The 72,089-nt window shown below is 41.5% G+C and overlaps 1 protein-coding gene, 1 long non-coding RNA gene and 1 pseudogene across 2 annotated transcripts; 2 read left to right on the top strand and 1 right to left on the bottom strand.

Moving 5' to 3' along the window:
• The first annotated feature begins 17,167 nt into the window (after positions 1–17,167).
• On the top strand, positions 17,168–32,447 carry LOC132651147 (uncharacterized). Its single transcript, XR_009589004.1, has 4 exons — positions 17,168–17,273; positions 30,575–30,701; positions 30,914–30,974; positions 32,335–32,447. It is a non-coding gene; the product is annotated as an uncharacterized LOC132651147 (long non-coding RNA).
• LOC132651180 (single-stranded DNA-binding protein, mitochondrial-like) lies at positions 29,918–30,341 on the bottom strand (annotated as a pseudogene).
• Positions 32,448–50,485: 18,038 nt separating the features above from the next.
• LOC132651121 (pro-adrenomedullin-like) lies at positions 50,486–51,353 on the top strand. The gene is made up of 4 exons (XM_060376411.1): positions 50,486–50,571; positions 50,662–50,677; positions 50,726–50,871; positions 51,059–51,353. The coding sequence occupies exons 1-4, from the start codon at positions 50,486–50,488 to the stop codon at positions 51,351–51,353; spliced, it is 543 nt and encodes a 180-aa protein (XP_060232394.1).
• The last annotated feature ends 20,736 nt before the right edge of the window (positions 51,354–72,089 follow it).

Genomic DNA, 72,089 nt, shown 5'->3' with positions numbered 1-72,089 from the left:
ACTCTGGGAATCTTGTGGAAGAGTTACAGGAAGGATTGGAGAGATAGGAGACCATAAGAAACCCTACATAGTCAGCTCACCTGGGACTATGGGGCCTCATTGAAACTGAACCACCAACAAAAGAACATGCCTGGCCTAGCCCTGGGCCTCTTACACATATGAAACTGATGGGTTGCTTGTCCTCAAGTCAGTCCCTTAGCAACTATAGCAGGAGCTGTCTCTGACTTGGACTCTGTTGCCTCCCTTTGGATCCCATATTCCTATCCAGGGCTGCTTGTCTTGCTGCAGCGAAAGAGGAGGTACTTAATCCTGATATAACTTGATGTGCCTGGGTTGGTTGGTTGGGGGACGTACAGGGAAAGTGTTTGGGAGTTTGGGACTGGCAAGAGATGAGGGAGTAGGGTTGTGATTGGGCTGTAAAATGAAAAAAATAAATAAATGAATGAAGAAAAAATATACCTGACCTATAGTCATCAAAGTAACAAGACCATGAAAAAGTTGAGGGAACTGTTCCATACTGAAAGAGACTAAAGAGATAAAAAAAATGAAACACTTAAATACACCAGCTTCTTTTGACATTTTTGTGAGTAATAACATAGTCAATAAAACCCACATTAAATGGAATATTATGTTAGCGTGAATTTCCTATTTTGATAACTGCATTGTCATTATGTAGGACAACATTCTTGTTTGCATAAAATTGACACTAAACCATTCAGAGTGACAGGGCATAAGGTCAACAGCTTCCTCTCAAAATGTCCAAAGTAAAACAGCACTTAACTGTGTACCATACTTGGAACTTTTTTCAAGTTTGTTATTGTTTTAAAATTGTTGTGGGTAAGCTGGGCATGGTCTTTAACCCCAGCAATTGGAAGGAAGAGGAAGGCGGATCTCTGTAGGTTCAAGACCAGCCTGTACTACATAGGGAATCCCAGAACAGCCAGCCAGGGTTCTGTAGAGAGAATTTGTCTCAAAAAAAACCCTAAATAAAATTATTGTAGGGGGAAGAACAATGTAACTGAAAACTGAACAAGATTAAAAACAAAACTGAATCTCCACACTAGTAGTCTGGGTAAGATTATGTCTGTAAGAAACTGACAAGTGAAATGACATGACATTTTGGAGCAGCAAGAATATTCTCTAAATAAAGCCCAATGTCGTCTTTGTGTGTGTGTGTTCATGATGCTGGTGAAGCATGCATACTAGGGAACACATAGGAAGGTTAGAAGACAACTCTGTGCAATCACTTCTTGCCTTCCACCTTTTCATAAATTCAGGGATCGAACTCAGGTCTCCAGGCTTGCCCAACAAGAGCTTTTATCTGCTGACCCATCTCATCGACCTGCAAGCGGTTTTTTAAGTGACCTCAATTAGGCAGTAGTGAGAAAAAACTGGGAAGAATCCCTTCTCTGAAACAAATTCTTAGGAATGAATAAATAATAAACATTGGTGCTCTAGTGCTACCAACGACTAACAATCAGCAAAACACAACCTAAGCACCTCCAGAGACAAGGGGATGCAGGGCTGGTAGCTAAAATTCCTTGCAAGTGTAAAACTGGAATTACCCTGAAATAAAAGAGCTTTCCCAACTCTACAGTAACTTTGTTATTATGTCCTGGTTATCTATACATAACAACACAAAGAGATAAAAATAAGAAAATAAGCCTGCGTGAACCGTGTATACTCCTGGTTGTGCAAGTCCATTAAAGTATAAACAGCAGTGTATCTGCCAAACTATTCCTTATGAAGAATTCTCGGACAAATAAAGGGAACAATCAAAACTCATGAAAGCCCAGTGAGAGAGAGCACTGGCTCTCTTTACCCAAGAGTCTGGCTGTCTTTACTTAAGAAGAATCATTTCATTCTGGAATGCTGGCATATACATCCTGAAAAAATAATGTTCCTAGAAATGTGCATGGATCCTGTAGCCTTTCCAAGTACCCTGATTTCTTTCAGCCCAGATGTGTAAGCTCCCCACCCCACGAGCTCCAGAGCAGGGGGGAGGCAGCACCGGACACTCTGCTCTTACTTTCCAGGAGGACTGGTCCCCGCATCACTCTTCCTCAGGATGCAGGGCACAAGTGTATCCCTAGGAACTCCACACAGTGTGGTCCTGCCCTCCCAACCCAGGCGGCCCGAGGGCGTGGCTCCGGGTAGCAACAGCCTCCACAGAAGCTCATGGAGGAACTCGGGCAGGCTCTCCCGACCCAGCCAGCCCACCAGCCTCCAACTGCACAGCCCTGGCCTCCTCCACAACCGCCGTCCTGCGGGTCCCTCACATATGCCGACAGCCAGCCAGACTCAACCGCTCCGAGATGGCCGACACCCGTGGACCCGCCGCTCCTCCACCGCGGGACCCAACCGTCTCTCCTCCCCGCCTCCCAGCCAGGACGCCAGGCCCAGCACCATCTAGCCCAATGGATGGCTGCTAGGGGCGGAGGCCGAGCCCAGAGGCGGAGGAGGGGGAGGAGCCCAGGGCAGGGACAGAGCCCGAGGGGGCGGAGGCGGAGCCCGGGGCGGGGAAGGGGGAGGAGCCCGGAAGATGAGGGAGGCGGAGCCCGCAGTAGCAGAGGCGGAGCCTAGTGGAGGCGGCGGCGGAGCTCGGAGTGGAGACGGGGAGGGGCCTGGAAGCGGAGGAAGGCGGAGCCCTGGGAGGTGAAGGCGGAGCCCGGGGGAGGAGGGAGGCGGAGCCCGGGGCGGAGGCGGAGCCTAGGAGGCACCCGCTCAACACCCTTACCTGGCTTCTCCTGGTCTCAGCCCACCACGATGAAGTAGTCCACTAGCTGAGCCATGACCGCCGCCATCGTGCCAGGGAAGCGGGTTCCGGTCCACCAGCCCTCGCCGCCACCGCCCACCAGGCCCAGGAGAGCCCAGCGTTTTCCCTTTAGCGTCTGTAGCCATAGCAACGGCGTTTACGCCACGCTTGACAATGGAGGCGCGCACTGCGCCTGCGCTGCGCCTCGCGCAAGCCCCTCCCCCGCCCCATCTGAGAGAGCTCGCGCTTCGGGTTCCCCCGAGGCCTCTTGGACCCTCGGCTCAGGAAGTGGGCAGCTGCTCCGAGGGGGAGCTCTTAGAGGCCGCCCTCTGCCTCAACGCCCCCCTCCCCTATTCTTTATTTTCCTCTATCAGGGGTCTTTCCTTCTGCCTTCTCTCTCCCTTTTGCAGTGGGGGGAGAAGGGCTTGGAGGGTCGTGAGGTCACTGGAAAGCTTGCTCTTCTCTGCTGCCTGCTTGCCACTGGCCGCGCAGCAAAGTTTCTCCCGCCCTCTGCTGGAAGCTTGTAATTTGCACCACCGAGGCTTTCTGGCTGCACGTTTTCTGTTTATGTTGTGCAGATTGGGATTTTAGAAACATGCCACCGAGCTGGCCGGGGAGGAAAAGACTTGCGCAATCTTAGAGACACCTATGGTTTCTGGGATTCCTGGGCTGGGAGCGTTCACCTTGGGCTTTCCTCTGAGTGCCCAAGAGAGTTGGGTTCCACCTAAGAACAGGGCATCCCAGGGATCCTCCTGAAATGGTCCTGTCGCTCCCCAGGGAGCCCTGCCCACCTGAATTTCACTGCTTTTTTGTTTCAAAGCTCTGGTAGCTGAAACAGGTATTAACTTCCAAGTTGCTCTATTGCAAAAGTGCAATCAGATAAATTCATGGGGCTCTTTGTCCAGTCTAGAGATTATCCTAGTCGATTGAGTTTATTTTTTATTTCTTTTTTTATTTTTTTAAATTTTCATTAGTTACAATTTATTCACTTTGTATCCCCCCTGTAGCTCCCTCCCTCCTCCTCTCCCAATCCCACTCACCCTCTCCCTTCTCCACCCATGCCCCTCTGCCAGTCCACTGATTAGGGGTGGTTTTCCTCCCCTTCATTCTGATCCTAGTCTATCAGGTCTCATAAGGACTGGCTGCACTGTCTTCCTCTGTGGCCTGGTAAGGCTGCTCCCTAAAGGGGAGGTGAACAAAGAACAGGCCAGTCAGTTCATGTCAGAGACATGCAAAATCCATACACATAAAATAAACAATCTTTTTATACTTGGAATAAATTTATATATCATAAAAGTAGATATACACTCCATTGGCATTTAATATATCTCACCATTGGACAATGAATACAGCTGTCTTGTTTCAAACCATTTTCATCACCCACCCAAAATCTATTAAATATACACTACCATTTCTCTCTCTAGGCCCTGGCAATAACCACTCACTTTCTGATTCTATGGGTTTGCCTGTTTCTTATAACTTGAATTAATCTTGTCTGGAATATTGTTTCCTAGGTTTTGGGGTTTTGCTTTTGGGTTGGTTGGTTGGTTGATATTTTGAGTGAGGGTCTCTCTGTGTAACCTTGGATGTCCTGGAACTCTCTTTGTAGACAAGGCTGACCTTGAACTCACAGAGATCTGCCTACCTCAGCCCCCTGAGTGCTGGGATTAAATGTGTGAGCCATCACACCACCACCTGGCTTTTTTCCTAGTTTTATCCATGCTCTATCATTAGTGCTGCCTTGTACTATATCAGAGCATCAGTACTGCATTCTCCTTTACTGTTGAATAACCCTCTTCTCTATGTACAAATCAGGCCTTGCTTATCCACTGGTGATTTAGAGCATTGTTTCTGTCTAGCGCCATGACCATGTATAGAAAATATGTGAGTGGGGCTAAAGAGATATCTCAGTGGTTAAGAGTACTGGTTGCTCTTTCAGAGGTCCTGAGTTCAATTCCCAGCACCCACATGGTAGCTCATAGCCATCTGTACTGAGATCTGATGCCCTCTTCTGCCATGCAAGTGTACATACAGATAGAGCACTCACATACATAAAATGAATAAATCTTAAAAGAAAAAAAAAGTGCCTGAGTACCAGTTTGCAATTCTCTTGGTATATCCTTAAGAGTAGCACTAATGGACAGTAGTAAATTACATATGGTAATGATTTTACCTACCAACACTGAACAAGAATTCTAACTTTATTTCTATCTTTATATCTTTGTCAGCAGTTGTTTCCTTGGTTGTTTCTTTTTTAAATATTATAGATATCTTAAGAGGTATAGATTACTGTTTGTTTGTTTGTTTGGGATTTTGTTGTTTTGCTTTACTTTTTTAGCTTGTTTAAAAAAAAAGGGGGTTTTCTCTGTGTAGCCCTGGCTGTCCTAAAACTCACTCTGTAGACCAGGCTGGCCTCATACTCAGAGATCTCTCTGCCTTGTACTCCTGAGTGAGTGCTGGGATTAAGAGTGTGCCACCACTGCCTGGCCCAATAAGTGTGAATTATTAATTTATGCTGTTGCTCTTAAGACAGGGTCTCACTAGAGACCCAACTAACCTGTGACCTAGTTTACTCTTGTACTCTGGATCCTCCAGCCTAATTTTCACCCCCAATACTGAGGTTAACAGCATGGAATTAACCACCAGGCCTAGCCTAGTAGATGTCTTACTGTCCTCCTGATTTATATTTCTTTAATGACTCATGGTGTTCAGCATATTTTCCTCTGTATGTCTGCCATTTCTAAATCTTCCTTGGAGAAATATCTATTCCAGTCCTCTGCCTAACTACACCTTTACCACACCCTGCTGAGGTGTCTAACCCTTGGCTTCCCCCATGCTAGGCAAGCTCTGTTGTACTGAGCCATACCCCTAGCCCAGCCCTGTTTGTTTTTGTTGTGTTTGTTATTCTAAAAACTAGACTTCTGTCAAATAAAAACTCTGCAGACTTTTTTTCTGTAGACTGTCATGTTATCTTCTTGATATTACCCTTTGGTTCAAAAAAGTATTTTACTTTGATGAAGTCCAAAGTTTTATTGGTTTTCTATGATTTTTGTGTCATATTTAAAAATTAATTATTGAATTTAACATCATGAAAGTTCACTTCTATGTAACCTTTACACACTTATAGCTCTTATATTTTGGCCTTTGATCCATTTTGGGTTGACTTTGTAATGATAGGGTTCTCATTTTATCTTTTTTAAAAGATCTATGTTTATTTTGTGTGTGTATAACTCTTTGTGTGTACGTATGTATGTGTGTGCATGTGATGACCAAAAGAGAGTGTCAGAGACCCCAGATCTAGAGGGAGAGACAACTGTGAGCATCCAGCATGGATGCTAGGAACTGAACTTAGTTCTTTGGATGAGAATCAAGTTCTCTTAACCACTAAGCCATCTCCCCAGCCCCCATTTACTCTTTAAATGCATATTGTTTAAATTCTCTTTGAAAATATTGACATTAACCTGAGGTAATCATTGTTCATCCTACTAATACTAAACTACATTCCCAACTTGCAAGTTTATTTTAATTTCTTTCTTTTTCTTTATTGAAGTTGTTTTCCAAATCTAGAATTGAGCACTACCTTCTTGACTATGTTTATTCTATTAATGTCTTAGATAGACTAGTGGACATTTAAATGGCTGTTTTGTAAATGAAGTTTTCCCATGACATAAGGTAAAGGCCTAAAAGTACTGTGTGTTTCTATCTATGCATGAACACATTAACATCCACTGAAGATATACTTTGGTTTCTCACCTAACAACTGCCAGGCTGCTGAAACTAATAAGCCTGGACAGGACAGCCTGATTGATGAGGCTGGCTAAAGGCCATTCCACCCCCTAAGATAACTACCATCATCTTTCACTAACAAGGGAGAGAAAAAATCCAAGTCCAGATTTGTTTTGCTGAGGGCTGGGAGCCTCAAGTGATAAAGCTATGCAAGAGAGAAGACAGCCTTTCTTGCCTTACAAGACAAGATGAAGCTGATTCCTAGTGTGTGGGGGATTTCTCAGCCTGATACTCCCCATGTGGACTGTGGTGGGGTAAGTGGTTTCACTGTACAGTCATTGCCAATGCTTGCTGTGGTTAGCCACTACAGTTTAGGCAGGCAGTCTGAGAGTTGGATTTGATCACATTTCCTGCAGCCACAACCAGGGCTCCTTCAGATTTCTTCTCCCAACCCATAACTTAGGAGACTGAGAGATGTGGAAATTTCCCTGATGACTGCCATATCTCAAAACACACAGTTGCCTAAGCAAAAATCTCAATGACTGCTACCCTCGATACTGGCCTTTCACTCAGGCCCACATTCGTCTTTCAGTCCTGTTGCTCCTACTTCCCACATGTCCATTTCACACTCACATCATTGTCATTTCCCATCTTGATAGTTTATAATACCTTCCTTACCCTTTTCCCTCTTCATTGGTTCCATGTGTGTAAAAAAATGGCTTTTTATATGTAAAACTTATTTTTTAAAATCAGGTTTTACTTATCTCAGGCTAGCCTCAAAAATTCCAAGCACATTAAGATGATGTTGAACTTCTGATGCCCCTGACTGCACCTCCTTATTGGGATTACAGGTGTGTACAAAACACGAGGTTTCATGGATGCAAGGCAAGAACTTTACCAACTGAGCTATGTTCCAAGTCCTTATATAGAAAACCTAAAGACAAAAAGCAAGATATTGACCCAGTCTTAAAATTAAGTCTGTAAGCCTGGAGCAGTGGCACACACCTGTGAGCCTGCACTCAGAGAAGCAGAGGCAGGTGGGTCGCACTGAGTTCAGGGCCAGCCTGGTCTACACAGAAAAGCCCTATTTTGAGAAAAAAAAGTTAGTGTACCAAGCACACATTTTCATTTTGAACTATGTTTGGACTGCAGGAAAGAGAAATCCAGAGATGGCTGACAGGCTGTATCTTAGGCCATTGTGTCTTGACATTTTTTTTCGAAATATCTGGGACTGCAGTGGTCACAGTGGTACTGAGAGGCTTTGCAGGCTGTTCTTATATAGATTGAATATTTGGTACACAGGCCTTGGCTACATAATTTGCAGAGTCCAGTGCAAAAGAAAAGTGAAGGATCCCTTGTTCAAAAGTTAAAGATTTCAAAAGCTTTAGCAGAGCATTAGAACAAAGGTGGGCTCCTCTGAGTGCAGATCCCTAGTACCTGAACAGGGTATGTTTCCACAAAGCTGACTCTGTTGGTGCAGTCTGTGTGCATGCTGGAGTAGGGGGGGTGGTTGCTGGGAATTGAGCTCAGGACCTTTAGAAAAGTAGCTAGTGTTTTTAACCTCTGAGCCATCTCTTCGGCCCATTTTTTTTTCTTTTTTTGATTTTGATTTTTATGTCTATGAGTTCTCTACATGCATATACACCTGCATGCCAGAAGAGGGCATCAGATCCCTGTATAGGTGGTTGTGAACCACAATGTGGTTGCCAGGAATTGAACTCAGGTCCTCTGGAAGGACAGCCAGTTCTATTAGCCTCCAAGTCATCTCTCCAGCCCCAATATTCTGCTTTGGTTGTTTGGTATTTTGGAGATAACAACGAAACCTAGAACCACCTTGTGCATGCTTAGCACATGATTTACCACTGAGCTACATACCCCAGCCTCAAAACAATCTCTAGTTGTTCTAGTCTTGTCATTATTGTTGAGATGATCTCAATACATAGCCCAAGTTCACCATCCTTCTGCCCCAACCTCCTAAGAGCCAGGATTACAGAAGTGTACCATTACACCCAACACTCAAAACTATTGTTTCTAAAGTGTGTGTGTGTGTGTGTGTGTGTGTGTGTGTGTGTGCATATTTTCAGCTTTTAGGAACTTTATTTTCATTCCACCTTTTCTGTTTGCACAGGTTTCTGCAGAGGAGCTCAGGACCACTCAGGGGTGGCTCCAACCCAATCAATGGCCTATGCTGTGGGAGCTGTTCACCAGTCCTCAGTGTCTGGCTGGACACTCCAGTCTTCAGTAGGGAACTTCTGGATGGGTACAGAGGGCACCTGCATACCCTCAGACCGGTCTGCCACCTCGGGATGAGCGACAGTGAACTCAGGAGCTGGCACAGTCCATTCACCCTGGAATTCCTCCTCGGTCATGGCCTTCTCAGCAGCAGCCTGCTATTCTTTCTCAGTCTCCTCTGCGTATATGTAGAAGTAAAGATCAAGCATAACCTCCCATGACTGCTCACAGGAGATAGTGCCATGCATGAGGTGTACTTCCTCGGCCAGCATCCACCACTGAGTGAACTCCCTTGTTACGTGGATGGCAATGTTCACATAGTGCAGAGAATCTGTCTTGCACTGAGCAATGGTAGGCAGGTTGACCTAAGCAGCCTCTGGGAAGGGCTGGTTTCAGCCCTGAGATCAGTTACCACTAGAAGCCATGGCTCCCTGAAGCTGTTTGCATCTGGTTAGTGAAGATCCCAGGTGTGAAGGGGGCAGCAATTGGAGTGGCTACAGTGGTAGCGGCAAACTTCAGCACAGCTTGCTCACCAGTGTTCCTGGAGGCGATGACACTGCCATCAGCAAGGTTCTCAATGGCAACAATAGCCTGAGCTGCAAGCAACAGGTCCTTTTCAGATTTATGATGTAGATACCATCACTTTCCTTTTGTAGATGCATTGCTCCATCTGAAAGTCAAGGTTCCTGCCACCTAACTGGGTTCCTGTGGCAAGGCACTTGAGGACATCCTCCTACTTCATCTGCAGGACATCAAGGGCTCAGAACATTGTGTAAGTTTCCCCTTTAAATTATGCTGGGAATCAAGAACTAGACCATATGGACCCATCCACAGGCAGTGCATAAAAGTGTGTGTATGTTTAAATTTTTGTAATCTTACTATTAAGTTTATAGGACAAAAAGATCTTTGAGATAAGTGTACACTAAATCATTTCTATCCTATTTTCAAACCACTTGTCTTAGTTACTTTTCTATCACTATGCTAAGATATCATGACCAAAGCAGCTTATAGAAGAAACAGTTGTTTGGGTACTTAGAGTTTCAGATGATAAGTCCATGAATATCATGGCAGGGACCATGGTGGCAGACAGTAATGGCAGACAGAGCACCAGAGAGAACAGTGGTTAAGAGCTTACATCCTGATCTATAAGTATGAGGCAAAGAGCTAACTGAGAATGTGTGGGATTTTAAAACCTCAGAGCTGACCCACAGTGACACACCTCTTCAACAAGATCACACTTATTTTTCCAAAATTGTTCCACCAATGGGAGACCAGATTTTCAAACATATGAGATAGTAGGGGTCATTTTCATTCAAAGAACTACACTCCTCAATAGCTTCCTATGTAGCCAGGAATTAAGATAAAAATTTGAATGTCCCAAAGCATCTCAGGCACTCAGATTCTTGTGCTGTTTTGTTGTTGCTGCTGCTGTTTTGTTTTTGAGACCGAGTTTCATATAGTCCAGGTTGACCTTCATTCCTGACCTCCCTGTTGCTCCATTTACAGGCATGTGTCACCACACTTGCTTTATGATAGTTTTTGTTTTGTTTTGTTTATTTGTTTGTTTGTTTTGGTTGGTTGGTTGTTTTGCTTTGCTTTTCAAGACAGAATCTCCCTGTGTAGCTTTGCCTGGACTGGACTAGCTCTGTTGACCAGGATGGCCTCAAAATCACTGAGATCCAGTGTGTGCCACCATGCCTGCTGACCTCTTTTTTTTTGAGGGGGTATTTTTATCTTTTCTGTAGATGAGTGATAAGATTATTTTACTTGTATGTATATAAGTGTACCACATGTGTGCCTTATATCCCAGGAGGCCATATGGCATCAAATTTTCTGTAACAGGAGTTACAGAAGATTGTGAACCACCATGGACATGCTAGGAACTCTGCAAAAAAAAAAGTAGAGAATGTTTTGCTTTGTTCTAAGATTTATTATGTATACAATGTTGTGTTTTCATATACACCTGCATGCCAGAAGAGGGCAACAGATTTCATTGTGAGCCACCATGTGGTTGTTGGGAATTGAACTCATGACAAAAAGCAGCCAGTCCTCTTAAGGAATGAGGCATCCCTCCAGCCCCACAAAAAATACAGAAAAATACAGAAAGTATTTTTCATCACTAAGCCATCTCTTCAGCCCCTCTGGCTTCCTCTTTAATCTTTGTTATTTCTTTTTGAGAAGCACATGGTGGGAGTGTAGCTCAGTTGATAAGAGGTGGATCAGACGGATCAGAAATTTAAGCTGTTTAGTATAAGGCCAGGCTGGGGTACAGGGGACCCTAACCAAGTAATAATAATAGTAATAACTATAATACGCTTCAGGTAAAAGCATTATTTGGCGATCATTGTTCCAAGCCAGAGCTAACCTCATGTCACCAACTTTCCTCAGAGAAAAAGCAAGGAGGCAACATGGTCCAGCCCAACAGGATTTTCTGCATACCGATCCCTCTCCAACCGAGATTTCCCAGCCAACCATGTGGAAATGTGTGCTCCCACAGGAGACCAGAGGTGCCCCAGCTTGTAGCGCTGGCAGTATGGGGCAGGCAAAGTCACAATGGATCACAACTGTTTTGTCACCAGCCCACTGAGACCATGACAAGCAAACAAAACCGCAAAAGAACAACACAAGAAAAAATGCACTGGGTACAATGCGTGCAAAGAAAATGGAAGAAGAAAATACCAAAACTCAAAACAGTGACCTGTCTCTCTATGGGCCCTCTATCCTGTTCCATAAGTGGTGACCTACACCGAAATCAGGATCCAACCAACTACACCAGAGTTTGGAATGGTGTCCTGCATTCAGCCAGACCAGAGAATGACGCAGTAAAATATCTGTTGATCTCTACCAGACCAGAGTCCAAACACCAGCCAAACTCTGCCAGACCAGAGACCACAGCAGCAGCAAATCTCGGCCAGATCAGAGTCCAGAGCAGCATCCAAACTCTGCCAGACCTGAGGCCAGAGTCGTGGCTAAGCTCTGGCAGACCAGAGACCAGAGAACATTGGCAGAGGTGCCAAGCCTGGGGCTCCACATACTGTATCCATCCTTTGGCACCTCCTTGCCATTCTCATGGGAGCCTGTGGAGCATAGCTCAAGCTTCCCTGAAATGGGAAAGAATCAAGTCTAGATGGATAGAAGGATTCTGTCCCATATCCTCAGTCAGTCTCAGAGACAAAAAAAAATGGCAACAAGGGACAAAACAGTTAAACAAGACACAAACAGCTAGATCCCATTGCTTGTGCAGCAGAAAAATACACAGAGCTAGACAGCAGATTCCACCATTCCTGCAGTGGGAAAAAATGAAAGTAGGATATCAGAGAATCTCTGCTACAGGAGATACCTGCATTGTCCTTGTCCAACGATCCAGAGATCACAGAAAACTGGGTACTCTACCACCCTTTACAGATAGGGGCACATTCATCCTCTCTGAGGTCCAGAGATCACAGAAAACTCAGTACTCAATTACCTTTACAAATGTGCCTCTTTGAGGGGGGTCTGGAAAGTCTTCCAGGCCCCCTCTGCCCCACAGCTGTGCAAAGCATCAGCTCTAACCTTTCTGACCACACAGATTACACATTTTGCCTTGAGTCTTGAAAAAAGAAACTACAGAAACACAGAGACAGACACAGAGAGATACTGACAGAGTGCTCACTTACTGGCTGTTGTTCAGCTCCATGTGCTGGGGGTGCTTGGGAGACTTGGGAATCCAATATGAGAACCCATATGTTATGGCCAGCACTTAGGGTCACCAAAGATCATCAGGAGCTGGACCATATATGCAAGAGTAAAGAGTTTTATTTGGGCTTAAGCTGGGTCTCTCCATCATTATCAACACAGTGGATCAGAGAGGAGAGCCCTGAGCAGCTGCATGGCAGGGTTTTGATTGGGGTCTGAGGAAGGACCAGGAAGTTGTAGTTTAACAGTTAAAGGATTGGGTGACATTCAGCAAGGGCAAGCTTTTTATAAAGTGATTGACTAGCTAACATAACTAACATTGAGCAAGCTATCTCTAGGCCTCAGGAATGTTAGGTATTTTCTGTGTCATTGAATCTTCTACAAGGTTGGTAGAGTGCTCAGCATAATTGTCCCACTTTAAGATACTTTTCCATCCTTGTGGTTATCCTCAGACTGTTCCTTGGGTAGGGAATCTTATGACATGGCCCAATTCCTGGTGACCTTGGGGTAGAGTCACTAGTCTGGTGACCTTTAGGTGACCTTTTTTAGTCCTAGTTCCTGGTGATCTTTGGGGGTGTCAGGTAGGTTCTCTAAGTTCTAAAAGATCCATTTGGATTTTGTGGGGGTTGTAAATGATATGTCCTGTGTCAGAAAGCACTCCAATATCAAGCTATGATATAGAAGAGTAGAACTGATGATGTAAAGGATTTACTATTGCTGAGAAACTAGAATTTAGCCGAGGGAAAACTGCCTGTAAAACACTCCACAAATAAGTAGTATGCTAACCAGGCCTGTTAGAGATTAGGATCAGAGGATGCACATGTTTGCTGACCAGGATTATCTAGAAATGTGGCAGGATGAGTTCTTTTAATTTGTAATTTTCCAACGTGTATTTATTAATTCATGAATGTGAATGAAAACAGACCAGATTGGTGGGTGTACAATTTGGGTCAGGTAGCTTGATCCAGTGAATATTGAATTTCAAATTAATGGACTTTCCTATGCCCATATGTACAATCCTCATTGAAATAGTTCTGTCAGTTCAAATTTGAGCCACAGGCTAGTGGATAAAGCTGTGTCTGTCAGGTTACAGGTCTCAGCAGCTAATATTGTACACAGGGACAACATTAAACAGTATCTTATTAATGGCTTTCACTCTACAAGAGATTGACCTGTGTTTTTCAAAGTCAGTATGCTATGTTTATTTTTCAACTAAGAGGTTAAGAACACTGGCTGCTCTTTCAGAGATCACAAGTTAATTCCCAACAACCACATGGTGGCTCACAACATCTATAATGAAATCTGGTGCTCTCTTCTGGCGTGCAAGTGTACATGCATGCAGAACACTGTATACATAATAAATAAATAAATAAGTCAGTTGTTGGTATTACTAAATTTTATTTTGTTGATGCATCACTGCTCTAGTCTATTAGTTAATATTCTCTGATAATCCCCAGTCATTAAGAATTTCATTCCTTTTTCTCTAGTGCTTTGATTTTTGTTTTTGTTTAAAGCAATGTCTCCTGTAGATCAGCCTTTCACATGTTATGTAGTTTACACTTTATTTGAACACTGAATGCTACCTCTACAGCCCAGTGCCTAGAATATAATCCTCCAACTCTTTTCAGGTGGGCCCTGACTGGTTAGTGTGAAGTAAAAGAGATCAGTGAATGAGTGTCCATTGACTTCCCTGGGTTTTGTTTGTTTGTTTGTTTGGAGCTGGGTGATTACAAATAAAGCGAGACCTGTGTAAGAATTGAGCTCACTGAGCTACTTTGAAGCTGGTGTTGTCACAACACAGAAACGGAGGGGAAGAGGGAAGATGGCAATGATAATGGTAATCAATTTTAGATGGTCAGTAAATGTGAAAAGTGTATACTTAGGGCTGGGAGTTATACACAAAGAGAATCAAGAATATGGATTAGTTGCTGAACTTGTTTCTGGAAAGCAAATTTTTACAGTTACACTAGTTCAAACACACAGGAGATCTGGACAAAGTGGGGTGGTAGTGCCTAACAGGAATGCTTTCCCCTCCCCCCATTTGAAAATGCACAACCTGAGAGAGAAAAGGTGTGAGTAATATTTTGTGTGCTCTAATACATACTTGAATTCCCTGAAGAATATTGGACCATAAAGCCATTTTCAACTTTTAAAAATAATTTTTAAGATTATAATGAAATCGTTTCAACTTTCTCATTCCTCTCTACTCTTACATCTCAAAAGTTGGGATAAATCCTTAAGGTGGCTACTTAACAATCAAAGCAGATTTGGCTGTCAGGTTCTCCCAGCATCCCTCAGTCCTTACCTGTTACAAGGTATGGGTGTCAAACAGAGTTCTCTAGCCCAGGAGTTAAGCTGCCCTCCTCCCAGCTGTCCTCCCTTATGTATTCTAACCGTTTTGGTTACCTGGTCTTTTTCATTTATCATTTATCCTCCTGGCCCTTTGTTCTGGCTCTCTACTTCCCTCTGTCCTCTCTTCTCACATAGCTCAGGGTCATGTCAACTCTAGACTGTCCCACATTTCCCTGTGTCTATCTATAATAAACTTTCTACTCCAACATACCTAGGAACAGCCACATCCTTTTTGTTTTATATCTCATTTTTGATGAGCTTAACTACTCCTTGATTAGAATTCATGGCCGTTTGTTTCTTTAATGGTTGTTACTGTTTGTCTTTGACTGAAGTTTCGATGAAGGACTTCCCAACTATGAGGTAGAGATGAATGCACTGGACACTGAGTGTGTAACATAAATTACCTGTATCATGGAAAATGAACAGGTGCCCTGGGAGAGTGGAAAACTGTATTTTAAATTATTTCCAAAATGAGGGTGTTGCAGGATTTGATCCCAGTGTGATTCCTTAGATTGTGAACTGTAAAAACCTGGGCTTTGTTTGGTATGGTTGAGCCCTAACACAAATCTTAATTCCAAGAACTTTCCATTTATTCTAAACAGGTGATTATGGTATGAATCCGTCAGCCCTGGAACATACCTTTAATTCAAAAGCTCCCTGTGCATAGGATTAAATAATGTTAACCCTAGGTCAAGAGGCAAAGCAAGAAGCCAGCTGACAGGGATTAAAGAGTAAGTGGAAATTTCAGCTGAAATGTATTTAAGACAGAGTGTAAAAGTGGAAGGAGTTTTAGCTTGGTAGCTATGGGGCTTTTTGAGCTTTGAGCTAGAACGCCTTTGGTGTTGGATTATTTTGGCCTATCCCCCCTGAGCTGTCATCTGAACTGGTGAGCTTTTGGAGCTTTTTCCTCTTAGATGTGAGGTGAGTAGCAGGGTCAGATGGATGCTTTATCTGACTTTCTGAACTACCAGGTTTTCTCCCCAGTACCTAGCTCCTGGGTCTGTATTGGTAAACTCAAACAATTGGGATTTTCATTTTTTTTATAACAACACTAGGGTTCTGTGTGCCCCTAGGGGTTGGGGCAAAGCTAGAATACCTCTGCTATCTGCATCAGTTGATCTTTTATACACTGGTAGAAGAGCTACTACTGTCCTGAGACTCAGCTGTATTGTCCAAGCTAATGAGGGAGTCTGCATGGGACTAGCAGTCAGGACCAACAGTGGGAGGTAGCTTATGGGTTTGTTCTGGGATTGTACTCTGATGTAGCTGTAGGGAGCTGTGAATGAGACCAGAGCCCATGCCATGGTGAGTGAGGGGCCATTGTTCCCAGGCCAGGCAGAGCAGGTCTGCTAAGCTATCACGGCCTATTCTGCTTTGACCGAGATGGGCTGTGTTTCAGACTCTGATTCTGTTGTTTTCCATGTGGTGACTTCAGCAGAGATCCTTGTCCTCTTACCCTTCTTGAGTGTTGACTGTTCAAGGAGGAGGGGACCCTGTGGCTTGGGCAGTAGAAAGTTGTGGTGCTTATAGTATCACTATCTAGTGTGCACACCCAGGCATTGCTTTTGCTGTGCATTAGATAGATAGATTGGAAAACTGAAAGTCTCATTTCTAGAAATGCCTCATGTTATATTCCACACATGGTTTTGTGTAACAAATTTTATAAATAGTTTTGAAAGTGGTAAAAAAAAGTGGTGGTGGTCATCTTAAGCAATACTTGCTTATTTTTTTTTTAATTTATTTTTTACCTTTCAACTATCAATGAACACACTGGTGTAATTCAGGAAAATTGAATTCTTGGGTTCAAAAGGATTTTCTGAGGTGCAAAATTTTGTCCGTGTCAGGTGTGCCTGGTTTTAGATAAGTGAATAGGGCAGATTCCACATCTTGTGACATAATCCACACAGCAGGAAACATTAAATTATTCTCCAACTTTGTTTTGGGTGTGAGTGTTGGCAAGGGCAGAGATGTGCCTGAACCCACAAGGCGACATGAGGGACTGAAAGCCATAGCTCATCTTTTTGATCACCTCCACTTTCTAAGAGACATCCAGAACAAAAGGACTCTCTGGAAAGGACATTAGGAGTAGCTGCAAAGTCAAAAATATAACAGTTTTGGTGTACTTTGAGTTTGTCTTGTAGGAGTTGTGAAATCTGTGTTTATTTAATTTGTATTAAATTTAAAAAAATCAAAGGTATCTCTGATCCAGTGTACATTTTTCATGTTAGAGTTTCTTTAGGTTTTTTCATGTAAAATTGGCTATATTTTAGGCTTATGTTTTTGGCTTTTTTCTCCCACAAATACTGTACATATTCTTGATTGTTGAAGTTTGTGGGGAGTACAGAAGTCACATCATGCCAGAAGATTTATGAGATTAGTGGCAATAGAGTCTTCATTTATTTTTCTGTTTTCCTCTATTTCTTACCAGGTGGCTTTTCTGATATTAGAGTTAGAGATTTTGGATTGTCCTTTAGCAAGCACATAAAGACAATTTGCACTTATGTCTGTAAAAGGCCGAAGAGACAACATTAAGGTGAGTGATACCACTTGACCAGTTACTCCTTTTCTTTGGGCATATTCTTTTGGTGACATATTCTGTCCTTTTTCTTCAGAAGTTTCATGTGGTGGTCCAGTGGTATCCATATTATTTAGTTGGATGTTTTTATTCTCCTGAAAAGATTACATCAAAACCCTGCCCCATACCCATTTTTTATTTAAGAAGAAATCACTAGTCTTTATAAGTTTGTTTGGACTCAATGACCAAGGTCTCTGATGAAGAGTTACCTCTGCTTATTCAGAAGATCTCTACTATTCAAATCTAATCATTATCAATTTTGATAGGATCCACCTTTCTTTTCCTGTTAAAACATTCGGTTTTACCAGTGAAGACACAGTTCAGTAGTTTCTCACTGTCTACTCCTTTTAGTTATGTTTACTTCTTTTTTTTCTAGAGTATTTAGGTGTGCTGTTAAGTTGCTACTAAGAGATCTTTCTGATTATTTTTTTCTGAATATACTTAGTGCTATGAACTGTCTTCTGGTCAACATTTACATTGTGTACTATGAGTTTTGATATGCTGTGTATTCATTTCATTTACTTCTAGAAAGTCTTTAATTTCTTTATTTCAGTTTTGATCCATTTTTTATTCAGTAGAGAGTTGTTGAATTTCTATGAGTTCGTAAGCTTTCTATTGTTTTTGTTATTGGTGATGTGCTGCTTTAAACCTTAGTGGTCTGATAGGATGCAGGAGGTTATTGCAAATTTCTTATATCTTTTGAGACTTCCACTGTTCAAGTATATCATCAATTTTGGAGAGCAATATATGATTTGCTGAGAAGAAGGAACAATCTTTTGTGCTTGGGTAGATGTTCTGTAAATATTATTTGGGTATATTTAGATTTTTGATGTTAGCTGGAGCATTTCTCTGTTCAGTTTGGTCAGGAGGAACTGTCCATTGGTGAGAGTGATATATTGAAGTCTTTCCCTATCAGTTTATGAGGGCCAGGATGTGATGCAAGCACTGCAGAAGTATTTCTTTTATAACTTAGGTGCTCTTAGGTTGGGAGCATACATGTTAAGTATTGAAATGTTATATTGCTGGATTTTTTGAATACATCATGTCCTTTGCCATCTTTTGATTAGGTTTTTGAAAGCTGTTTCATTGGATATTAAAATTGATATACAAGCTTGATACTCCAGTCCACTTATTTAGAATATCTTTTTCCAAACCTTTACCTTGAGATAATGTCTATCTTGATGTGAAGCTGTGTTTTTTTGTATTTAGAAAAAGGGTGGATTCTATTTTATCATCCATTTTGTGAGTCTGTGTTTTTTTATTGGTGAATTTGGGTTAATGTTATTAAGAGATATCATTGAACAGTGATTGTTATTTTGGTGGTGGTGGTGGTTTTAGCACCTTGAGTGGGGCTGTATTTATAGATACATATTATTTAAAATTGACCTTTTTATGGAACATCTTATTTTCCCCATTTGGTGATTGAAAGTTTCTGGGCATAGTTAGTAATTTGTGTTGGCTTCTGTAGTTTTTTAGAATCAGAAGCACTGTGTCTAAGCCCTTCAACTTCTAGCATTTTTACTGAGAATACAGGATTAATTCCAATAGATCTGCCTTTTTTTTGGTTGGTTTTTGTTTGTTTTGGTTTGTCTGATTGGTTGGTTAGTTTAGTTTCTTTGTTTGTTTTTAGTTGCAGCTTTTCATATTCTTTCTTCATTCTGTATATTTAGAGTTTTGATTATTCTCTGGTAAGAGGACTTTCTTTTCTGGTCCAGTGTCTTTGATATTTTGTATGCTTCGTGTGCCTTGATAGACATCTTCTTCTTTAGGTTAAGAAATTTTTCTTGTATGATTTTGTTGAAAATGTCTTCTGGACCTTTGATCTCATCCTTCTTCTTCTAATCTGATTATCAGCATGTTGTGTGTTGTCATACTGTCCCGTAAATCCTGAATGTTCCCTGAAAGTTTGTATGTAGACAGGCTGGTTTTGAACTTACAGCTCTAACTCCACTCAAGTGTTGGGCTTAAATGTAGGCCAACATGCCTGGCATCAACATCACCGTCATTGGCTGCTGAGCATGGAATATACGGATTTAGGTATTTATTTTGTTTTGTTTTGTATATGTAAGCATAGGTTATTGTGTTGATCTTCATCAACATCTTGCATTTGAAATATTGGCAGGGAGTATATTTAATTTCTTAGGATGGCATTTATTCATTGACACTAACACTATCTGAGCTTTCTGAGTCATTGAATTGTGGGTTTGTGACGCTCTTCTTACCTGTTGTATTTTTTTATTTTATTCGTTTGTTTTATTCACATTTAATTTATTTTTAATTTAAATTTGTTTTTTTTTTAATTTATTCTCTGACATGAACTTGAGCCTTTGATTACCTCCTCCTAAGTGTTGCAGCCTTGCAATGCCACAGAGGAAGATGATGCAGCTATCCTTGATGAGACCTGATAAGCTAAAAGGGAAGGAGTTCCTCCTCAATTAGAAGACTAGAGAAAGGGAATAGGGGCAGAAGAAGGAGGGTGGGTGGGACTGAGAGGATATGAGGGAGGGGCTACAGCAAGGATACAAAGTGAACACATTGTAATAAATAAATAAATTAAATTAAAAATAATTTATTCACTTAACATCCCAATTGTAATCCTCTCTCTCATCTCTTCCTAGTCTCACCCTCCATTCTTCTTTCTCCTTTATGCCATTTCCAATATCTCAGATACAGGGAGCCCTCCTCTCCTACCATCTGAACCCAGCCTATCAAGTCTCACTAGGATTGCCTGCATCCTCATCCTCTGTGGCATAGCAATGCCCCCTCCACCAAGGGGAAGTGATCAAATAGCAGACAACAGAGTCCATGTCAGAGCAGGCACCTTCTCCCCTTACTATGGATAGAACATGGAGACTGAGCTTCCTATCAGCTACATCTGAGCAGCGGTCTAGGTCCTCTTCATGAATGGTCTTTGGTGGGTGCATCAATCTCTCCAAGTCCCCATGGGCCCAGATTTGTTGTCCTTGTTGGTCTTCTTATGGAGGTCCTGCCAGCTCTGGGTCTTTCTATATTCTATCCTCCCACTCTTTCCTATGATTCCCTGTGCTCTACCCAAAGTTTGGCTGTGAATCTTAGCATCTGCTTCGATCCCCTCCTGGGCAGAATCTTTCGGAGGATATGTTTGTTAGGCTCTCATTCTCTTCCCTCTCCTCAGTCACTTCTGGTGTCGATTCTATTTGCCCTTTTGAATAAGACTTGACCATCTTCCATAGGGTACTCCTTTTTATTTAGCTCCTTTAGGTCTGTAGATTGTAGTATGTTTATCCTATATTATGGCCATTACCATTTACAAGTGAGTATATACCATGCATGTCTTTCTGGTTTTGGAATAACTCACTTAGGATGATCATTTTTAGTTCCATCTACTTGCCTGAAAATTTTATAATTTCCTTGTTCTTTTAAAATACCCGAGGTGCATTCCATTGTGTGAATGTACCACAATTTCTGTAAAACAATGGTTTGGTTGAGAGATGTGTAGTTTGTTTCTCTGTTATTGCCATTATGAATATAGATGCTATGAACACAGTTGAGCAAATATTTTTGTTGAATGGTGGAGCATCTTTTTGATATATTCCCAGGAATGGTAGAGCTGGGTCTTGAAGTAACACTATTTTCAATGTCTGAGAAAGCATCAGATTGATTTCTAAAGTGGTTGTATAAGTTTGCACTCCCACCAGCAATGGAGGAGTATTCTTCTTTCTCCACATTCTCATTAGCTTGCTGTCACTTCACGTTTTGACCTTAGCCATGATGGGTTTAAGATGAAATGTCATTTGCATTTCCATGATGACTACAGATATTGAGCATTTAATGTCCACCATTTGATATTCCTCTGTGGAGAAATCTCTGTATAGTTCTGTACCCCAGTTTTAAATTGGATTATTTGGATTGTTGGAGTTTAATTTCTTGAGCTCTTTATAAATATTGTTTATTAGCTCTTCCTGTTGTATGTAGGGTTGGTGGAGATCTTTTGTCAGGCTGTAGGCAGTCATCTTGTTCTACTGACAGAGTTCTTTGCTTCATAAAAGCTTTTTTCTTTCATGAGATCCTATTTGTTAATTCTTCATCTTCGAGCCAGTGTTCTTGGTGTTCTGTTAAGGAAGTTACCTTCTATGCCAATGAGATCAAGCTCTTTCCCAATTTTTCTTCTAACAGATTTAGTGTATCTGGTTTTATGTTGAGGTCTTTAGAACAACTTGGACTGTAGTTTGATGCAGGGTGATAAATATGGATCTATTTTCATTTTTCTACATGTAGACATCCAGTTAGACCAGCACCATTTGTTGAAGATGCTGTCATTTTTCCATTGCATGGTTTTGGCTTCTTTTACAAAAATCAAGTGGCCATAGGTGTGTGGGTTCACTTATGGGTCTTCACTTCAATTCCATTCATCCACCATTCTGTTTTTATCACAGTACTGTGCAGTTTTTATTACTATTGTTTTATAGTAGAGCTTGAGATCAGGGAAGGTGATACCTAATGAAGATCTGTCTTTGAACATGATTGTTTTAGCTATTCTGGCTCTTTATTTTTCCATATGAAGCTGGGAATAATTTTTTCAAATTCCTTAAGAATTATATTGATATTTTGATGGGAATATCATTGAATCTGTAGATTGTTTTTGTTACGATGACAATTTTTACTATGTTGATCCTACTGATCCATAAGCATGAGAGATATTTCTATCTTCTGGTATCTTTTTCAATTTCTTTCTTCAGAGGCTTGAAGTTTTTGGGTTTTTTTTTTGTTGTTGTTGTTCATATAGGTTTTTTACTGGCTTGTTGAAGATAACACCAAAATACATTATGTTGTTTTTTTTTTTTTTTTTTACTGGCTATTGTGAAGTGTGTTATTTTCCTAATTTTTTTCAGTCCATTTGTCCTTTGCATACAGGAGTGTATTTTTTTGAGTTTTCTTTTTCGTTTTTAGTTAACTTTATATCTAGCCACTTTGCTGAAGTGTTTTTCAACTGTAGGAGTTCCCTACAGTAGAATATTGGGGGTCATTTTTGTTTACTGTCATATCATCTGTGAATCAAGATACTTTGACTTCTTCCTTATCAATTTGTATCCCCTTAATCTCCTTTAGTTGTCTTATTGCCCTAGATAGGACTTCGAGTACTGTATTGAAGAGATTTGGAGAGAGTGTGTAGCCTTGTCTTGTCCCCAAGTCCAGTGGAATTGACTTAACATTTTTTTCATTTAGTTTGATGTTAACTATATACTATTCTGTATGTATTCTGTATATTCTGTATATATTCTGTATACTATCTTTACTATTTTTAGATATGTGCCTTTGTCCCTGGTCTCTCTAAGACTTTAAACAAGAATAACTGTTGGATATTGTCAAATGCTTTTTCAGCATCTAAGAAAATGGTCTTTTTTTTCAATTTGTTTATACAGTGGATTACATTGATGGATTCCATATACTTAACCACCCTTGCATGCCTGGGATGAAGCCTACTTGGTCATGGTGGATGACATCTTTGATATGTTCTTGGATTTGGTTTGCAAGTATTTTATAGAGTATTTTTACATCATTGTTCATAAAAGAGATTGGTCTGAAGTTCTCTTTCTTTTTGGGGATCTTTGAGGATTTATCAAGGTGACTGTGGTCTCACCAAAGGAATTTGGTCATGTTGCATCTATTTCTATTTTGTGAAATAATTTGGAGAATATCAGTATTCGCTCTTCTTTGAAGGTCTTGTAGAATTCTGCTCTGAAATCATCTGACCCTTGGATTTTTTTTGGTTGGGAGTATTTTGATGGCTGCCTCTATTGCCTTATTCACTATAAGGCTATTTAATATCTTTACCTGATGTTGATTCAACTTTGCTAAGTGGATTTTAAAGAGAATTGTATATTTCATTTAGATTTTCAAATTTTGGAGCATATAGGCTTTTGACATAAAAGGTAATGGTTCTTTGGATTTTCTCAGTGTATATTATATCTTTTTCTTTCAGACTTTGTTGATTTGGATAGTGTCTTTCTGCCATTTACTTAGTTTGGCTAAGAATTTGTCTGTGTTTTTTATTTTCTCAAAGAACTAGCTCTTGGTTTCGTTGATTCTTTGAATTATTATCTTTGTTTCTAATTTATTGATATCAGGCCTGAGTTTGTTTTTTCCTAGTGGTCTACTCTTGCTGGGTGTGTCTGCTTCTTTTTTCTTAGGTCTTTCAGGTATGCCATTAAGTTGCTTGTATGGGATGCCTCCATTAGCTTATGATGGCCTTTGTTGGTATTCAAACTCCTCTTCGGACTGCTTTCATTGCATCCCATATGAAGTTGAGAAATCTTCTATCAAGGTTTGTAAAATATTCTGTTGGTATTTTGATGGAAATTTCATTGAATCTGTACATTACTTTTGGTAAGATGTCCATTTTTACTATGTTAACCCTGCCAAGCCATGAGTATCGGAGATAGTTCCATATTCTGATATCTTCTTCTAATTCTTTCTTCAGAGACTTGAAGTTTTTTTATACAAGTCTTTGACCTGCTTGGATATGGTCACACCAAGGTACTTTATGTCCTTTGTGGCTATTGTGAACGGTGTTGTTTCACAAATTTCTTTCTCAGCCCTTTTATCTTTTGTATACAGGAGGGCTACTGATTTTTTTTTTGAGATAATTTTGTATCCAGACACTTTGCTGATGGTGTTTATCATCTGTAGGAGTTCCCTGGTAGAAGTTTTGGAGTTACTCAGGTATACTATCATATAATCTGCAAATAGTGATACTTTGACTTCTTCCTTTCCAATTTGTGTCCTTTTGGTCTCCTTTAATTTTCTTCTTGTTCTAGCAAGGACTTCAAGAACTATGTTGAAGAGATATGGAGAGAGTGGGCAGCCTTGCCTTGTCCCTGAATTCAGTGGGATTGCTTTAAGTTTCTCTCTGTTTACTTGATGTTGGCTACAGGCTTGCTGTATATTGCTTTTACTATGTTTAGGTATGTGCCTTGTATCCCTGATCTCTCCAATAGTTTAAACATGAATGGATGCTGGATTTTTTCAAATGCTTTTTCAGCATCTAAGGAGATTATCATGTTTTTTTCTTTCAATTTTTTAATATTGTGGATCACATTAATGGATTTCCGTTTGTTGAACCACCCCTGCATACCTGGCATGAAGCCTACATCGTCATAGTGGATGATATATTTGATGTGTTCTTGTATTGGGTTTGCAAAGTATTTTGTTGTGTATTTTTGCATCAATGTTCATAAGGGAGATTGGCCTGAAATTCTCTTTCTTTGTTGGGTCTTTGTGAGGTTTAGGTTGCAAGGTGACTGTGGCTTCAATGAATGAGTTTCGTAGTGTTCCTTCTGTTCCTATTTTGTGGAATAAATTGAAGATAGCTGGAGTTACCTCTTCTTTGAAGGTGTGGTAGAATTCTGCACTGAAACCATCTGGTCCTGAGCTTTTTGTGGATTGGAGTCTTTTGAGGAATGCTATTTCCTTAGTGGATAAAGGACTATTTTATTGATTCAGCTTTGGTAAGTGTAATTGATTAAGAAAATTGTCCATTTCATTTAGATTTTCAAATTTTATGGCATATAGACTTTTGAAGTAAGTCCTAACGATTGTTTGGATTTCCTTAGTGTCTTTTGTTTTGTCCCATTTTCATTTCTGATTTTGTTAATTTGGACAATCTCTCTCTGCCTTTTAGTTAGTTTAGCTAAGGGTTTGTCTATCTTGTTAATTTTCTCAAAGAACCAGGTCTTGGTTTCATTGATTCTTTGAAATGTTTTATTTATTTCTAATTTATTGATTTCAGTCCTGAGTTTGATTATTTCCAGGTGTCTCTTCTTTTTCGGTGTGTCTGCTTCTTTTTTTCTAGGGCCATTAGATGGGCTATTAAGTTGATTGTGTGAGATGTTACAAATTTCTTCTTGAAGGCACTTAGTGCTATGAACTTTCCTCTTAGCACTGCTTTCATTGTCTCCCATAAGTTTGGTTGTGTTGTGTCTTCGAATTCTAGGAAGACTTTAAGTTCTTTCTTTATTTCTTCCCTGACCCAGCTGTCATTTAGTAGTGAGTTGTTTAGTTTCCATGTGAGTGTAGGCTTTTTGCTATTTCTGTTGTTGTTGAGGTCCAGGTTTAGTCCATGGTAATTAGATAGGATACAAGGCATTATTTCAATCTTCTTATATCTGTTGAGATTCACTTTGTGACCAACGACATGGTCTATTTTGGAGAAGGTTCCATGAGGTGCTGAGAAGAAGGTAAATTCTTTTGTCTTTGAGTGTAAGATTCTGTAGATATCTGTTAGGTCCATTTGATACATGACCTCTATTAGAGATATTGCTTCTTTGTTTAATTTCTGTTGTTTACTTGTCCTTTGTTGAGAGTGGGGTGTTGAAGTTTCCCAGTAGTAATGTATGGGGATTTGTGTGCGGTTTAGGTTTTATTGATCTTTCTTTTACAAACGTGGGTATCTTTGTATTTGGAGCATAGATGTTCAGAATTATGATTTCTTCTTGGCGGAATTTTCCTTTGATGAGTATGAAATGACCTTCCTCATGTCTTTTGATTAATTTTGGTTGAAAATCTACTTTATTAGATATTAAAATGGCTACTCCTGCATGTTTCTTGGCTCCATTTGCTTGGAACCTTCCACCTTTCTATTTTGTGACTTAGATGTGTTTCTTGTATGCAACAGATTGTTGGGTCTTGTTTACATATCCATTCTGTAAGTCTGTGTCTTTATTGGAGTGTTAAGTCCATTGATGTTGAGGGAAATTAATGACCAGTGGCTGTTAGTTCCTTTTATTTTGATGTTGCTTGTGGTAGTGTGTTTGTGTGCTTGGTTACTTTTAGTTTTGCTGTAATGACATTATTTCTTTCCTGTGTTTTTCTGAATGTAGTTAGCTTTCCTGGGTTGTAGTTTTCCTTCTAGGAGCTTCTGTACCCCTGGATTTGTGGGTAGGTGTTGTTTAAATTTGTTTTTGTCATTAAATATCTTGTTTGCTCCATCTATGATGACTGAGATTTTTCTGGGTATAGTAGCCTGGGTGGTCATCTGTGTTCTCTTAGGGTCTTCATGATATCTGTTCAGGCCCTTCTGGCTTTCATAGTCTCTGATGAAAAGTCAGGTGTGATTCTTATGGGTTTGCCATTATATGTTAAGTTGGCCTTTTTCCTTTGCAGATTTTAGTATTTTTTCTTTGTTCTGTATACTTACTGTTTATTATGTGGTGGGAGGATTTTTATTCTGGTCTAATTTATTGGGTGTTCTGTAGACCTCTTGTATTCTTATAGACCTCTCTTTTAAGTTGGGGAAATTTTCTTCTATGATTTTGTTGAAAATATTTTGTGGGCCTTGGAGGAGGGAATCTTCTTTTTCCTCTATTCCTATTATTTTTAGGTTTTGCTTTTCATGTTGTCTTGGATTTCTTGGATGGTCTGTTTCAGGAATTTTTTAGATTTAACATATTTTTTGATAGCTACATCTATTTCTTCCATTGTGTCTTCCACACCTAAGATTCTTTCTTCCATCTCTCGTAGTCTATTTCTTATGCTTACCTCTGTAGTTCCTCTTTTCCTCTCTAAGTTCTTTCTCTCCACAGTTTCCTCCAATTGTGTTTTCTTTAATTTTTTTCCAATTCTCTTATCAGATCTTGAGCCATTTTATTGATTTCCTTCACTTCTCTGACTGTATTTTCCTTCAATTCTGTCAGCTGTTTGTTCGAACAATCCTCTGTTTCATTAATATCTTTTCGTGATTTAAGTATTTCCTCTCTAAAGGCCACAAATTGTTTGGCTGCAACTTCCTGTATTTCCTTAAGGATGGCCATAATCTGTTTGACTTTATCTTCCTCCATTTCTTTGCAAATGGCAATAATCTGTTTGACTTTATCTTCATCTAGGTCTTTACGCAGTTTATTTTTTTTCCTCTATTATCCTGTTCATAAGCACAGATGTAAGGTCATCTTCTTGAATTTCATTTACCCTGGTGTGTCCAGGGCTGCTTGCCCTGAATAACTGGGTTCTGGAGATGCCATATTGCTTTGTCTTTTTGAGCTTTTACACTTGCCTCTACCCTTTTGGCTATCTTAGGTGTTGGGTGTTAGTTTCTGGTGCTTCCTGGAATCCTGTGGTGGGGATAATCCCCTTGGCAGGAAGATGATTTTTCCTGAAGGAGGCCTCCTCAGCTTTTGGGATACGGTCACTGAATAGCAGGTATTTTTCAGGAATTGCCAAAACTCACCACAGGCATAGAGACCTGAGCGGTAATTGTGGTCTTTGTTAGTCAAGGGGGCTCTCCTCTCACCCAGAGAAGTCCTGGAGACAGCTGTCCTGCTTCTGGCTTTCTTGCTGTAAAGTTAGTAAGCTGCAGCTGCAACCTGGGCACCCCATGGTTTGGTCAGCTTAGTTAGGGATAACTGGTCGTCCCTTGGAGCAGTATCTGGGGTTGATCTTGGGGATCCCAGGCTTCTGTATGTCTGAGGTTAGAGCTCTGTGCCCCAGTACCCAAGCAGTAATCCATGGCAGCTTGGCACTGCTCTCCCATGTGCAACAGGAGGCTAGAGTCTGGAGCCTGTGAATAACCAGAAACTTTTCCAGAGCTAGGTGTCCTGAGGTAGGGCCAGATGTTTTCCCCACCTTTGGGTTTTCTCCCAACATGAAGACCTAGTCTGTGGTTTTTGACATGGTGTGTAGAATGGGTAGGCACTTGCCAGATGGCTACCAAGCTGGTGACTGGGAAAGAACCTGCGAACATTTCCAAGAATGTTCCCATTTGTGGTGGTGATAGTGTGTGTGTGGGGTAGTTGGCTGAGTGCTCTAAGCTGGGACCTGCTTTTTCCCTGTCTATGGGTTTTTCTCCAGACAGGGAAAACTATCCTCTAGTGTCCTGGGGCACACAGTTCTGTCTGTGATGGAGAATAGGGCATGCCGGTCTAGTGACTGGAGGCCCACTCAAGGCTGGCAGCTGTGCACCAACCAGTCTGCAGGATCTTTTCCAGGGATAGACTGGGTGACCTGAGGTCAGTCCCACTTTCTTCTTCCCTGTTTTTTTTTTTTTTTTTTTTTTGACACTTGGCTCCCAGTCTCTGGTGCCCTGGAGCACACAGTTTGGCCTGGGAAGGTGATCAGGACACACAAGTATATCCTGAGCCTGGAATATTTTCCGGGTTCTCACTGAGTGACCTGAGAGTGGAACTGAGTGATCCCCACACCATGGAGTTTCCTCTCACCTGGGAAACACGATTGCTGTTGTTTTAGGGCCCAGAATTCAGTCTTTTAGTTGCTGTACCAATATTGCTGTCCTGTTCCTGTCCTGTTCCTGTTCTGTTCCTGTCCTGTTCCTCCTGGCAATGCCATCTTGGATTCCCTCTTTCTCATCCCTTTCAATTAATTTTGGTTGAAAGTCTGTTTTATTAGATATTAGAATAGCTACTCCTGCTTGCTTCATGGGTCCATTTGCTTGAAAACCTTATTCCTGATGCAACATCCAAGAAATTTTCCCAGAGATTAGTGGGGTTCTCTGAGGTTGGACCCAATTGTTTCCCTCATCATTGGTTTTCTACTTACCAAGGAAACACAGTCAGTGGTGTTTGGGGGCCCACAGATCCAACTATTGGTCACTGTGCAGTCTCTGCTACCCATCTTATCAGAACAGTGTGAAATCAGCCCAGCCATCTGGGATCTATTTTTAGTTTTTACTGAATATAAGTATTTTGATTGTATGCATGAATATGCATCTCTTCTGTGCCTAATCCTCACAGTAGTCTGAAGATGTCTTCAGAACTCATGAACTTATAGCAATTGAAAGTAGCGGGTCCCAGGTAAACACTAACAATTGAGCCCAATTATTTGCAAGAGCAGTAAGAGCTCCTTACTGCTGAGCCATCTCTCCTATCTTATGTGGCTCTTTTATGATCAGCATTTACACTGCTAATATTTTTGTCTTCTATTTTTACCTGTTTAAACATGCATTCCCTTTTAGTAAGATATCATTGCAGTTGCAGTTTAAGCTGGGGCAGTACAGATTTCTGGAAAATAAATATACAATAGGAGTGAATGTATAACTCCTTGTAGAAGCTTCAGTAAAGACCTCTGAGTTCTTTCAATATTTTGTGTTTGTTTGATTGACTTTTAGGGGAGGCTCTGTCTTAATATATAGGTCTGGCTGTCCTAGAACTCTTTGAATAGATAATGCTGACATCCAGTTCAATAAGATACACCTGCATCTGCCTCCTGAGTGATGGAATTGAAGGCATGACAGAATACACCCAGCTTGTCCACCATTTTTTGTAGTTAGTAACTGTTAATAAATTTCTCTGATCTGTACTTAGTATTGTTCATCTGTTAATTTCTCTCTCTGTGTGTCTCTGTCTCTATGTCTCTGTCTCTGTATTTCACACACTTCTCTCTGTTTGTCTTTGTCCACATTAATTGCCATGTCTATTTCAAAGCTATATCGTCTTCAAAAAGTTCAGATATGATACAGTTAAAACTTGTTATTCCGTTTTCTTCTAAAATGATTTAGTGATAACATTAACATTTCTTTTTTAATAGAAAAGTTTTAATCTTTATTTTTAATCTATAGATTACATTATTTAGTAAGGAGGATATACAAAACAATGATCAAAGAATAATCATGTGTTCTATTCCTTTTCTTTTGTCTGGTCACTCAGAAATATGATGTTATTGGCTATGATTGTTGTTGCTTGCCACTCACATTATTCTTATCCATGTATTCACTGTAGTCCACTTTCCCTTCCACAAATATATGAGCCCCCCTCTTCACATACTGATATGCCACATCCCTGAGCCCTGGTCAAAACATAATATTCAGTACCAGGTTGTCTTTTGACTTATGTTACCCATTTGTTCAGTGTCCCCTGATCAACACATCTCATTTGTTGCTATATAAAATATCATGACTGTGTTTTGTCCTTCCACCTGTCTCATGACAGGGTCCTGACCTACTCACCCAAGTAACTGAAGATGATTCATAGATTGCTCAAGAACCCAACTAATGGCTACTTTATATTCATGTCTTACAAACTGATGAAACACAAGTTTTTGAAGCACGCCTTTGTTTTTTTTTGTTGTTGTTGGTTTTTTTTTCAATCTAACCTTTAGGCTTTTTCATCTCCCCTACTTCACATCATGCACAGCACTCAACTGTAAAACATTCCCACTTCTGTGTCAGAAAATAAATTGAAGAAGCAGTAGAATTATATGATTATATTGACAATGAAGTATAATTTTATATTGTTGCCACTGTTTCTGTTGTACAAATGTATGGCATATTTTAGAATTCAGTGACCTTCAATGATGTTCATGTGAAATTCAACCAAGAAGAGTAGGCCTTGCTGGAACCTTCCCAGAAGCAACTCTACAAAGATGTGATGCTAGAGACCTGTGAAAACCTCGCTGCTATAGGTAAGACTGCAATTTTTCTTTCACTTTTAAAATAAAGAGACAACTCTTACTTTGTTATTAATCCTCTTCTGTAATTCCAATTGAGAATGAGGAGGAATGAGGTAAATAAATCAGGCATGGTTCTAAGGGTCATAGAAGATAGTGATTTAAGTTTTGCCTTAATAATAACATGATATTTCCAATAATATATATTTTCTGGTACTATATTTTAGGCTACAATGGGGATAAACATAATATTGAAGAACATTTTCAAAGTTCTACAAGTAATAAAAGGTAACTTTATGTGCATGTTGATACAGATATAAATCTTAAATTTTAATGTGTCCTGGAAGTTTGGTGTTTTTTGTTTGTTTGTTTGTTTGTTTGTTTATTGGCTGCTTTTCATTTTCTGATTTTGAAATAGATTTTTTTCTGAGTATCTGTGACTTTCTTAAACTTGCTTGTTAGACCAGCCTGACCTCAAAATCATACAGATCTGCCTGCTTCTGCCTCCACAAGTGCTGGGATTGAAGGCATGTACCAGCACACATGGCTGTGTCCTGGAAGTTTTAAAGCAAAGCAACAGTGTAAAAACAGCACTGCTTTAAGTGTACTGATGATCATTAATATCTCATAATTCCATGTACTTCAATGTCAGGTATCTGATTTGTGTTTACAAGGCACTCCCCTAAGATAGAAGAAAATGAAATTATATTGTAACAAAATTACCATTTGAATCATATGGATATTACAGCTACAGACTTGAACTGCCAATCTGTTTAGTCTCATTCTATCTACTCAGATATTGTAAGAGGTATACACACTGAATTGGTGATCAGTATGTGTCTAAAACCTTCTAATAAGCAAAAATTTCATATTAGAACCAGTGTTACTCATTTTCGTGCAGTCACATTTTAAAGTTTAGTGAAAGGAGCAGCTTATGAGAATCAAGAATATTGTTGTGGAGAAACCTTAATCCCTATATGACATGTCTATGATGAACAAAAAACAAAATGTGTTAATTCAATGTGGGAATCTTTATTATTTTTGTAAATTAAACTGGTATATCATATGTCAAAATGATTCTAAGACACATGAGCATTGGGATATTGAAAGCAGTGTCCCTGTCTTTCTCCAAGAACAATTGATTTGGTTGTAGTCCCCACTGTGAGTAAATTTTCTGAATATGATAAATGGTTAATGTTAATTGGTTTTGCAACTTCACTGAGAATTCATCAGCAAACTCATATTGCTGAAAATACCTATGAATACTAGGAATTTGGAACTTCTGCTTGTCTTGGCTCACTTTGTAAATGAAGTATCATTCATATAGTACAAAATTTGTGAATGGGATTGCTATGGTAAACCTCTGAATTCTTACAATACTCATTATATATAGGAGAAAACCTCTTATAGAAAAATGATGCGATAAAAGTGATCCACATAACAAATGCTCTTACCATCACAGGGATCTTCAAAAATACCCATAGTGAAGGGGAATACTGTGAATGTAAATAAAGTGATAAAACTTTAAAATTTGATTCTCCTTTACCATTAGACCAAATTATGAAATTAATTCATATAGATAAATATATTTATTAGTGTAATGAAATGACTGTGGTAAGTATTTAACATGTGCCAATTATCTTTGCAGGCATGAAAGTAGTCATACTGGAGAGAAACCCTTCAAATGCACTCTATGTGGGAAAGCCTTCCCGTATACCACTGTTCTCATACGGCATAAAAGAACACACACTGGAGAAAAACCTTACGAATGTAACCAGTGTGGTAAAGCCTTTGCAGAAAACAGTACTCTCTTAAGCCATAAAAGAACACACACTGGAGAGAAACCTTATGATGTAATGAGTGTGGTAAAGCCTTTGCAAAAAGCAGTCATCTCATAAGACATAAAAGAACAAACACTGGAGAGAAACCTTATGAATGTGACAACTGTGGTAAAGCCTTTGCAGAAAACAGTCATCTCTTAAGCCATAAAAGAACACACACTGGAGAGAAACCTTATGAATGTAACCAGTGTGGTAAAGCCTTTGCACGAAACAGTCATCTCATAAGACATAAAAGAACACATACTGGAAAGAAACCTTATGAATATTTCCTAACATGATAAAGCCTTTGCACAGCAGAGTAGTCTCTGAAAACATGAAAAAACACAGAGTGGAGACAAGCCTGGTGAGGAAAATTAGTGTGATTAAGCCTTTACATGTAACAGTCATCTCCTAAGACAACAACACATTCTGGAGGGAAACCATATGAATTAACTGTGTGGCAAAGCCTTTGCACATAACATCTCCTAATACATTAAAAAAAAAACACATACTGGAAAGAAGCTGTCTGACTGTAACCAATGTGAAAAACTTTTGCACTTCAGAATCATCTTCACACTCATGAAAGAAATACTAATGGACAGAAAGCCTGTGAGTGCTTTTACCATGGTGAAACCATTCCATATTTGTATAATCTTCATCATCTTGGAAGGATTCATACTGGATAGAACTTATGAATGTGTTAAAATGGTGAGGCCTTGCACAAATCTACAGTCATCATCATCATGAAAGTATCCCTACTGGAGAGGAATTCTGTGACTAAAAGCAATATGGAAAGGCCTTTGTGTTCTTTGGTCCACTGAGATCCAACAGAAGTGAAAATCTAGCTCAATGGAAATGACCTTCCTTTTCTGAAGGGAAAGGTTAAAGGGAATAGAGACAATAGGAGTGGAGGGTAGTAATGGGGGAGAGAGGGAGGGGGATTATGATTGTAATGTAAAGTAAATAAACTTATTTTTTAAAAGAATACAATGAATGGTAAATATCAATTACATGCAAAAGTATTATAAAATGTGTTTTTGGGAAGACTTATTGATAAACCTGATTCTCAACATTTACTGTGTTCAATTGCCTCACTTTAGACAAGAAAAGTTCAGTCCAGTGGATGAATATGTAGGGAATGGTGAACTAACACCAGCCAGGAAGTTCTCTGAGAGTAATAGAACAGTGGTAGCCTGTAGAAGTTTCTTTGTGTATACATATATATTGTTCCAGGGGTTTTATTGAAAACCATCACAACCCAGACTGAATTTTGAGATGTGAAGGAGAAAGATTTCTCTTCCATGTATGACCCTGCTGCTGGCCTAGTTGTGTAACCATGTAAGGGTGAGTTTTCTGTGCCTGACTTCAACTGGGGAGTGTCTTTAGACATAGATGCTACTAGCCAAATTTGATAGATGGCTTTTGACACTGATCCCTGCTAACTCTCTCCTCTTTTTAAATATAGGATGATTAGGATCTGTGCTCTTGTTCATATGATAGGAATGTGCTATTTAATGCAAATCAAGCATTCCTGAAGTACCTAGTTTTAAACAATTATATACACCTATCCATGGAGCATCCCAATCATTTCTTAAGGCGTATATAGCCTCTGTTTTCTGGAATTAAATTTCCTGAGGTGGTTCTTCTAGACAGAAGGAGAACCAAGTTCTTTGAAATGCTTGTGATCAAATGTTTCAGACTTCATAGCATTTCATATTTCACATGTTTCTGGATGTGAGATGGTCAATTAAACATTGTCTTGTGAGTGGGACTCTGTAAAATGAGTTATACTTAGTGTTAATTTCACAGTAAGGTTGCAGCCAAGCTTCAGTGTATGGAGTCTTCTGACGTGAGCAGAGTGGCCTATGGAGAAGTAATAAGATCAGAAATATTATTTCCTTGTTTTAATAGCTGAGTAGTATTGTGATAAGACATGGGTAGATGGCAGAGGAGGGAAACTCACCTTTTGAGTGGACTAGGGGAAGAGGATAGAGGGAAGAGGAAGGATGGGACCAGTAAGAGTTGAGGGAGGGGCCTTCAGCCAGGATATATAATGAATAAATTGTAAAAAAAATTAAAAAGAAAAAAAGAATTAGAAAAACAAAACCAGTGAGTTAAAATTTGAGTTCAGTCTGGGTAACTGCCCTTGCTAAAAAAAAAAAAAAAAAAAAAAAAAAAAAAAAGATATAAAGAAAGAAAATATTAAGCATCTTACTACAGTCTTCCTTCTTGATTAGCTTCCCTAGGTCTACAGATTCTAGTATGATCATCCTATATTATAGGTCTCATATCCACTTATATGTGAGTATGTACCATGTGTGTCTTTCTGCTTCTGAGATACCTTACTCAAGATGATCATTTCTAGATCCCACCATTTGCCACCAAATTTCATGATTTCTTTGTTTTTAATTGCTGAGTAGTATTCCATTGTGTAAATGTACTGCAATTTCTGTATCCATTCCTCAACTGAGGGACATCTGGCTTGTTTCCAGCTTCTGGCTATTACAAGTAAAGCTGCTATGAACATGGTTGAGCAAATATCCTAGTTGTATACCTGAGCATTTTTGGATATATGCCTAGGAGTGGTATAGCTGGATCTTAGGTAGCACTATTCCTAATTGTCTGAGAAAATAACAGGAGCCTATCAGAGGTCCTCTGAAAGACTCTACCCAGTAGGGTATCAAAACATATGCTGAGATTCAGAGCCAAATATTTTGCAGAGTGCAGGGAATGTTATGACAGAAAGGGGAGATAGAAATATCTGGAGGGAACAGGAGCTCCACAAGGAGAACAACAGAATCAAAAGGTCTGGGCACAGGGGTCTTTTCTGAGACTGATACTCCAAACAAGGACCATGAATGGAGATAAATTAGAACCCCTGCACAGAAATAGTCAAAGACAGCTCTGTATCCAAGAGGGTACCCCAATAATAGGACTAGGGACCATCTCTGACATGAACTCATGGGATAGTTCTTGGATCAGCTCCACCTGAGCAGAGAACAATCCTGCCAGTTCACAGAGAAAGACAAAGAAGCCAGTCCTGATGAGACCTGATTGACTATAGTCAGATGGAAGGGGAGGAAGTCCTCCCTTATCATTGGACTGGGGGACAGACATAGAAGAACAAGAGGGAGGAGGGTGAGATTGAGAGGGGATGCTGGAGGAGCTAGATCTGGGATACAAAGTGAATAAACTGTAATTAATAAAATAAAATAAAAAAGAAAAGAAAAATTTAAAAAATATTTAATAAAAAAGGAGAATCAAAGATGGTGGTACCAAGAGGACAGTATCTGCAGAGCAGTACAGCAGTGACTACACAGCAAGCAATAGACTAATATCTGGGCCCTCAAACAACAGCAATTGTGTTTCCAAGTTAGGAACAAACCCCACGGAGTGGGAAGTAATCGGGTCCATTCTCAGGTTACCCAGGTAAACCATAGAAGAATTCCCGGTTCCCTGCAGGCAATAGGTCACCAGGTCAGAGCCACATGACTGTGTGTTCTGGTCACTATCCCAGACTGTACTGTGGGCCCCACCAGAGATTGGGTTTTCCAGTCTAGAGAAAACCCCATGGAGTAAGAAGCAATCAGGACTGACTTCAGGTCACCCAGAAAATCCCTGAAAAAGGTCTGGGCTCTACAAGGTACTCAGCCCAGAGAGTTCCTTCTATTCCCAAATCACTGTCCCACACAGAACTGTTGGCACCAAATCACCAGGGACCAGGTTTCCCTGTTGGGAGGAAACCCCAAGGTGAAGGAAACATCAAGTCCAACCTCATTGCAACCAATGGAATTCCACCACACTCCCCCAAAAGGTTCTCAGGAAAAGTTTTTGGGTTCCTTCAAATGCCCAGTCACCAGCATAGAGCCACTTACCTGCTCCTGCATGCTCTACTCAACATCCTAGACTGAACTGTGGACCCCAAAACAGGACAGACTGGGTCACCCTGTTGGGAGGAAACCATACGGTGGGGAAAACATTAGTTCCATACTCAGGACACTCAGTTCAGGAAAAGTTTCTGGGTTCCCACAGGCTCCAGGATCTAGCTTCCTTTTGCATGCATGACTGCTGCACTCACATGCTACTGATTACCACTTGGGTACTGGGGCATAGAGCTCCAACCTCAGATCTACAGAAGCCTGGGATCCACGAGATCAGCCCTAGACAAAACAGTAATTAATTATTCGCTTTTCCTTTTGTTAAGGGGAAAGGCCCTGATGAAGGACAAATTTTTAAAAGGAGTCCCAGCATGATTCTTAAAGCTCTAGCAGGGTGGTAGGTCTACCCTAGCCTCACTCTAACAACAGGGGAAACACTGTCTGTACACCCTCAGGGACACAGGGCTAAAGTCAGGTTCACTGTTATCTGCAGTCTGTGGCCTGGAACACAAAATGTGGACCTGAAACCATTCAAGAAAAAGACTGGCAGGCATGAAGGTGCAGGCTTGTAATTGGAGGACAAGAAGCTGAGGGAGGATGATGAGTTCCAGACCAACCTGGGCTTCATGTTTCCAACTGCTTGTCCCATCAAAACCCAGAGAACTGGACTGAAGATATAGATCAGTAGTTAAGACACATGCTGCTCTTGCAGAGGACTGCATTAGGCTCCCAGAATCTGTATCAGGTGGATCACAACGACGTCTAGCTCTTGGGCATCTCCTACCCTCTCCTGGCCCTTGCCAGGCATGTATACCCACATGCACACAGATAAATAAAATAAAGCTACTTAAAAACTGAGAATGACAGACAGAGAGATGGACAGGTGGACACAGCATGAGCTTGCCCTGCACTGGAGACTACTACTGTGCCTAAGACCCCTCACTGTGCCTGCCAAGCTGCTGTGCCCATCGACCTGCTGCAGTTCCTGCTAACCCTACTGCCAAGTCCATCAAATCTTCTGCCACTTTCTCTGTTCATCACTGCACAGTAGTTCACTGTTTTGTTTTGTTTTTTTCTTTCTTGAGGTGGGATCTCATATACCCTGGCTGCCCATAATCCTGGTCTGTAGCTGAGGGTGACCACAAGCCTGAATAGTCTTTTGAGCTTTTGCCATTCTGATGGGTGTAAGGTGAAATCTCAGGGTCATTTTGATTTGCATCTCTCTGATAACTAAGGGCATTGAGCATTTTTAAGTGTTTCTCTGAGATATTCCTCTACTGAAAATTCTATGTGTAGCTCTGTCCCCATTTTTGATTGGATTACTTTTGATTTAAAACATAGTTTTTAAACAATTTTTGAACCATGTTTCTTTGGAAGAAATAACAGATTTTCACAACAATATGTGTGTGTAATAGATATATGACAAAGATGATAGATAGACAGATGATAGATGTGAGATAGATGGTTATATAACTGTAATAATATGTGTGCAACAATAGGAGGGAGACTTGTATAAAACATCATGATAGGCTAGGGTCAAATAGAAGGGGAGTAGGATCTTGCCTATCAGTGGGCTAGGGGAGGGGCTTAGGCGCAGAAGAGGGAAGGAGGATGTGAGCAGATGGAGATGAGGGAGGGGCACAACCACAGTACAATTGGAATAAATTGTAATAAATGATAATAATAAACAGTAATGTAAAAAAATCACCTTGAAATTTATATTCATCTCCAAAGATTATGAATAACTAATTCTTTTAAACTGTTAAAGGTACATGGTGAAAATAAAAGAACAATAAGGCAAGAATTCTAGAAAAACCAGAGTGTGTAATCTTGACTGCTTAGAAGGACAGAAAGGCCCCAGGTGAGGCTGACATATCAAGCATTATTAACTACTCATACAATGTCTTTGAGTCCTTTAAAAAATAAAGATTTGAAGTTGGGCATCTTGGCGCAAGCCTACAATTCCAGCAACTCAGGGAGGCAGAGGCAGGTGGATCTTTTTTATTTCCAGGACATCCTGGTCTACAAAATGAGTCCAGGATAGCCAAGCTATAAAGATCAAAGAAAGAAGAAGGAAGGAAGGGAAGGAAGAAAGGAAAGTAAAAAGCCAGACCACACTAGTACATGGAGCTGGTCTTTTTAAGTTTTAATAAAACGCATTCAAAGTTTTCCAAACATATATTCATACCTATCACAATGAGATTTCTCACATGGGGGGTGTTTAATCAGCTAACCTCAATTCTTATCATTTCTTCTACCAATATTCTGCAATTTGGTTAGTAAAAACAACAATCAAATAAGGAAAGTTAGAGTTAAAAATGATCCTTTATGCCAAGCAGTGATGGCACACACCTTTAATCCCAGCAGTGCTCAGGAGGTAGAGACAGGCAGATCTCTGAGTTTGAGAACATTCTTGATTTACAGAGGAAGTTCCAGGATAGTCAGGGTTACATGGAGAAACCCTATCTTGGGAAAACAAACAAACAAACAACAACAACAACCAAAAACTGAAAAAAAAATGTATAAATTCTCAAAAGAGTACATCATTCATTAGAGTAAACTTGCAGTTCATGATTTGCTATTCAATGATGGAGTTAAATACTCACAAGTAAAAATGGGAGGCCACAGGAAGGGGGGAGACTTTACAGTCTCCTCCTTATCTGTACAATGCATATAAGTAGATCATCTGTACATTCAACCACAAAGTTCTTCAATAACTGCTTCTCTCAATGGTGCCCTCAATTGTTTACACATGACACTGAAAAACATTCCTTCACTATCTATGTCCCTGGATCCTGATAACCCATCCTGTCACCTTGTACCTGTTTTGCCAGCATGAAACTGAAAACTCAGATTTATAGTGCTTTAAACATATAATGTTATTATTTATCATGTTAAAAACAAAGAAAAACAAAACACAAAGCAGCTATCTAGACCTGCTATGGCAACCCTACTGTCAGTCATTAGTTATCCAGGATCTTTCTAGCTGTTTGCTCTGTTACTCCTACCCAAGATGGCTGCTACATCTCCAGTCCATTTCTTGCTTGATTGCTTGGATTGGGTTTCTCTGTGTAGGTTTCTCTGCTGTCCTGGAACTAGATCTATAGACCAGGATGGCTGTTAATGCAGAGATCCAAATGCTTCTGCCTTGCCTCCCAAATTCTGGGATTAAAGATGAGCCACCACCTCCCAGCCAATCTCCAGTCTCAGCTAAAGAAAGGCTAGGAGGGAATAAACACCATTATCCCCTTAGAACACTTTTGAAACATTATATTCATCATTCTATTTATATTCAACTAATGTAAACATAGTCACATGATTATATCTGTTAAAAATTTAAAAAGCACTGGAGTTGACTCAGTGATTAAGAGTACTGACTGCTTATCAAGTGGTGCAAGCCTTTAATTCCAGTGCTTTTGAGGCATAGGCAGGTGGATCTCTGTGAATCTGAGGAAGAGTTCCAGAACAGCCTGGACTACACACCCAGAGTCCATGTCTTGATGACTCCTTCTCTCCCCCACAAAAAAGTAGGAAAAAAGAAATGTAAAAAATTCGTTTTAATTTGAAAACAATCTCTTCTATACAGCCATGTAACTAGACAAAAATTATGGCTCATATCACCTACAAGAAAAATAATATCTATTAGGGAGAGCTGAATATCTCTTCCAAGTTCACAAAATGCATTTGCTGCTCCTCTTCTTTCACCCCTAAGCAATGGTGTACCCCAAAGCCTGGGCCTTCGTCATTTAATCATATCTTTGCTATGCTTGTAGACAGGAGACCAGCATAACTGTCATCTGAGAGGCTTCATCCAGGAAATAATGGAAACAGTTGCACAGACCCACAGTCAAACAAACATTAGGCAGAACTCTGGGAATCTTGTGGAAGAGTTACAGGAAGGATTGGAGAGGTAGGAGACCATAAAAAAACCTACATAGTCAGCTTCACCTGGGACTATGGGGCCTCATACAAACTGAACCAGCAACAAACGAACATGCCTGGCCTAGCCCTCAGCCTCTTATACATATGAAACTGATGGGTTGCTTGTCCTCAAGTCAGTCCCCTAGCAACTACAGCAGGAGCTGTCTCTGACTTGGACTCTGTTGCCTCCCTTTGGATCCCATATTCTTATCCAGGGCTGCCTTGTCTTGCTGCAGTGAAAGAGGAGGTACTTAATCCTGATATAACTTGATGTGCCTGGGTGGGTTGGTTGGGGGAAGTACAGGGAAAGTGTTTGGGAGTTTGGGACTGGCAAGAGATGAGGGAGTAGGGCTGTGAGTGGACTGTAAAATGAACAAATAAATAAATTAATGAAGAAAAAATATAACTGACCTATAGTCATCAAAGTGACAAGATCATGAAAAAGTTGAGGGAACTGTTCCATACTGAAAGAGACTAAAGAGATAAAAAAAATGAAACACTTAAATATACCAGCTTCTTTTGACATTTTTGTGAGTAATAACATAGTCAATAAAACCCACATTAAATGGAATATTATGTCAGCATGAATTTCCTATTTTGATAACTGCACTGTCATTATGTAGGACAATATTCTTGTTTGCATAAAATTGACACTAAACCATTCAGAGTGACAGGGCATAAGGTCAACAGCTTCCTCTCAAAATGTCCAAAGTAAAACAGCACTTAACTGTGTACCATACTTGGAACTTTTTTCAAGTTTGTTATTGTTTTAAAATTGTTGTGGGGGAAACTGGGCATGGTCTTTAACCCAAGCAATTGGGAGGAAGAGGAAGGCGGGTCTCTGTAGGTTCAAGACCAGCCTGTACTACATAAGGAATCCCAGAACAGCCATCCAGGGTTCTGTAGAGAGAATTTGTCTCAAAAAAAAAAAAAACCTAAATAAAATTATTGTAGGGGAAAGAACAATGTAACTGAAAGCTGAACAAGATTAAAAACAAAACTGAATCTCCACACTAGCAGTCTGGGTAAGATTATGTCTGTAAGAAACTGACAAGTGAAATGACATGACATTTTGGAGCAGCAATAATATTCTCTAAATACAGCCCAATGTCGTCTTTGTGTGTGTGTGTGTGTTCATGATGCTGGTGAAGCATGCATACTAGGGAACACATAGGAAGGTTAGAAGACAACTCTGTGCAATCACTTCTTGCCTTCCACCTTTTCATAAATTCAGGGATTGAACTCAGGTCTTCAGGCTTGCCCAACAAGAGCTTTTATCTCTTGAGCCATCTCATCGACCTGCAAGCGGTTTTTTAAGTGACCTCAATTAGGCAGTAGTGAGAAAAAACTGGGAAGAATCCCTTCTCTGAAACAAATTCTTAGGAATGAATAAATAATAAACATTGGTACTCTAGTGCTACCAACGACTAACAATCAGCAAAACACAACCTAAGCACCTCCAGAGACAAGGGGATGCAGGCTGGTAGCTAAAATTCCTTGCAAGTGTAAAACTGGAATTACCCTGAAATAAAAGAGCTTTCCCAACTCTACAGTAACTTTGTTATTATGTCCTGGTTATCTATACATAACAACACAAAGAGATAAAAATAAGAAAATAAGCCTGCGTGAACCGTGTATACTCCTGGTTGTGCAAGTCCATTAAAGTATAAACAGCAGTGTATCTGCCAAACTATTCCTTATGAAGAATTCTCGGACAAATAAAGGGAACAATCAAAACTCATGAAAGCCCAGTGAGAGAGAGCACTGGCTCTCTTTACCCAAGAGTCTGGCTGTCTTTACTTAAGAAGAATCATTTCATTCTGGAATGCTGGCATATACATCCTGAAAAAATAATGTTCCTAGAAATGTGCATGGATCCTGTAGCCTTTCCAAGTACCCTGATTTCTTTCAGCCCAGATGTGTAAGCTCCCCACCCCACGAGCTCCAGAGCAGCGGGGAGGCAGCACCGGACTCTCTGCTCTTACTTTCCAGGAGGACTGGTCCCCGCATCATTCTTCCTCAGGATTCAGGGCACAAGTGTATCCCTAGGAACTCCACACACTGTGCTCCCGCCCTCCCAACCCAGGCGGCCCGAGGGCGTGGCTCCAGGTAGCAACAGCCTCCACAGAAGCTCATGGAGGAACTCGGGCAGGCTCTTCTGACCCGGCCAGCCCACCAGCCCCCAACTGCACAGCCCTGGCCTTGCTCCACAACCGCCTTCCTGCGGGTCCCTCACACACGCACACAGCCAGCCAGACTCAACCACTGACACCCGATAGACCCGCCGCTCCTCCACCGCGGAACCCAACCGTCTCTCCTCCCCACCTCCCGGCCGGGACGCCAGGCCCAGCACCACCTAGCCCAATGGATGGCTGCTAGGGGCGGAGGCCGAGCCCAGAGGCGGAGGAGGAGGAGGAGGAGCCCAGGGCAGGGACAGAGCCCGAGGGGGCGGAGGCGGAGCCCGGGGCGGGGACGGAGGAGGAGCCCGGAAAATGAGGAAGGCGGAGCCTAGTGGAGGCGGAGGCGGAGCTCGGAGTGGAGACGGGGAGGGGCCTGGAAGCTGAGGAAGGCGGAGCCCTGGGAGGTGAAGGCGGAGCCCGGGGGAGGAGGGAGGCGGAGCCCGGGGCGGAGGCGGAGCCCAGGAGGCACGCGCTCAACACCCTTACCTGGCTTCTCCTGGTCTCAGCCCACCACGATGAAGTAGTCCACTAGCTGAGCCATGACCGCCGCCATCGTGCCAGGGAAGCGGGTTCCGGTCCACCAGCCCTCGCCGCCACCGCCCACCAGGCCCAGGAGAGCCCAGCGTTTTCCCTTTAGCGTCTCTAGCCATAGCAACGGCGTTTAAGTCAGACAATGGAGGCGTGCACTGCGCCTGCGCTGCGCCTCACCAAAGCCTCTTCCCCTCCCCACCTGAGAGGGCTAGGCCTTCTGGGTTGGGGCACTCTGAGGCTTGAAATTCCTTAATTCTTACTGTTAATTTTACAGGACAAAAATATCTTTGAGATAAATGTACATCAAAGCATTTCTCTCCTGTTTTCAAACCCCTTGTCTTAGCTAATTTTCTATCACTGTGCTAAGATATCATGACCAAGACAGCTTATAGAAGAAACAGTTGATTAGGTACCTAGGGTTTCAGAGGATAAGTCCATGACCATCATGGCAGGGACCATGGTGGCAGACAGGAATGGCAGGCAGAGAACCAGAGAGAACAGTGGCTGAGAGCCTTCATCCTGATATATAAGTATGAGGCAAAGACCTAACTGAGAATAATGTGGGATTTTAAACCTCAAAGCCCACCCACAGTAACACACCTCTTCAACAAGATCACACTTTTTAATTTTTCCAAAACAGTTCCACCAAATGGGGACCATATTTTCAAACATATCATTCAAACAACTACACTCCTCAATAGCTTCCTATGTAGCCAGGAAATAAGTTAAAAAAAATTTCAATGTCCAAAAGCCTCCCAGGCACTCAGATTATTGTGCTGTTTTGTTGTTGTTGCTGCTGTTTTGTTTTTGAGACAGAGTTTCCAATAGTCCAGATTGACCTTCATTCCTGACCTTCCTAATGCTCCAATTATAGGCATGTGTAACCACATTTGCTTTATGATCTTTTATGTTTGTTTTTGTTTTGTTGTGTTTTGTTTTGCTTTTTCAAGACAGGGTTTCCCTGTGTAGCTTTGCCTGGACTGGACTCATTCTGTAGACCAGGATGGCCTCGAACTCACAGAGATCTGATGTGTGCCACTATGCCCACTGACCTCTTTTATTTTTTGAGGAAGATATTTTTATCTTTTGCATGGATGAGTGATAAGAGTATTTTAATTGCATTTATATAATTGTACCACATGTGTGCCTTATATCCCAGGAGGTCATTTGGCATCAAATTCCCTGAAACAGGAGCTACAGAAGATTATCAACCACCATGGACATGCTAGGAAGTTTGCAAAACAAAAAAGCAGAGAATGTTTTCTTTTGTTTTAAATTTTATTATGTGTACAATGTTGTGTTTGCTTGTACACCGGCACACCAGAAGAGGGCCAGATTTCATTATAGATGGTTGTGAGTCACCATGTGGTTGCTGGGAATTGATCTCATGACTTCTAGAAAAGAGGTCAGTGCTCTTAACTTCTAAGCCATTCTTTCCAGCCCCACAGAAAGGGTTTTTCATCACTCAGCTATCTCTTCAGCCCCTCTGGCTTCCTCTTTAATCTTTATTATTATTATTATTATTGTTGTTGCTGTTCCCTTCTTCTTCCATAGTATATTCCAAACAAATTCACCTTCTCTCATTTCCCCTACTGAACTAAAATATTTTCACATCTGGGCCTTTGAATACATGTATTCTTTATTCCTTCTGGTGTGTTAGGTCCCTCTTGCTTTTCTTTAGGTTTCATAGTGTAATTTATAGTGATGTATGCATTTCTATGCCTGGTCTATGGGTTTGTTTATGGTGGATTACCACACAAGACTGTAAGATTCTAGAGAAAGAATGAAGTGCATGAATCATTTTTGTGTGTTCAGGACTTAGCACAGTATTTGGTACATAATTCACAAACAGTAACTTTCTTTGGAAGGACAAATAACCTTTTAAGTAGTAAATGCCTTTAACAAAGTCTTCATAATCTTATAGTAATACAGAATTCCCACCTAGAGGATGAGGACATGTAGCATTTTATTTGTTAATACCAGCCATTGTGCCATCTGTAATAAACTTCTCCTAAAGTCTTTTTATCTTGTTCTGTTACTGCTGTTAGAAGGACAGCCTCCTCTATGTCTGTTGCCTTCTCTGTGTTCTCTTTCATTTATCTCATAACAAGTTACTTTCTTTAAGCTTTAGTAAGGTTTAGCGTCTGCCATTATCATATGCAAAAACTATCTGTATCTGCCTGTTTTGTGCAGAAACTAGGAAAACAGCTCAGAGGTAGAACATTTGTTTTACATATATGAGGTAAAGAAGGAGGGGGAAGGGGAGGAGAAAGAAAAGGAACAGGAGAAGCAAAGCATTGCTTTTCTTTATGCAGATGCTCTGCCTTAAATAAACAGGTTAACAGTCTTTCTGTCTCTGCCTTCCAAACAAGATAGAAATTACAGATACAGCAACGGTGCTGCTCATGATTTCCTTGTTTTTAATTGTTGAGTAGTATTCCATTGTGTAAATGTACCACAATTTATGTATCCATTCCTTAACTGAGGGACATCTGGGTTGTCCCTTATAATAGCTTCTGGCTATTATAAATAAAGCTGCTTGAGCAAATGTCCTTGTTGAATTCTTGAGCATCTTTTGGATATATGCCTACGAGTGGTATAGCTGGATCTTGAGGAAGCGTTATTCCTAATTGTCTGAGAAAGTCCCAGATTCATTTCCAAAGTGGTTATACAAGTTTACATTCCCACCAGCAGTGGAATGGGTTCCTTTTTCCCCACATCCTCTCCAGCATATGTCGTCACTTGAGATTTTGATCAAAGCCATTCTGATGGGTGTAAGGTGAAATCTCAGGGTCATTTTGATTTGCATTTCCCTGATGACTAAGGATGTTGAGCATTTCTTTTAAGTGTTTCTCTCCCACTCAATGTTCTTCTATTGAGAATTCTCTGTTTAGCTCTGTAGCCCATTTTTAAATTGGATTCCTTGATTTGTTGCTCTTTAACTTCTTAAGTTCTTTATATATTTTGGATATTAGCCCTCTGTCAGATATAGGGTTGGTGAAGATCTTTTCCTAATTTGTAGGCTGTCGTTTTTACTGAAGACAGTTTGTTGCATTACAGAATCTTTTCAGTTTCATGAGGTCCCATTTATTGATTGTAGATCTTAGAGCCTGTGCTGTTGGTGTTCTGTTCAGGAAGTTGTCTCCTGTGCCAATGAGTTCAAGGCTCTTCCCCACTTTTTATTCTTCCAGGTTTAGTTTGTGTCTGTTTTTATATTAAAGTCTTTGATCCACTTGGGTTTTACTTTTGTGCAGCGTGATAAGTATGGATCTATTTTTATTTTTCTACATATAGACATCCAGTTAGACCCACATCATTTGTTGAAGATGCTCTTTTTTCCATTGTATGGTTTTTAACCTGGTCCCTCACTTGACATTCACTGTATACCAGCTTTATACATAGTTGCTTTTATGTACATGTTCATTTTCTGGGAATAATCTATATTCTCATTAGGTTTTATGAGAGGTCAGATCCGCAGAAAATGTCCTGTGCTTTGCATCCTGCCATACTTATGCCTAGGAGACCCTATCTGCAAAGCTGATTGTGTCCTCCTGTAAATTATTTGATGTTTCAACTTCAGGATACATCTTGAACCTTGTTTTCAAGAGGATGTTGTAAACAAGCCCTAAGCTTAACAGGCATTTTGTGCCTCATGAAAGAAAAAAATTCATCATAAAATGTCCTGTCTGAAAAGAGATCATTGTACAATGCACTCAGTTACTTTCACTTTAGTCACTAACATTATTAGTACTGTTTATTGTTTTTTTGTTACTTTTCTCTAGACCCAAGTATTATTACCCTGGTGTAAGAGACTGTGTATACAGTGTTAACTAAGAAAATAAAATCACATATTCAAAACAAGCAAAACCTTCAAATAGTTCAGTTTTAATGAGAAGAAGATATTGAAACACCATTATTCAGGAAGCTTTTAGAGCACACACACACATACATGTTTGTAAATATGATGAAAAGATGTACACATAAACACAACTTAAGAATTCTTGGGCACATGCACAAAAAGTGGATCTTTATTAAGCAGTAATTTTTTTCCTTTCAATTATCTTGCCAGGAAAATTTTAAACATGTTATTTCCTTCTCCTCCCCTCCCTTATATTCCTCTCCTCTCTTCTTCCTTTCCCTTCTTTCCTTGCTCAGTGTGAATTTACAAACATTGCACTTGAGTTGATGCAATTCTGTGAAAGCACAGCCAAAAGTACCCTTTCTGCCTCATTTCTAGACTTTGAACCCAAAATGCATCCTAGCTATTTTTTTTTCTCTTGCACCATTGATTAAGTAAGGCACTTCATTTCCTGGGGGGATGGGTAGTTACCCAGACATGTTGAATTCCTCATCTATTCTCTCCACCCCCTCTTATGTCCTTTAGCACTTTGGGGAACAGTTTCACAGTGTTTCCTCACCCACCCAAACCACAATCATACGCGTGCTTTCTAAGATTTTCCAACAAAATTTTTCTAGCTGCCAGCCTGGGACCTTGCCTAAAAAGACAATAAGCTTGATTATCAGGTGACAGTCTCTTAGGTACCAGTGCAGGGAAGAGCACCCAGCCTAATAAGGCACATGCCAATGTGCTCAGGTGGGTATACTTGGCACAGTGATAATACACTGGCACAGACCTAGGAGCTCAGTAGAACCAAGCCTTCCCCATTTGGGTTCGGTTCACTTCCTTGTTGAGGCCACCTACGGCTCAAAAAAAAAGAAGTTTGAGGGATTGGCAGTGTAGCTCAGTTGATAAGAGGTAGAACAGAAGGATCAGGGATTCAAAGTCATCTTATAGCTGTTTAGTTTCAGGCCAGGATGGGTTACAGGGGACCCTATCCAAATAATAATAATAGAAATAACCACAATACATTTCAAATAAGAGCATATTTGGCAATCATGGTTCCACACTAGAGCTAACCTCAGGTCACAGACTTTCCTTAGAGAGGAAGCAAGGAGTCAAGGAGATACAGCCCTGCAGGATTTTCTGCACACAGAGCCCTCAAGAATGGTAGAGGCTGGAGAGGAGTTCAGCTCATGAGATGTGCCCTGGCTGTGGGCCAACACCTGGATGCCCTTGACTTGGGCAGACTGGGTCAGGAAATGAAAGTAAAATCTGAGGTCGCCCTGGCCCAGCTGTAAGTTAGCAACAGGTAGGTTGCATCCTCAGAAACACTGACACCAGCTGCATTGACAGACAATCCAGGGATGAAGTGAGAGAAAGGGGGAATAAAGGGACAGAAACCAGAAAAAAACTGTGGTGATTACCTGAGGTTCCTGGGAACCTGGCAGCTCTCTGATCTACCAGTGCTCTATGGTGCAGACAAACAGCACCTGGCTGGGGCTGCTGTGGTGACTGTCCCAGGGCCCAGAAGGTCCTAACGCAGGCCAGTACACCAAGCTACAATCCTTTCAATATCCGTATCTAAGGCCCCTACCAGAAGCAGAACCTGGAATCTGTCCTCTGCCCCAGGTGGAACTCAGATCTCCTCTTCTAGGAAGATTCCCTGGAATAAGTAACCTCAGTGCAGCCATTTCCCCCCCCTAGTTGCAATGTCCATGGTTCAGTCTGGAGAGTGGTAATTGAGCTGATCCAGCAATGCTCAACCCAGACCTTGCTTTGAGCTGCCTTTGAGCGTGGTCTCAGATCAGGTAGGAATCTTGGAGATCTGCTGGTGACACTAAGAAGGAGACATAACTTATCTGTGTCCAGATTTCTAGGACCTGAGACTAGCAGCTGTGGTAGATCATATCTTTAGCTTCAGTGACCTTCCAGGAGACTTGCCTGTGGAGCTATGTCTTGTTTCCCAATTTGGCCCTAGAAGGGAGGAAAGTGAACTCAAGGATCCTTTAATATTACAAACCAGAGGCAAACTGATTTGAACTGATTTGTCATGAATTAGCACATACCTCTGGGAGGGGGCTGGGATTTTCCTCTTCACCCTTGATAAGAATGGTGACCCCTGCCAGAAAAATTTAAGCTGCCACACCCGTCTTTCGAGTTTGGGCTCTATAGCTTTCCACCTTTTGTGTGACTAGGCAGTATACTTCCCCTCTCTGAACTTCACTTTTATACATGAGAATCCCCGTTCAGAAGTGTGTGTAACGATCTAAAGAGACAACAATTAGCACACTTGCTAATGAAGGCAGTCAGGCCAACTCTCAGGTTACAGACTTATAAGGCATAATAGTATTATGAGGAAAACAAAACTATCTCACTTCCTAATTTTGGCTAGTCCTGTATTTCCAAGAACTGTGAGTTCTCAATTTTCAGATAACTACCCTCTCCAAACCTCAATTTTCATCTCAGCTGTTTCCAGCTTTGCCCTTACTACAAAATTTTGCTAGCCAGCCCATCGAGAAACCCTTCAGTCTCAGATGCTGTCAGGGGGACTGGACCCTTCCAGGTGTACTCTGCAGGCAGAGGTGGGGCTAGAGTCTCATCTAGGTGCTAAGCATGCAGGGGCACAGCCTGTTTGAGTCAACAGCTCCCCAAGTCTAATGTCCAGGTTAGCCAGGTGTCCTGCCAGTCTCTGGTTCTTGCAGCTCTATTCTGAAAGCTCAGACCAACACCTGGGTTGTAGTCATTCTTGGAAAAGAATCCCCCATACCCAAGTTGTTCTGGCTCATCTTTCCTTCTTAATGCCTGAACCCTAAGCCAGGAAATTAAGGCAGCATAAGTCCTGCACCAGCCTAATCTCCCAGAACTGATCTCTGAGGTGCCTGTCCACAAGTGACCTCTACGCTTAGCCCTATACCCACAGGCAAGTTCCTGGGCAGGTCTGATCTTAGAAGCCAGAGAAAAGGGAGGGCTCCAGGTCATAGCAGACCCTCCCCTGAGTGTTTAAAATGCTGGAGCTGGCTCTTGCTGTTCAGTGGTTTCTTGGCGACACCAGGCAGAAGAGTTCCAGCATTACCTCTCCTAGCTTCTCATAGCAGTCAGCCTTGGACTTTGGGGATTTGCCAGAGTCAGAAGGACATCTCAGACTTTCTCCAAGTTCTTGACTACTCACTCCTTCAGCAGGTAGGGACAACTGGTCTCCAGGGTGTAGGGGCAGGGAGTGTGGCTTTTCCAAAGGCCCAAAACTTGCAGAACTGGACAAATGCATTCTACTTTGGGGGATCCACTGTAGAGCACACCTCATGTCCCAGGTCTAACTCATATACCCAGCTGTTTCTCTCCTGAGATCCCTCTCCACCTTGGGCAATGATCCTAGGAGTTGAATTGGAGACCTCGGGAAACCTGGTTCTCCGGTTTCCTTTGCTTTGCTTGTCACCCACCTGGCCAGCGCAAAAGCCTCTGGATGCGTCTCGGTGTCAGGGAGAGATAAGCAGCAGAACCGGGTAGAGTGCCACCAATCTGCTTCCCTTCCTGCCTACGCCCTTCGTGACCCTCTGGGGCTGTGCAGCTGGCCCTGTTGCTCACCCTCGGCTTCTTGCTCCTTTCCAGGGTATCTGAGCATCTGCACAGAATGAAGCTGGTTTCCATCATCCTGATATTCCTGGGTTCACTTGCCTTCCTAGGTGTGGACACTGCACAGTCAGATGCGTCCTCGCAGTGAGTTTGGGGCAGTGCTTTCTTCAGTCCTAATACATGGCAGTCAGGGAACACTGAGGGATGGTTTGAAGGGGTTAGAAGAAAGTGGAGATGGGAGCTGGCCTGGGCATCACTTGAACACAACCAAACACATCTGCTTGTGTTTTCTAGGCAGAATAAGTGGGCGCTAAGTAGTGGCAAGAGGGAACTGCAGGCATCCAGCACCAATTCCTCGGGACTCACTGGTGAGGAGATAGTTCTTAACTCGACTCTTGTTCCGCTCCAGGACAAGGAGAGCACATCGAAATCCCCACAAGCCAGGTAACTATGCCCTCTACAAAGGATGTGCCCTCTCTACTACTCTGGCCCCAGGAGGATTGTCCAGGCAGGACTGCAGCTCCAGGGGAGGGAGCAGGTCCCAGGTCCCTCAGGTTCTCTATGGCCCTGGTCCCAGGTGGTTAGGAACAAAGCTCTGGTTGGTGAAGTTTCAAGAGTCCTTTCTTCACAGCACTCCCAGCATAGCCCATATTGGATTCAAACACTACCGCCCTATGATGAACCCTGGCTCTCCTAGCTCTCCATGCCGCTTAGGGACGTGCATACTGCAGAAATTGGCCCAACGGATCTACCAGTTGACAGACAAAAGTAAAGATGCTGTGGCCCCCCAAAACAAGATCAGCCCTCAAGGCTATGGCCGCCGGCGCCGGCGTTCCCTGCCAGAGGTCCTCCAGGCCCAGACTGTGGTGTCCTCCCAAGAGCAGACACAGGCAACAGCAGCCTCCGGGGACGGGTGGCAGCAATGAACAGTTCAGCGAGCGTCCCACTAGTGTCTGCTTCACACCAGGGCATATTGAGACAAACCTGCAGAGATTTGCCTGGCTGCCACTGGGGGAGGCAGAGGAACCCAAGATCAAGCCAGGCTCACTCCACAAGCTGAGAAGTACAGACTGTTACTCTTCGGGGTAGGGGTCTGAGCCACTGCCTTGCCTGCTCATAAATTGGTTTCTCAAAGGGCTTAATAAGCCTCATTACTAATTGAACTGGGTTCCAAAACCCAGTAAGGAAAAGTGAAATGCTTGTTGTACAGCCAGAGGTCACTATCATATTTAAGATTGTTGCTGCCAAGAGATGGGCTTTTTTGTAACTTCAAATACATAGAGAGATTTTTTGTTTGTTATATATTGTATTAAAGGCATTTTAAAGGAAATTATGTTGTTACCATCCCTATTTTAAGATGTGAAAGTCTCAGCCAGGTATAACATGGTTTGGTTCTCTGTGTGTGTGTGTTTGTATATGTGTGTAAGGTGGAGAGCGCCTGATTACTGTTAGTGGAAGAAGAAAAGACATTATACCTCTTATAATCTATTTACTTAAAATATATGATCTTGGAAAAATTAAACCAATAAACTTTCTCAATGCTGATTCGTTCTCTGTTCATGCATCTAGGGAAGGGTGGTCTTGGTTTGGGTTGGCCTGGAAGTGCTGAAGTCTTACTTCATGCTTTGGGAAGATAGAACTGCAGTGTGGGTGCAAGCCAACATCTCTGTTCATGAGAGGTCAAACCCTCTTGTGCTGATTTCCAAGGTCCCAGAATGCCACTGTGCACTCAGGTGGTTAGGACCCAAGTCCATGCCTGGTGAGTCCAATGGAGCTCTGGCTCTTGTGTTTTCCCTTTCAGGATATATAGTTGGACGTTACAGGCTCAGTTCCCACAGGAGCTCCAGCCATGCCTGTGTAGTAAGTGCCATGGTGAAAAAGATTATCTAAAAGATCCCACCCCAAGTCTTCCCTTTTCTCCAACATAGTAAGTCAGAAGGAAAGCTGTGGTTTTGGGAAAATCCACAGACTTTGCCATCATCAAAGACTTGAAGATGCAGAGGTTATTTTTGTAAAAAAATATTTGTTGTGTATGTGTCTATGTGTGCATGTGTATGTGTACACTGGCTCACAGGCGGAGGCTGAAGGACAACTTTTGGCCTCCTAGCTTTATGTGGGTTCTAGGGCTCAAAATTGGGTCACCACACTTTGCAAGCTCTTTTCCTTGGCGAGCCAACTCAGCAGCCCTAGGTGTCATTTCTGTCACATGAACTGTAATCCAATGTTTCTCTGTATGGATGACACAGGTCTTGGAGAATGGCAGAGCACTTTAGTCAATCTATTCTAATGGCGACTTTATTCAGGCAGTTCTAAATATGGTATTGTCACTCAATGTGAAGCTAGCTGACAATTTCCCTCTCTTTCTCATAAGGAGTTCCCGATGACATTTTCTTCCTCTTGATAGGGACAACAGTGCATCTTTCTTATCTTGTCTTGAGACTCATCATGGTTTCTGTTATGATTTAATTGATGGGGATTTTGAGTCCTTCTCCATTCATCTCAGGACATCAGTTATACCACGGTCCTAGAAAGTAGCAGGTCTTTTAAGTGCATCAAAGAGACATAGATGTCCCTGAGCACAAAAAACAAGTTCCACGAGAAATAGAGACTTATGCTTGAGTTATGTTTCTGTCATGAGCTCTGTTGTCCATCTGGGTGCGCAAAACGAGTGTCCTGGGTGGGAGTTCACCAGCTTGTGTGGCAGCCAGACAAGGTTGGTAGGGTGAGCCCCAGTAGTTAGGCCAGACTGGGTCTGCTAGGTTGCACAAAATACTCCCAATTTTATGGGGTTCCTCATAGAACCTAAGCTAAGGCATAACCTAAATGTAAGTAGAGTTTATGTTACAGCTGCAGGTATTAAAAAGCTTCTCAGGTAAATCCGACAAAATGTTCGCACATCTCTAGAAAACCCTCTGCTTGGATCCCAAGTCCTCACTGGGCCCTAGAATCCATAAGTGGGTCCCTAGCGCCCCCTGCTGTTAGTCACTCGTGGTCCCCGAGAGTGGTGGAAGTAGTATCAGCAGTTTAGTAAGTTCTCCTATGTGGGAGTCAACACATAGCCTTAAAGAAAGCGGAAAGAAAGAGAAAAAAAAAAAGCGTTTTGCAGATGCTATCCAGGCTCCCCCCATCTGCACGCCGGCTTGCTGTGCCAGGACAAAGACTCAGCACCCTCACGCTGTGCAGGGAGCAGCTGCTGGCCAGAGGCCGGGGGACAGTCAGACGGACATGCAGCTGGAACCGTGTGCCTCAGAGGGCCTGAGACCTTCATTGTTCATAATCATTATTAGTATTTTAGTCTATACATTTTAGACACTTTAATACATCATAGACATATACATTATAGACACATAGACAAATACATCTAATACACAGGCACATATTTTTAAGAATGGAATCCTTGAGTGGGTGTGAAGAGCTGAATTAAACACATTTGTCAGTTTAAGGCAAATTGTCATTACCAATCTGTGTAATACTTCTGTTTTATAATATATATATATATATATACATTATTATAAATAATATATTATGTATTATGTTATATATAATATATTCATTTTTATAATATTTTTGTTTTTCAAGACAGTGTTTGTGTAGCCTTGGCTGTCCTGGACTCGCTTTGTAGAGTAGGCTGGCCTCGAATTCACAACTATCTGCCTGCTTCTGCTTCCTGAATGCTGGGATTACAAGTGTGCACCGCCCTGTCTGGCTCTTGAATCCTTGATAGCAGCTCTCTCTTATTTTTGGACACTAACTTGTTATGTAGTCAATGCTGGCCTTGAACTCCTGATCTTCCTGTCTCTACCTCCTGAGTACTGGATTACAGGTAGGTATTCCTACATGCTTCTCATCAGCCCTCCTTAAAATGTTCTCTACACATAGAAAGTGGAAGTGGGATTGTAAAATGTATCATTTTGTGCCTACAGGTTTTTTAAATTAAATTTTATTCATTTATATTTTTATAATTTTATTTTTTTTCTTATCAGTTACATTTTATTAACTCTGTATCCCAGCCGTGTCCCGCTCCCTCATTCCCTCCCAATCCCACCCTCCCTTCCTCATCTCCACCATACCCCTTTCCAAGTCCACTGATGGGGGGACCTCCTCTTTATCAGGCATCTTCAGGACTGGCTGCGAAGCCCTCCTCTGTGGCCTAACAGGACTGCTCCTCCCTTGGGGGTTGGGGAGGTCAAAGAGCCAGTCATTGAGTTCCTGTTAGAAATAGTCCTTGTTCCCCTCACTATGGGAAACCAATTGGTTACTGAGCTACCACAAGCTACATCTGAGCAGAGGTTCTAGGTTATAGCCATATATGGTCCTTGGTTGAATGTCAGTCTCAGAAAAGATCCTGTGCCCAGATATATTTGGTCCTTGTGGAGCTCCTATCCTTTCCCCATCATACTAACTCCCTTCTTTTTTTTGTTGTTGGGGAAGAAAGAATTTATTTCATCTTACAGCTTATACTCATTATCCAGGAAAGTCAGCACAGAAATTCAAGGCAAGAATCCAGAGGCAGGAACTAATCCAGAGGCGATGGAAAAATGCTGCTTACAGAATTTCTCATCCTTCTTTCTCATAGCAGCCAGGACAACCTACCCAGAGGCAGCACTGCCTACAATGGGCTGGTCTCTCTCACATCAGTCAACTAATAAGAAAATGGACCACAGGCTTGCCCACAGTCCAGTCCAATGGGAGCATTTTCTAAATTGAGGGTCCATCCCCTCAAATGACTCTAGCTTCTGTCTAGATGACATAAAACTAGTCAACAAAGTTGGAAACATTCAAAATTTTCACTACTATTTATAAATGGATAATAATTAATAAACATAAGCAACATTTTGTTTCTTGAGATGAGAGGTGCTTATACTAATATTACGGTCTTAACTATTTCTTTATTATTATTATTATTATTATTAATTACACTTTATTTATTTTGTATCCCTCCATAAGCCCCTCCCTCCTCCCCTCCCGACCCCACCCTTTCTCCCCTTTCTGTATGCATGCTCCTCCCCAAGTCCACTGATAGGGGAGGTCCTCCTCTCCTTCCTTCTGATCTTAGTCTATCAGATCACATCAGGAATGGCTGCATTGTCTTCTTCTGTGGCCTGGTAAGGCTGCTCCCCCCTCAGGGGGAGCAGGCCAATCAGTTTATGTCAGAGGCAGTCCCTCTTCCCATCACTATGTAACCCACTTGGACACTAAACTGCCATGGGCTACATCTGTGCAGGGGTTCTAGGTTATCTCCATAAATTGGTTGGAGTATGAATCTCTGGGAAGTTCCCTGTGTTCAAATTTTCTTGTTCTGTTGCTCTCCTTGTGGAGTTCCTGTCCTCTCCAACTCTTGCTATTTCCCACTTCTTACATAAAATTCCACTCACTCTGCCCATCAGTTGGCCATCAGGCTCAGCATCTGCTTTGATAGTCTGCAGGGCAGAGGCTTTCAGAGGCCCTCTGTGGCAGGTTCCTAGGTTGTTTCCTGTTTTCTTCTTCTTCTGATGTCCATCCTCTTTGCCTTTCAGGATGGGGATTGAGTGTTTTAGTTAGGGTCCTCTCTTTTGCTTAGTTTGTTTAGATGTTCTGATTTTAGTGGGTTTTTCCTATGTTGTATGTTTATATAAGTGAGTATATACCATGTGTGTCTTTTTGCTTTTGGGACAACTCACTCAGGATGATCCTTTCCAGGTCCCACCATTTACCTGCAAATTTCATGATTTCCTTATTTTTCATTGTTGAGTAATACTCCATTGTACAGATGTACCACCATTTCTGCATCCATTCTTCAGTTGAGGGGCATCTGGGCTGTTTCCAGCTTCTGGCTATTACAAATAAACTGCTACAAACATGGTTGAGCAAATGTCCTTTTTGTGTACTTAAGCCTCTTTTCGATATATGCCTAGGAGCGGTATGGCTGGATTTTGAGGAAGCGCTATTCCTAGTTGTCTGAGAAAGTGCCAGATTGATTTCCAGAGTGGTTGTACAAGTTTACATTCCCACCAGCAGTGGAGAAGGGTTCCCCTTTCTCCACAACCTCTCCAGCATGTGTTGTCACTTGAGTTTTTGATCTTGGCCATTTTGATGGGTGTAAAGTGAAATCTCAGGGTTGTGTTGATTTGCATTTCCGTAATGGCTAATGATGTTGAGCATTTCTTTAAATGCTTCTCTGCCATTTGATATTCCTCTACAGAGAGTTCTCTGTTTAGCTCTGTTCCCCATTTTTTTTTACGTTAGAACCAGCCATTTAATCACATACAAATTGCTGACCAATGTCTCTGCCCATGTAGTCTTGATCTCCTCCTCACTTGTGTAAGCTTGCCAACCCTGGAATCCAATACAGTGAGGCCCGCCCCACCTCCTGGGAAAGCTGGCGATTCTGTCCACGCCATGTTTCATGGTCAAACAGGATCAGTTTGACACAGCTGCCATAGACACACGGTGTAGGAAGGGGCCACAGAGATTATCTGTGCCAATCATTTTCTTTTTTTTTTTTTTCAGTGCAGTTTATTCAGGAACCTTGAACAATCATCTGACCCTGGGGAAAGCCAGCCAACAGCTTAAATAGCCTCTGGGTAGCCAACCCCAGCGTGCCATGTGGGCAATGAAGATAGGTCCACATACATGGAAGCAAGCCAGATCCTCAGCTTTAGCCAAATGTGGAATTGTTCCTGACAGAGAACACTCACCATAGGGAAGGTGGAAGGCGGAAACCAGCTCCATCTTTAAGGCACAGCATTCCGCAGCTCTCTACAGTTCCCCCTTTTTGTTTTAGACGCCTCAGGCAAGAGTAGAGGTCTGATCTCTGATATTAGAAATAAATTGGGACTTTTTACTGATGTTCATTTAGGTGTCATCCACCCAAAGAGCATCAGACCCATCCGATACCTTTTTCTCAGAGGCGGGACCTGGGGCATCAACCCGCATGCAATCAGACATGCTCTTCTCTGGGTCCAAAGCGGCTGACCCTGAGTGCAGTGCTTAGCCTCGCATCCTGAGCGTAACATTTTAGCTTTTTATGGTAGCCAACCATGCTTGGCTGTTCCCCATTTTTTAAGTGGATTACTTAGTTTTTGCTTTTCAGCTTCTTTAGTTCTTTATATATAGTGGATATGAGTCCTCTGTCAGATAAAGGGTTGGTGAAAATTCTTTCCCATTCTGTAGGCAGTCGCTTTGTTTTGATGACAGTGTCCTTTGCTTTACAGAAGCAAATATTAGTTACAGTTTATTAACTTTGTATCCCAGCTGTAGCCTGCTCCCTCATTCCCTCCCAATCCCACCCTCCCTCCTTCCTCTCCTCCCTGCCCCTTTCCAAGTCTACTGTTAGGGGAGGTCCTCCTCCACTTCCATTTGACCCTAGCTGCAAAGTCATCCTCTGTGGCCTAGCAAGGCTATTCCTCCCTTGGAGGAGGGGAGGGGAGGTCAAAGAGCCAGCCATTGAGCTCATGTCAGAAATAGTCCCTGTTCTCCTTACTATGGTACCCACTTGGATACTGAGCTACCATGAGCTACATCCGAGCAAGTTTTTTAGGTTATAAAACACTTGGTTGGAGATACAGTCTCATAAAAGACCCCTGTGTCCAGATATATTTGGTCCTTGTGGAGCTCCTGTCCTCTCCAGATGCCTACATGTTTTAACATATAAACCTACTGTTACAGTTTTATTGTTTCCCAGTTTTCTCATATAAGAAATTCTACTACATTTTATTTTTCATATCTTTAAAAAAATGAATTTTATTCAGGCATGGTGGTGCATGCCTTTAACCCCAGGATGCAGGGAGGCAGAGGCAGGCAGATATTTGTGAGTTTGAGGCCAGCCTGTTCTACAAAGTGACCCAAGATAGCCAAGGCTGCACAGAGAAACCTGTTTCAAAAATTTTTTATGAGAATTTTTTTATGGAGGTCCGGGGAAGTCCAACAATTCATTTCAACTCACACATCAATTAGGGTAAGAACCATATTCTCTTGATTTATTCCCCTTGTATGTTTTTTGAAGAGATGATTTTTTTTTATATTAATCACAGGTCATTCACTTTGTGTCCCAGCAGTAGCCCCCTCCATCTTTCCCTCCCAATTCTACCCTTCCTCCCTCATTTCCTCCTTGCCCCCTTCCAAATCCACTGATAGGGAAGGTCCTCTTCCCCTTCAGTCTGATCCTAGCTTATCAGGTATCTTCAGGCCTGGCTGCAATATGCTCCTCTGTATCCTAGAAAGGCTGCTCCTCCCTCGGAGGGGGGAGGTCAAAGAGCCAGTCATTGAGTTCCTGTCAGAAATAATCCTTGTTCCCATTATTTGGGTACCCACTTGGATACGGAGCTATTATGGGCTACATCTGAGCAGGTGTTCTAGGTTATATCCATACACAGCCCTTGATTTGAGAAACAGTCTTATAAAAGATCCCTGTGCCCAGACATATTTGGTCCTTGTGGTGCTCCTGTCCTCTCAGGTCATACTAACTCCTCTTTCTTTCATATGATTCCTTGCACTCTGCAAAAGGTTTAGTTATGAGTCTTAGTATCTGCTTTGATACACTGCTTGGTAGAGTCTTTCAGAGGCTCTCTGAAGTAGCCTCCTGTCCTACTATATATATACTCATACATATATATATATATATGTATATATATATACTCACATACATACATATATATACATAAATATACATATATATGTATATGTATATATATGAGTATATATGCATCTATCGTGTGTGTCTTTCTGTCTTTCTGCTCCTGGGATACCTCACTCAGGATGATCTTTTCTAGATTCCACCATTTGCCTACAAATTTCATGATTTCCTTGTTTTTAATTGCTGAGTACTATTCCACTGTGTAAAAGTAGCACAATTTCTGTATCCATTCCTCCATTGAGGGACATCTGGGTTTTTTTCCAGGTTCTGGCTATTACAAATAAAGCTACTACAAGCATGGTTGAGCAAATGTCCTTGCTGTGTACTTGAAAATCTTTTTGATATATGCCTAGGAGTGGTATAGCTGGATCTTGAGGAAGCAGTATTCCTAATTGTCTAAGAAAATGCCAGATTGATTTCCAAAGTGGTTGTACAAATTTACATTCCCACCAGCAATGGAGGAATGTTCCCCTTTCTCTACAACCTCTCCAGTGTGTGTTGTCACTTTAGTTTTTGATCTTAGCCATTCTGATGCTTGTAAAGTGAAACCTCAGGGTCATTTTGATTTCCATCTCTCTGATAGCTAATGATATTGAGCATCTCTTTAAGTGTTTCTCTGCCATTCTGTATTCCTCTACAGAGAATTCTCTGGTTAGCTTCGTACCCCATCTTTTAATTGGATTGCTTGATTTATTACATTTTAAATTATTTAGTTCTTTATATATTCTGAATATAAACCTTCTGTCAGATATAGGGTTGATGAAGATCCTTTCCCAGTCTGTAGGCAGTCATTTTTTTTTCCTTTTGACAGCAGTGTCCTTTGCTTTACAGAAGCTTTACAGTTTCATTAGATCCCATTTATTGGGTGTTCCTCTTAGAACCTGTGTTGTTGGTATTCTGTTCAGGAAGTTGTTTCCTGTGCCAATGAATTCTAGGGTCTTCCCCACTTTTTCCTTTAACAGGTTTAGTGTATCTGATTTTATGTTGAGGTCTTTGATCCACTTGGGCTTTAGTTTTGTGCAAGGTGATAAATATGGATCTATTTTCATTTTTCTGCATGGATACATCCTCTTGGACCAGCACCATTTGTTGAAGATACTGTTTTTTTCCATTGAATGGTTTTGGCTTCTTTGTCAAAAATCAAGTATTCATAGGTGTGTTGGTTTATTTCTAGGTCTTCTATTTGGTTCCATTGACCCACCTTTCTGCTTCTATGCCAACACCATGCAGTTTTTACTATTATTGCTCTGTAATACAGCTTGGGATCAGGGATGGAGATACCTCCAGATGATCTGCTGTTGTACAGGATCATTTTGCAAATTCTGGGTTTTTTGTTTCTCCATATGAAGTTGATAATTTTTCTTTCACAATAGCCACTAATAACATAAAGTACCTTGGGGTGACTCTAACCAAGCAGGTGAAAGACCTGTTTGAAAAAAAAATACACTTCTTCAAGTCTCTGAAGAAAGAAATTGAAAAAGACATCAGAAGATGGAATGATCTCGTGTGCTCATGGATCAGCAGGATTAACATAGTGAAAATGGCCATTCTGCCAAAAGCAATCTACAGATTCAATGCAATTCCTATCAAAATGCCAACACAACTATTTACAGACCTTCCCTTGTATTTTTATCACAAGCTAGTCTAAGACATACGCACCAAAGTGCAAAAGTGGCTTTTTTGTAATTTAGTATTTTATTTTTTAATTATCATTTTTTATTAATTACAGTTTATTCACTTTGTAGCTCCCTGTACTTTCCTCTCTCCTCCCTTCCCAATCCTGCCCTCATTTCCCCTTCTCCACCCATGTCCCTCACCAAGTCCACTGATGAGGGAGGTCCTCCTCCCCTTCCTTCTGATCCTAGTCTACCAGGTCTCATCATGAGTGGCTGCATTGTCTTCCTCTGTGACCCAGTAAGGCTGTCTAACAATTTCTTAACATAGATTCAACCCCCTTCCCTTTTGTTTTTTTGACATTAGACTTCTTGAAGAAAATAATGTACTCATGAGTATGAGTCAGAACTTTTAATACACAGACAGATTTGGAGTCTCTTCTTCAACACTGTGAGGCCTGAGCAGAGACAGCCTGGCCTTCAGGGTGTGGGTGTGGCAGGTGACACATCAGAGAAGTGTTTCAGTATATCTGACATAGAAAGAATTTTGCAATTTCGTTCTTCCTGCTTTTTCATGCTACAATTTTTCCACTTGACCTTTCCACTAGTAAGCCAGCAGCATTGTCTTGAGGAGAATTAAGATATGTGCAACCAGAATGCAAACAGAAAGAATCAGTCTGAATGAAACCGCTAAATGTTCAGTTTTCTGGCTTTTTTTAAACAGCCTCTTGAAGCTCACATCAAAAGCAATAGTTTGAAAGTCAAAGCTTTTTGATCGCAGAGAGCCAGCTTTTGTTGAGAGGAAAAAGGGCTCTTAAGAATCAAAAGGGGAATCCAGAAGCTCCAGGGTTCCAGCTTCACCCATGTGGGAAAGTGAACTGAGCCCCTCACCCAGTCCTCTGCATCCTTAGGAAGTGGTGGTGGGTAGAGGGGTGGGAGATGGGACAGTGGGTAGAGAGGGGCATCCAGTTTAGATGTGATAGGTCAGTCTAGCTTCCTACACGGTGTGAGGAGGTGGAGAAGAATCACATGTTTGTAATCACTACTGCCATCTAAATGGGCCTAACTTTTCTTAGTCAGCATCCTGTCACCTGTATTCCTTTGACTGCAGGGAATTGACTGTCATCCACAGCATCCTGCAGGTTCTGCTTAGCATAGGTGATCTCAGAGTTACTGCTGAGCATCACCCTTCACCTCCCACCCAGATTACTCCACTCCACCAAAGACACTCACCAGCTACCCCTGTTATGCTCAGTTCCTGAGACCCCCCCCCAAAGACTACCAGGAATCAACTCGACTGCAAATACATGAGGATCTTTTATTCAAGCTCAAGCCCAGGAGGCAACAACCTACCTAGTTGAAGAGGAGGATTTTGGCCTTGTGGTCTTGTAATGCCAGTATCATGGAACCATCAGAGACCACCAGGAGATGACTTGATGCAATAGCAAGAAGGCTTTATTATGAGAGCATCGAACTCGGGACCCAAGCCTCACTGATGCAGCAGTAGAGAAATGGGACCTCGAGCTCTGAGTGAGCAGGTTTTTAAAGGGAATGTCTGTGAGCATGGGGTTTCCATGACAACAAGCAGGGGGGCACGTCTTGACATTACAGGATTAGGTAAAGTTAGAGGGAAGAGGTGACTTTCTCTGAGGCACATAATCACATTTGCTATTCTTCTAAACTATATCTGAAACATTGGGAGAATTTTCCCAGCTGATTCCCAACTGATTCTCATTGATTATTGCCAGGTAGATTGTCTCTATTTTCTATGAAGTATTTATTCTGTGATATTTCCTGGAGGCTGTTGCTAGAAGAGTTAAATTTGTTTTCTGCCAATGTGTACATTCCGTGATATTTCCTGGCACCTGAGGTCAGCTCCCAGTCAAGATGGCTCTTTATTTTAAAATGGAGTCATACTCAGGCTAACTTAAACTCTTCAGTCTAGGAGAACAAGGTTTTTTAAAGGGAAAAATGCAAGCAGGGTGTTACATGACTTGGTGTTACATGACTGGCTAAGGGAAATTGACTTTTGAAATTATTGGTTTACTGTAGGTGTCAAGACCACAAATGATTCTGGCCTGCCCATCTGGGTTGGTTTCCTAGCAACTGTACCTCTATTGGGCAGGAAAACTATGTAGTAAAGCTAGTTCTTTTCCCTAGGTGGCTGCACATGCCTCCATTTGGCTGGACTTCATTCGGGTTTGTGCTTTAAACTTTAAACCAATATCCAGAAGGTTTGGTCTCTCATTCCCCCCTTTCCTTTATCATTTGAAGGCCCAGTGTTGGGTCTTCCAGATATGACACCTACCACTCTTCCCTATCCCACCTCCACCAGGACTTCTGCAGATGTTCAGAGAGGTGATCTAGCTCAGTCATTCACCAAATGTGTTCCTGAGTAGGATCTGTGATGCAACACACAGGAATGGGATGGCTCATCCCAGGTTTTATCAGGCACCATCTGATAGGAGAAAATATCCAGGGTTATTTCCTTAATACACTATGTCATTTTAAAAACATTAGATTTGACATTAAAAAAAAAACTTCATATGAAAAAAAAATTAACAGACTCATTAATCACTGCAAATAAAAAGATTAAAGACAACATGATAACAACAGAAAGAAACTCTTGAATGTGATTACATCTTCCTGAAGATGGCAAAGAGGAAAATGCCACTTTCTAGAACCATCAGATAGTTCATTTCTATTCTCTATGACTTCCATAAGATGACTAAGAACCCCTATCAGGCCAGTCCAGTTCACCATTACCAGTACCTCCACATCTAATCCAAGCTCAGAGTCTTATCTTTTTATCAGTGTCATCTTCATTTCCCTGAAAATGCCTCTTCCATAATATGCCTCAGTTTCCTCAAAGAAGACAAAGATAAAACACCTGAAGATGTCACAAGCAAACTCCACCTGAAGCCTACTGGCTAGTTCTAGTAGGAAGAGCATTTTTACTTCAGGGGTGGGGTGGGCTGGAATGCTACTGTTGACACACCCTTCAGAGAACAGTTCTGTGTGAGAACCAGCCTTCAGTTATGGCTCTTATGATATTGCTGGTCCATGAGGAAGAGATACCCAAACTCTTAAGGCTTGGACCTTGTTCAGGGAACTTACTGGGCCAGACCCTGTAGGTGCTTCCTAGGTCCTCTTGAGTCACAGTGACATCCTGGGTTGAATTTACCCATATCATATCAAGGTATTCTTGTTCAGGAGAAAGCTGTAAATTATAAGTCTTCATTTCTGGATAGAGACTGGACAGGAGCAATTCTCAAGCTAGAGATTGTGATGGGGGCCCTGATAATGGATTCAACTGGAAAAGACCCAAGGGGCACTTTTGCAGTAACTCAAAACATTGGAAGCGAATAATTGAATGTGAACTTCATGTTAGCAAAGAAATGAAAATTCATTTTGATGACCATGAGGCAGAAAGAGGCCAGGACTTTTTGGGGAAGAATTTCTGGTAATTTTACTCTCCAGGCTTAGGTGAGTGACTGCTGCTTTCCTACTCAAATGAAAATTTGGAATTTGAAGGGACAGCTGTATTAACCAATTAATACAACCTCAAAAAAGTATCATGGAGTTGGGGCTTGTACAGAGTCTTATAAATGGGAAACAAAATGGTGTGGAGTCAGGTTGTGATGAAAGAGCTCCCAGATATTGTATGTCCTACAATGGTAGCATCATTTTTACATTTTCTTTAAGACATAATATCCTTTTTCTTGGCTGACACTGTAGGTTTGTTCACTCAGGAATGTTTACAACTTGCCTTCTACAGGGACTGCATCACATACAAGCTCCCAGACTCCATTTCAGTGGAGAAAGCAGTGTAGCACAGCTTGGGAAGCTGGTAGCCCCTGTTCATACAGGTTTCCACTTTTGTACAGAATGGAGAAGATCTATGAGGGCAGAAGCTGCTGTTGCTGCCTTCTTCTAGCATGGAGCTTAAACACAGTGTTAGTAGCAGCATCTGTCTTGTGATCAAGAGCATGAAAGCTTAAAGCTTAGGGTGGTGAGGAAGAAGGAAAGAAGGGATCCTGACTCCCCAATGAGGCCTGTTAGCAACTATGCTTTTCTGGTTCACTCACTTTTTTGTTAAAAAAAAAAAGTATTTGGCTGGGGAGATGGCTCCGTTGGCAAAGTACTGGCTATCAAAAGCATAAAGACCTGAGTTTTGATCCTCATCACTCATGAGAAAAGCTAGATGTACAGTGTGTACCTATAGTCCTAGCACTGGAGAGACAGACAGGAGCTTGCTGACCAGCCAGTGTAGCTGAAGCGGAGAGCTCTGAATTCAATGAAAGATCCTGCTTAGAAAAACAAAGTGAAGAATGAATGAGTAAGACATCTGATGTTGACCTATGGCCTCCAAATGCATGTGCACACGCATGGATGCATACTCACATATAGGTATGCACACACTGAGAACTCTGCACACATGTGCATGTGCACACACACACAGACTCACACACAGAGAGACTCGCACAGTCTTTACCCTTTTAAACTAGTAAACAGGCTATCACTCTGATTATATTCTTACTATAATCATGAATAGAATTTTCAAGTAAGCCCCTGCTGTTTAACTCACTCTGGAATTTCTGATGAAGAGACCTAACTAAGCCTCTGTAAGTTTTAAAACTCCTCCACCAGTTCTAATGTGCAACCCATACCAGAAACCTATTGTTTAAGCCAGTGATTATGGCTTTGAGTGTTTCCTTGCCTTTCTTAGCTGGGGGCAACCATGACTGATACATCCCACAACCCTATTAAATAGTTAAAGACTACTTTTATTTTCATCTATATTGGTCTCTACTTCTAGGATCACTGTAAGGATCGATGGAATAATACACATGTGCATACCTTTAAGCACTCAAGGAGGTAACGGCAGGAGGATCTCTGTGAGTTCAAGAATAGCCTGGTCTACAAAAGAGAGTCCAGGACAGCCAAGACTGTACAGAGAAGTCCTGTCTCAAAAGAACAAAATAGAAATATATTCTATTTTTCTATTCTAAAACTCCTTTTAGGAGTTCACATAAGGTCAGAGAATTGTCATTGACACCTGGCTTGGAAAACTGGAACAAGGCTAACCTCTATCTCTGTAAACCTCAAGAACACCTGGGAAATGCCAACATTTAAGCAACCAGACTCCATCACCTGGGTGTATCTTGCATTCTAAAATAGCACAATAACATTAATTCACAGAAAGAGTTTAATCTTCTACTTCAAATGCTTTAAAACTATATACCAAATAGTTGCCTATGATTTTAATTAGTTATTAATTAATTAATTAATAATTAAAGAAAGTTCTCATTATGTAGCCCAAGCTGCAGTGGAATTCACTGTGTATATCAGGCTGTCCTTGAATTTACACTATTCTCTTCTCTCAGCTTCCCACTCACTTGGCATTATATTTGTAAGCCACCATGCCCGGTGACCAATTTTTCCTTCCGTGGCCTTTACTACAACTGCTTTAGTCACAGAAGCATCATAAAATTGTGACACTGACTTTGTCCTTGAAACTTCAGTGACTTTGCATCCTCAGGACAGCCACCTAACCTCATCCCTGGCCCTTTCTCTTTTTATCTTCTAAGGTCCATACTTTCTGTGCTGACTGTCACATCAGGACCTTGGCACTTACTATTTCTCTAACCACGTTTATTTTCCTTCACCTCCACCTTTTTGCCCTGTTTCACTTCACTCTATCTTCCTGCCTCCTACTGAACCTTCTTAATCTCAATTCAAATATTATTTCCTCTCAGAAAACTTTCCGGTTTTATTTTTTGAAAGGATATCCTTATGTAGATCAGGCTGGCTTTGAACCCATAGAGATCTGTCTGTTTGCCTCCTGAATGCTCAGATTATAGGTGTTCTCCACCACAACTAGAAAGAAGGCTTGTAACTACCATATCATCCATATATTCTTTTTGTTGTTGTTTTCTAAGACAGGATTTCTCTGTGTATCTGTCCTGGCTGTCTTGAAATTCACTTTGTAGACCATGCTACAAACTGGACTCAAACTCACAGACATCAGCCTGCTGTCTCCTGAGTGCAGGGATTAAACATGAGCCCCTAGGCCCTGCCCTATCCATACATTCTTCTAGAACTTGATTTTTTTCTCTTCTTGCCTTTCATCAGACTGTATTATAATTAAATCTGTTTATCTGTATCCTGTTCTAGAGGGAAACAGACACAGCTTGATAAGGACTGGGTCTATATAGGCAATACCTATTAATTTATCATAATGCTCCTTTACATTTGGATACAGCATCTTTTTTGATAACTAATTCTCATACAGTTTCTTGAGAGACTGCTGTGTCTATGAAGCAATTATAATATAGAACTATGGTAAGATAATAATAAACTATAGTAGATGCTGGATTCAAATCCTCACTCACAATTTATTATTCAGAGCCACTTTTGGGTAGGGACAAAAATATTATGCAGAACTGTCTTGAGACAAGCCCTAGAGTCTCTTCTCAGCTAACCTGTCAAACAATACTAGTAAGAGACCACAGATGCAAGTGAAGGGAAAAGGCATTAGTACCCTTTTCTTATGCAAATTACTTATCCCTTCAGGATTTCCATGAGTCTGATTCATGTAAAGCATTTTCATTTAATAATGGACCACTGTCGAAAATGACCAACTTTATGCCTCAGAGGGCTGGATGGCACCCAATTCATAATGGGGAACTTAGCTGCCCTGATAACTTGGTGACATGTGGTCAAGCATCTACAGTCATTCTGCAAAACACTTCCATCACACACATGAAAAGATAAACCCATAAAGATGTCCATACACTGTACAGTGAACACCTAGGATTTCTGGAAATTTGGTTTCTTGTTTGGAGGGAAGGTTGTTGGCTGGTTGGTTTGGGTTGGGTTGAATTTTGATTTTCTTTTTGAGACAGGTTCTTATGGGGGTATACTAAACTTACTATGTAGCTAAGGCTGGCTTTGAAATCCTGAACTTTCTGCCTCCATCTCCAGGCTCTGGGCTTACAACTCCATGTCAGTCATGTTCCCCTCCTCCTGGGAGCAGTTGTCTGGTACAATGACAGGCTGACCTGACAGAAATTTGGTTACAGTGAGGGTTGGATGAAGCACCTAGGAGCATCATCCTCTAGAATGTAACATGTGTAAATTAGATTCATATGTGTTGTTGCATTTTTCATCAACAGTTTTTATGACTCTAAGAATCAAGAAGAGCTGCAGGGTTAGAGTCTCACAACAGAGTAATGCAGCCATGACCATTCAGGCCTTTACAGCCATTGAAGCAGGACAGTCTCCCCAAGCATGGTTGGCTACCATAAAAAGCTAAAATGTTATGCTCAGGATGTGAGGCTAAGCATTGCACTCAGAATCAGCCGCTTTGGACCCAGAGAAGAGCATGTCTGATTGCATGCGGGTTGATGCCCCAGGTCCTGCCTCTGAGAAAAAGGTATCGGACGGGTCTGATGCTCTTTGGGTGGATGACACCTAAATGAACATTAGTACAAAGTCCCAATTTATTTCTAATATCAGAGATAAGACCTCTACTCTTGCCTGATGTGTCTAAAACAAAAAGGGGGAACTGTAGAGAGCTGCAGAATGCTGTGCCTTAAAGATGGAGCTGGTTTCCGCCTTCCACCTTCCCGATGAGGAGTGCTCTCTGTCATGAACAATTCCACATTTGGCTAAGGCTGAGGATCTGGCTTGCTTCCATGTATATGGACCTATCTGCATTGCCCACGTGGCACGCTGGGGTTGGCTACCCAGAGGCTATTTAAGCTGTGGGCTGGCTTTCCCCAGGGTCAGATGATTGTTCAAGGTTCCTGAATAAACTGCATTGAAAAAAAAAGAATCAAGAAGAACAATGTTTATTTTTAACAATTCACTAGGAATTTGTTTTTCTACTTGCTGCTACCCCTTTAGCTTTTGCTGGCCTACAAGTCTTATTGATAAGGCAGGAATTTGGAAATGGCACATTGGCATGTATTTGAAGGCCATTTGGGACTTCTGAGATGAACAGGAATGAAGAGCTCTCTTAAGTTTTTGAAACAGGATGTCCTAGTTAGGGTTACCATTGCTCTGACAAAACAGCAAGACCAAAGCCACTTCAGGAGGAAATGGTTTTTTTGGCTTACATACTGGAATAATTTATTTATCCTTGTGTATGTGTATGAGTGCCAGCAGGTAAGAGGAAGTTAGAGAACACCTCTTTAGACTCACTTCTCTCCTTGCTCTTTGGAACTGGGTGTGTGATTCAGGTTATCATGATTAGGCCAGTAAAGTGCCTTCATCTGCTGAGGCATCTCACTGGTTCTATTTGCTTATTTTTGAGATAAGGTCTCATAGAGGACATGCTGGCTGAGGATGGCCCCTTGAGGCCTAACTGGGATATTTCAGCTACTTCTCCTGGGCTGGATTTTACTCCCAAGCTCCATGTGTCTTTGTCTATGTGGGATATGCTGAACCTGGACCCAATTTCTCACAAGCAAAAATGAATGAGAACAATGTTATTTTTCTACATTCATCATACCTGGAAATTTGCCAATTATCTGTTACACAATGAATTTAAGCCCAAGGCTCATGAGGGTTATACTTGAGGGATAACTAGATATTCTTTCTGTTTCTTTGTTTGTTAATACTGGCTGGGTGTTTTGCATATTCTTGGTTGTCCTGGACTTACTTTGTAGACCAGGCTGGCCTTGCACTCACAGAGATATCCCTGCCCTGCTTCCCTTAGTGCTGGGATTTACAGGTGTGTGCCAACATGCCCTGCTATTGTGGACATTCCTGATATTGGTTGAGTATTAAGAGAAGTACCAATTTATCCCAGTGGGATAGGACAGAACTAAGGCTGGAAGTCCACCAAAAAGACCCTGGCAGGTATTTTTTAGGCCACATGATCTTCCCTCCTTTAGTACTGGTCTTGTTTAGAAACCAAACTGTGTGCCTGTCCACCATTTCTCCTAACAATGTCTTCTGGGAACAAGAAGCCACCATCTCAGTGATCCTCATTCACCCTTTCTTGTTTACCTGTGTTGCTGTGTCTTAGTCAGAGATTCTATTGTGGTGATGAACCATCATGACAAAGAGCAACTTGGAAAGGACAGTGTTTACTTCAATTGACATTTTGTAGTCCACTAGCCAGAAATTCATGAGAATTCAAGGCAGGACCTGAAGCTGAGAGCATGGAGGAATGCTGCTTACTGTCTTGATTCTTGTGACTTGCTGGGATAACTCTCCTCCTCCTTTTTAAATTTTTAATGATGGAAACAAAAATATACCTAAAAGTGAAGCTTCCGGAGAAATCATTTGCTCTTCTCCTGTCTTATATTGTTGTTTGAACTTGATCTTGGCCTCCCACCTGGCCTTGCATTTCAGAGCTGTGTAGCTAAAGACATCCTTTTTGACAACAGTCTTGTCCAAGGGTATGTCCACAGATTACCTTGTGGGCATAAGGTGATTGTAGTTATAAATTTTCACAAAGGACTTGACCTTTCATCTTTTAGCAGTTTTCATCTGGTCCTGGGCAGTTGTCACTTTTTGAGGATAGTGGTCAATTCCAGCCATCAGGGCATGACAGGGTAAGGGCTTTCTGAGGTGCCATCACCAATATTCTTCACAGTGATGGGTTTGCATCTGGAGTGGCATCCAGCTAGGACGAGCAACACTTTCCCAAGTTTCATGAACTTGCCCACTTTAACAGCAAGCAGCCAGCACCCAGCAGAGAGGAAAGAAGGATTTTTTTTTCTGGAGCCAGCCTTGTAACAGTATCCAGGATTACCAGCACAGCCAAAGAGTGACACTCCCCATAGCAACTTGAAGAGACCCCATATGGACTACCAATTAAGAAAACATACCACAGGACTTTCCCACAGGCCAGACTGATGGGAAAATATTCTCAGATGAAGTTCTTCTTTCGAAATGACACAAGTTTATGTCAAGTTGATGTAAATTAGCCAGCACACCTTTCAGTATGGAGAGGATTACAAGGAGGCTGTTTACTAAGCCATCAAGATACCTCAGTCAGTAAAAGCACTTGTTGCTAGGCCTGATATATTGAGTTTAATCCCTGGAACCAACATGGTGCATGGAGGGTATCCATTCCATCAAGCTGTCCTCTGACCTCTGTGAAGGAGAGTCTCTGGAAAGAAGTTGGGTCTGCAAAGACTCATTGCTTAGAGATGCAGTGATGTGCAGAGATGGAAAAGTTGCAGCCCAGTGCCAAATTGTACCTTATCTTGGAAGTCGTTTTTGCCTTCCATTAGCTATTTCCTTGCCCACCTATGTGTTGGACGAAACGTCCTGTAGTTAACAGATAAAAACCATCAGTTATCTGAGCAGACCACTAGCATCCACCAACCCTGAAGCTGATGATGTCATCAGATAGCATCTGAGACCTGGGGAAGTGACTCCAGCATCTTGCTGTCACTGTCTCTTTGATGAACCCGACAGTGTATTTTAAATTGGCTCTGGTTTTAGGGTTTTCTTTATTCTGCAACTATAAAACATAAACATAAAACTACGTTAGTGTGAGAACATGAAACCTGAGCTGACTTATCTGCATGTTTCTTGGGCAGTCACTCAGTTTGGCTCCAGAATAAACTGAGTTTTATTTTCTTTGAGACCTGAGCTGTGCTTTTTGTGTCCATGTATACACCACTACATCCTTGTATCTTTATATTACCTCTCCTGCCTACACAATAGGAAAATGAAATGTAGTTTCTACAAAAAGATTTATTTAAATTTTTTCTATTATTTATTTTATGTGTATAGGTATTGTTCCTGTGTATCTGGGCACTTTGTGCATGTTTGGTGTCTGTAGAGGCCAGTAAAAAATAATAATAAGATTCCCTGTAACTGGAGTAATCAGCATTTGTGAGGTGCCATATGGGTGTTAGGAATTGAACCCTAGCACCCTGGAGGGACAGCCAGCATTCTTAACACCCAGGCAGTCTGTCTAGCCCAAGACCCACTTAAAAAATGTCTATATGTGTATGTATCTGTATATATGAGTTTAAGAAGAGGTCAAAGAGGCTGTGGGATGCCCTGAAGCTGGAGCTACAGGTTATAAGCCCTCTTTGGTGGGTGCTGGGAAGTGATACATGCTTTTAACAGCTTAGTACCTCTTTAACTCCAATAAAATGTAATTTTCTTTTTTTAATTTTTATTAAGTTTATTCACTTTGTATCCCAGCTGTAGTCCTCATCCCCACATCCTCCCCACATCAACCCTCCCTCCTTCTTCTTCTCCCATGCCCCTCCCCCCAGTCCAATGATAGGGGAGATCCTACACCCCTTACATCTGATGCTAGTCTATAAGGTCCCCTCAGGACTGGGTTCTTTGTCTTCCTTTGTGGATTGGTGAGGTTGCTCCCTCCCCTCAGGTGGAGGTGATCAAAGAGCCAGCCCATGAGTTCATGTCAGAGATTGTCCCTGTTCCTATTATTG

Source organism: Meriones unguiculatus, assembly GCF_030254825.1.
Source record: "Meriones unguiculatus strain TT.TT164.6M chromosome 13 unlocalized genomic scaffold, Bangor_MerUng_6.1 Chr13_unordered_Scaffold_40, whole genome shotgun sequence".
NCBI lineage: Eukaryota > Metazoa > Chordata > Mammalia > Rodentia > Muridae > Meriones > Meriones unguiculatus.
The sequence above is the reverse complement of the archived record's forward strand: the minus strand, read 5'-3'. Positions and strand labels throughout refer to the sequence as shown.

Coding starts and splice junctions, on each gene's coding strand:
- LOC132651121 (XM_060376411.1), top strand. CDS start 50,486: ATGAAGCTGGTTTCCATCATCCTGATATTCCTGGGTTCACTTGCCTTC. Junction 50,872..51,058: donor TCGAAATCCCCACAAGCCAG/GTAACTATGCCC, acceptor CTTTCTTCACAG/CACTCCCAGCATAGCCCATA.